The sequence below is a fragment of the Lolium rigidum genome, chromosome 3, assembly GCF_022539505.1.
Source record: "Lolium rigidum isolate FL_2022 chromosome 3, APGP_CSIRO_Lrig_0.1, whole genome shotgun sequence".
Classification (NCBI taxonomy): domain Eukaryota; kingdom Viridiplantae; phylum Streptophyta; class Magnoliopsida; order Poales; family Poaceae; genus Lolium; species Lolium rigidum.
The window spans coordinates 110,867,795-110,939,883 of NC_061510.1; the positions used below are offsets into that span (position 1 = coordinate 110,867,795).

Genomic DNA, 72,089 nt, shown 5'->3' on the forward strand with positions numbered 1-72,089 from the left:
CTGCGCACACGAGGCTCTAAAACATATTTAAAGTTTGAATAGTCGGATGGAAAACCTAAACACTTGAAATTTTTGAATAATACCTATAATTTGATAGTTGCTAACATCAACATATACAATATTGAGACAAAAAAACTATGATCTTGAACTATTGGCTTCTTTGTAGTATGGCTACAACATTTTGTTATGATTGCACCGACCAAATACTATTGGGCGTATTTTCATCCACATAGGCCCATGTTGCATAAATAATTTGATTAATTTGTTAGAGAATGTTGCATAAAAAGGGCCATTTGTTCAATCTTCCATACCTCTAGATAGCATTTTTCTTTAAGGTGACGGTGTTTTGTTTGCTGCATAAATGCTCCTTACCTTCTCACGATGGACCCTCAGTATTCATTGACACATCTGCAAGATTAATGTAATGTTTCATTCATGAGATGGAGAAACAACTTGATTTGAAATTCAATAAGGTTTTCTCTGTTTTCACACACATTTAAATCTCACATGCACGTTGGCTTCCGTACTGAGGTGTATGATCTCAATTTCAAGCTTGCAAAGGGATTATGATCTCGATGTCAAGCTTGCGAAAAGATTATTATCTCGATTTCAAGCTTGCAAAAGGATTAACATTCATCAGAGCAAGAAAAAAAGCCGCATACTGAAGAACAAGCGACCCACCGATGCGATATGTGAACTCAATGTGCCCATGAACAAAATCTAGGGATAGAGATCTATGATTATGACATCACTCACACATGGGCAAGTTGCACGGTCACATCCCTAGTGGTTGCAAACTTCCATCCATTCTATTACTGGAGTCCTCCTACATATAGAAGCAGTAATGCCATCCCTAGTGATAACAAAACAATACATACCAAAATGTAGGACATAATTGATAAATGGAGAGTTAGAACTTATATATCTTGATGGCATGTCATATCGGTACACGTCTTCTCATGATTACAATAATTCATACAAAGATCGGACATCAAAGTATCTACATATATATTAGTAGAAAAAACCCATAAGCTCGAATTAGATATAACCAAAATTAGGCTTCTATCATAAACCATGTATCTTCTATGCTTCCTTTGGGCCGCACTGTGTTGTTTGAACTTGCATTAAGTTTTGTCATATTTGTTGGTCAAACTGGCATTTGAATAGAAAAATATTTTCGTCAATCCATTTTCTGTAGGACATAAATCGTAAAGTGGTTGTGCCAGTGCTCCGATGGGTTGTCATGATGTGAGTCATCAGTACGAGTAATTATTGGCTAATAAGTGTTGTTTTGTAAGGTTCTGAAGGCTTATTATAATTGACCAATAAATGTAGTTTTGCGTAAACATAGGTTTCAATGTAACTATAAAACTCTGTATGAAACTTTTATAGAATGATGAGTCAAACCCTAGTGAAGTGTGAATTATATGTGGATTATATTTTCATCAGTCATTGCAGTGATGAGACTTATGTAAGAAGCACAGAATGTGGCAAGTGTCTTCTTTTATCAACATGAGATAGTTTTTGTGATTTTCTTTTGACATTTTTCAGCTCTAGCCTGGGATATAATTTGTGAATGTTCTGTTAGTAAAGTTTGTTCCCTCATGGTGTTTATTTTCATTGTGGAGTGTAGTTTGTATATGTTTCTCCAGGTGTATAGAAAATATGTTCTACTATGGTAAAGCTGATGGTTCTCAGCTAGTTGTAAAGGGGTGATTGGATTAAACTATTCTAGATTTGATCTCTTTAACTCGTTATGATCAGAAGATTAATTTTGGTTATATCTAATCCAAGCTTATGAGTTTTTTTTATCAATATCTGATATGATACTTTGATGCGTGACCTCTATATGAAATATTGTAATCGTGAGAAAACATATATCGATATGACATACTATCAAGATATAGATTTCAAATCTCCATTTGTCAACAATGTCTTACATTCTGGTATGTACTATTTTTTCATCAATAGGGATGACATTACTTTTTTATTATTGCAGGAGGGCGTTAGTAATAGAATGAGCAGAAAGAAAGCAAGCACAAGGTATGTGATACTGCAACTTGCCCTTGAAAGAGTGATGCCATGATCATACATATTTATCCTTAAATTGTGTTCATGGCGCTATTAAGTTCACAAATCGTCATGGTGGATCGCTTGTTCTTGGGTATGTAGTTTTTTTTTGCTTTGATGGTTATTCATCCTTTCGCAAGATTGAAATCAAGATCATACACCTCAGTACCGTAGCCATAGTGAATGTGAGGTTTAAATGCATGAAAGACGAGAAAAGCTATTTTGAATTTCAAATAAATAAACTATTTCTCTGTCTCATTAATAAAAGATTACCGGGGTATGATGCAAATGTTTTCATGAATATCAAGGGGCCAAATGTTGAGAAGGTAGTGAGCATTTATGAAACAAGAAAATGACTTTTTTTATGCAGCATGCTCAAACAAATTATGCTATTTTTTTTGCAGCATGGCTCTCTGTGGCTGAAAATACGTAGTTCGATCATAACCAAATTTAGCACATCCTACAAAAAATACAATAGTTAAAGTCATAGGTTTTCTGCCCGAATCTTGTGTAGATGTTACCAACTATCAAGGTTTAGGCATTCTCCAAAATTTTCAGAATTTTTAAGTGCTTAGGTTTCTAACCGATTATTCAAACTTTAAATATGTTTCAGAGCCTCATTCAGCGGAATTGGGAGACGTGGATAGTGAAATCACATGTCAAGATTTTTTTTTGAAGTTTCTAGGTTTGTACTATTTTGAACTACATTTGTACCTCTTATTTTTAGCAGAAATAGTAGGGAAAGTGAACTCTCTTCTTTCCATCGATAGTATATCTATAATGGGATGGTCAAGCACTAATGATTAAGGTTCTACCAGAAAATTATGCATAATTTCACATTCAAACAACATGTGTTCGATAGTTCCATTGAACCCCTTGTCATGGTCACAAAGAACACATGCAACATTTTCAACATAAAAGTTTTTCCTTACCATTAAACCTTTGTGTTATGTTTTTGGATAGAGCATAGAATTTCCATATAAACTTGAAACGACCAGTAGCATTGATAAGACCTTTGGGTCTCCCACTTGTTAGTTTGATCCGCATTAGTGTTAATTTTTCAAGGTACATTTTTGGTCATTCATGAAAAAATACATCCAAGGATGAAACACTAGCACATTGAGGTTAATCCTCTTATATCCTGACTATTTGCGGAGTAACATGTTTGAGCCTATTTGGAATGCGCGACATAGGAAAGAGGTAACAAACTTGTTATTGTGTCCTTTTACAGAATAAGTTTGTGATGTTTAACTATTTTATTTCTGTACTATTTTTTCATAATTAATATGACTTTATTTGTAGAGCAACATTAGTAAGTCATGAACTGACCATTTACCGGATGTAGTAAATCCCAATTTAATATAAAAGAGCTTATCCTTGGGTAAATATTCCGATATCTATCTTTTCTTATGAATGAGAGGATTGTATATGATTCACGTTTTTTGAATAGCGCGACAATGTTAAAAGAACTAAAACATCCCACACATATTCATATGATCATTTATTTTGTTTCAAAATTTGACTCAAGATTGTGCAGGTAAACAATCTCAGCTTTAGCGGCTTTAGCAAGGTATTTAGTCATTTCGTGCTCTAGACTTTGTTAGTCCACACCAAATTTCAGTGATTACGGTGACCAAGGTTATGAATTGTGCATGCATTCTGTTTTCCTGCTCCTCGTGCAACTCAAAGCCGACTTCATAATTTTGTTGCCTTGTTGGCTTAGCATTCATAATGCTATGAAGGCTATATAACATTTGTCCACGGTGTTTCTTGAAGTGAAACAATACACACATATTCATATGATTATTTATTTGTTAAGATTTTGACTCAAGATTGGGCAGCGAAACAATCTCAGCTATAGCAACCTCAGCAGGTATATACTCATTTCGTGCTCTAGAGTTTGTAAGGCCATAAAAATGCCAGTGATTATGTGAGCAAGTGAAAATACCGTGAGCCTTTATCAATGTAACATAAAAAAATATAGCTTGTATGTCTCTAGTGCTTTCTCTGAAATGTACTTCATTTCTGTTGGGTAAAAGCAAAAGAAATATTTTCATCAAGGATGCAAACTGATTACACCATATTTTTATAATTTTGCTAAGAAATAGAAGTCCCGCTACAGCATTTCAGACCTAGAAACAGCAATACAACCACTACCGTGACAACACCTGAAATACAGACTCTCCAAAAGCGCCGCCTCCAAGAAGGGAACAATGCACCAGCGCCGTCGTCGCCCGACCAAAGGTCTTAAGTTTTCACCCTGAAGATAGTCTCCACTCTCAAAACAATGCCTCCAACAACGTCATTGCCAGGCACAACCAGTTAAGGTCAGACCTTGGATTTTCACCCTGAGATGTAAGACTCTGAACTTCACCTATGCTGCTGCCCCCACATGCATACCACTGCTGCGGAGCCCAGAATGCCAAGGAAATCCCTCAGCATCACGGAGACTCGAACCTCTTTTAGTCAGTCCACCAATCCGGCCTTCATGATATTACTTCTTCTGACTTCACCATGGACCAAAAAGTCACCTGATGTCAACACAGAATAGAGCTTCGCGACGCTCGCTCCGGAACCAAACGGTCGGAATAAAAACATGGGTGCACGCGACCGAATACCACCCGATCCAGCAAACTCTAGGCAAAAGATGCACTGTTCCATTCGCCGGCGGAGCTTTCCGGAACTCATCTCTCCAAGCAGATCAAGGCAAACTTACCTCCGGTAAATCTTCATCTTCGCTTGCGAGAAACCCGAGGGCCGCCACCAAAAATAAAGCAAGACCAGCAGCTCCCACGCTGCTAGTCCCTCCTGCCGGTTCACCAGGGAAGTGGACGGTGGCGCGGATCATGTGTACCACCGCTGAACCGTCACCGGCGGCGGAGGCCGCCACCGCTCCACCGAATCCTCCATGGCTACCGACGGAGAGCATCAGGCCCCGACCAAGTAGCCGTGCCGCCCAACTTCCTCCACCGGCGCTTCATCACCTCCCATGAAACGCCACCGTGGAAACCCTCTCCTCCCCCTCGTCGTTCGACGGAAGGGGCGCCGTCACCACCGCCGTGGCCGGGGCTTTGGCCGAGGCCGGGGCCAAGGCCAGGGCCGGGGCCGAGGCCGGCAGCAGCTGCGGCTGAGGTGCGGCGGTCCGGGGGCGGCTGCTCGGAGCGGGGCGGGCAGATCCTCCGCCGCCGCCCAGGAGGGGGGCGGGAGAGGAGGAGGCGGCGGCTAGGTCAGGAGAGGAGAGCCGCTCTCCTAATGCTAATATGTCGGTCAGTTATGTTATTTTGTTGTATGTATGGAACGGAATAATTGCATTCCGCTTCCTGCAAACATGATCTCGCAATCATTTCCTTTTGATGAACCTCTTTATTCGTTACCCCGGATACTGAAGACTCACACAATACGTGGATACACCGCTTTTAGTTATAGGTGCATATCTTTCTTTACTCTATCTTCTCTTTACTATTATACGGCGATGCGACCGTGGTACGTCCAAAGCCGCACACGCCCGGCCTCGCGCTCCACATGCCCCGCTTTTCGTTTTTGCCACACAGGAATTACGGAGTCAACCTCAGGCCCAGCCTCCCGTTCGGGAGTCAATAGCATAAAACCACCACATTGGTGGTGAAATTTATCATCTACCACCACTTTACGTTTGTGGAATAAAAAACCACCAGATTTTGCTCAGTTCTTTGCGGAATACGCTAAACGTGAATTGACAGGAAATCTGACCACTAGTCAGGGCTGATGTGGCATAATTTGGTGATGTGGACTGGGTCCCACATGTCAGCTCAATTAAAAAAATCTTAAAATCCTAAAAAAGCAAATGTGAGAAGAAATTAAATGAAACAGGGAAGGCCCCTGCCGCCCAACTCCGGCGAGGCTCCGGCGGCACGCGTAGCAGGGGCCGGCGGCGCGCGGCTGCGGAGTAGGGCCAGCAACGCGCGAGCGGACCAGGGGGGCGGCGGCGCGCGGGCGGAGCAAGGGGCCGCGGCGCGCGAGCGGAGCAGGGGGGCCGGCGGCGCGGGTGCGGAGCAGGGGGCGGCGTTGCGCGTGCAGAGCAGGGGACGACGGCACGCGAGCGGAGCAGGGGGCCGGCGGCGCGAGCGGAGGAGGGCCGACGGCGTGAGAGCGGCGCAGGGGCTGGCTGTGGTGGTTGACCGCCCAACTCCGGCGAGGCTCCGGCGGCGCGCAGTTGCGGAGCAGGGCCGGCGGCGCGCGAGCAGGGCCGGCGGCGAGCGGAGCAGGGCCGGCGGCGCACAGCTGCAGAGTAGGGGCCGACGGTGCGCGAGCGGAGCAGGGGCCGGCGACGCGAGCGGAGCAGACGGCGGCACTGCTCGGGCATGGCGGCGCGGCCGCTGCGGGCGCTACAGGGGACTGAGGCACGGCGCTGCAGGGGCGGCTGCGGTGGTCAAGCAGGGCGGCGCGGGCGCTGCAGGTGGCGTGCCGCCGGGCCGCGAGCGGGTGGGCGGGCGAGCCCGACGGCGACGGCGGCGCGACTCGGTGGCCAGCGGCCGCGACGCGGCAAGCCCGACGGCGGCGCGACCGGGTGGCCGGCGTGGAGCAGCAGCTCGACGGCCCGCAGGTGGCGGAGAGGACCTCTCCCTTTTTTTAGATTTTCATATTTTTTAATGTTGCCTGACAGGCGGGACCTAGTTCCACGTCAGCAGGTTCAGTAATTGTGATTCCACCTCAGCCTGACAATGGGCCCAACTGGTCAAATTTCGTGTCAATTCATGTTCAATTGGCGTTTAGCACATTCCGCAAAAAACTCAGCAAAATCTGGTGGTTTTTTGTCCCGCAAACGTAAAGTGGTGGTAGATGGTAAATTTCACCATCAAAGTGGTAGTTTTATGCTATTCACTCCCCGTTCGGAGCACCGACGCACGAACTCCCCAAATCCTTCCGTGGAGGTCGCCGCCATCTTCCCCTGTTGCCGCTCGAATTCAATCGGGCGCTGACCACGACAGCAAGCTCCGCTCGTCCAGCTGCTAGCGTATCGGTGGTCTCCACTGTTGCCGCTCGAATTCAATCTATCGCTCGCAGCTAATGCCGACGCCGCTGCCCTGACAGATCGACCGACCGACCTGCTGCCGGGTGCTGACCACCACAGCGAGCTCCGCTCGTCCGGTTGCTAGCGTATCGGTGGCGGAGGCCATCCCCGAGCCTCTGCCGCTGCGGGGCGGCTCACCCTCACGTCCGTATGCGTTCCTTGTCCAGCGGTTTCCGCGCGTGTTCCTGCATGGTTTCAGGCAGCTACCCTTCACTGCTGGTTTCATCGTTCCAGTTAAGTATGTTCATGTGATTGGATAAGGTTGTAGTGGTTGACTAGATAGAAAATGTTATGAACATCTGACTTTTACTTCGTATGAACATCGATAGTCTAGCTAACCATTAATGTATTGATATTTTTTTCTTACAGATTGCTGTAGTTGTATTTGAAAACATAAATCTATCTACGATAATCTCCACTGATTTTGCATTTTCGCTCGAAATAAACAAACTGCTTTCACCAAAAACAAGACTACAATTTCTCCATAATAAGTGTTTCTATCGTCAAATCACTGATCCAACAGAATCATTGACATGCTTGTGTAGAGACCATGTTCTTCAAGACAGAAGTATCTAAAAACCCTACTTACATGAGAATACAAATCCAGTTCAGAGAAAATCCTACGAGTATAGTGTTACTTCCACACATAGATAATTAGTTGTGCTTTACGCATGGGCCTTGTAGTGCCACCAATCAACTCAAAGTAGTGAAAATTAAATATTTCGGTCATATTAGAGAGGTTCCCGTCCAAACTCTTTCATCCCAATGCATCTTTCATAGTGTAAAAAGTGAATATAAAGCCAGGTTCTCATTTATGTAAAACCTTTATCAGCTTGTTCTTCTCCAATTTAATCGCTACAAATTGAGATTGCACTTCCCTATGACACGAAACCTGGTGGTTGGCGCTATCACGTGAGAGTGCACTTGGCACCATCACCTAGCATGCACAAGGTAGCATGGCCATGGGCAGAGCACATGAGGTAGCCATGAGCCAATGACCATCGATGACGTGCACATGTCGCCATCGACCATGACATTCAAAACCTTCCCTCTCTAATGCGCATAAATTTGTTGTCCATGTTGTTGTTTCCGTAGCGAAGCACGGGTATTATGCTACTAATATATTATGCACGGAACAAGCAATCTTATTTTTTTATGATAATGTGAATTTCCTAAGTGATGCAAATGGTAGAATCCCTATTCTTTAAAGTGAATCTCACCTCACCAGTTGCTATATTATTTGTGAGTCATCTGTTACGGCTGTTTTCATTTCTGAATCTGGATTATGACATGACTGATGAGTGTGGAGCTACAAGATACTATTATTCAATTTTTGTGTAAATTTGGCAATAGCTTTTGTGTAGTTTGCAAACATTGAAACCTATACCGGGGGGCTCTTTCTAGTTTTTGGACCTGAATTTGTGACATGACACACAAACATGGAATCGATAAATTACTGTTTTTACTAGATGCCCAAAACTATTCTGAAGTTCCTTCCTAATTTCTGAACCTGATAATGTATCTTTTTTGTTTTTGTTTTTGTTTTTGCTTTTGCTTTTGTTTTTGAGGAATTTAGTAGTTGTACTACCGATGCATTTAAGAAGATTAGAGTTATTTACAGAAGACTACCGTAACAGAGCTATCAGGTCTGAAGCACGACTCACTAAGCCCACGAAGAACGAGGTCATGCTTGATGCGTTTGAAAACTGGGCATCGGAGGATTAAATCTGACCGAAGACCCTGCAGCTCCTTCCAAAGGTGCCAACCAGTGTAGATTGCACAGGTCAGATAGTTCATTTTCAACCTGAAGCCAACTTCATTCCAGCAAAGGATGCTGGAGCTGAACAGATGAGGCCAGACCTGAAGCTTGACATTCTCCCGACACTAGAAACACACGGCCAGATTATCCTGTCCTGCAGTCATAGCCATAAAAATAATTTAGACTTAATGTATCAGCTATTCTGATGTGTGCTTGACAAGGCCTAAGTCCACGTGGGTTGGCCGATCTCACGAATTTGACCAAGAACACAAGAGGGAGGGATGAACACGAAGAACACGACGAAGAACACGATGAACGCATGCAACACAACCCTATACAATTCCGGTTTACTCCCGATAGCCCGAACCACTGTCCCGATAGAATCTCTCGAGAGAAAGACACGAGGTAGAATCCCCGAGAGAAAGATCGGTATATAATTGGTAAATTCACACAAGTGAGAGACCGGTGGTAGAATCACAAGTTTGAGAGACTAATCATATAAGGAGTATCTTGATACAATAGATTTGATATTCTAAGGAGGGGGTTTCCCGAATCCCAAAGGGATGGTGGAGGCATAAGCCAAGTTCTCACTCATGTTATGTCTTGTCATGAAGGGGGGAGGGGGAAGCTTATATATTGGGAGCCACTAAAGGAGGGGTAGTTTAGGCGTACAAAGGGATAAAGGGTTCAGATTTGATGCTCTTTGCAGTGGGGCATTAGGGCCGGCGCAGGTAGGGTGACATGGTCGATGCAGGTAGGGCGGCAGTGCCATCGTCCTCAGGCGTAGTGGCGGTGCAGCAGTGCCGGTCTTCTTGGCGCGTCTCTTTCTTCCTCCGTGGCGACCTCGGTCTTGAGTGTGGTTCTTGTCGTTGACACACAGGATGAAGCCAAGACCGTAGGTCGAGCTGCATCATCTCCCCCCACTTGAAAAAAAGCCGTCCTCGACGATGAGTCTTCATGAATGTGTAGAGGAGGTAGATGACACCAATGCTTGAATCTCCCTTCACTTGTCAAGAGCCATATGAATAGCACAAGAAAAGCAAAGAAGCAATCAAAGCGTAGCCAAAGTTCAATGGATTTAGGAAGAGAGTGCAAGTAGACGGAGGTCACCTGAGCAAGATGCCGGTGTGCTCTCATTGAGAGATCTTGTGTAGTCGACGTGTTGGGTTCGATATTCTCATTGAAGCACTTGTGGATGTAGCTCTCTAGAGCTCGTTGCATCAACTCGTGCTCAATCGAGGTTGACACTCTCTTTCTTGTACCTACACACACCATAGATAAAACACAGAATGTGTGCGCATGGTATATGAACACATCATTCATCATGATGTTCCATTTCTTTTGCACATCACCGTTAGCGCTAAGAAAAGCATCATAATAGATATGGTGAATATGCGGGGTAAACATGGGGACATGCTCAACAAGGACATAGGCAAAATCTCCAAAATTTGATAAAGCTATGGGGGCAATCTCATTTACAAGCATATTAACATAATTGCAAACCAAGAATTGGAAATACCAATTGTTCAACATTTTGGTTGCACTAATGGGAGAATATTGCAAGCATCTAGAGAAAAACATGTTCAAGTTTGTATCATAGCATGGCATGGTCAAATTATCACAAGCAACTACTTCCACATGATCAACAATGGTGGTATCACAAGTATCACAAGGAAAAGTCAAAGAAGCATATGACATAGAAATAGGATCATCCAACTCATGCAAGCACTCACAAATCATTATGTCCACTAGTGGGATCATGGCATCATCAACACCTCTATTGTTACATTTGTGGTCCCGCTCATGTGGGGTAGGTGTTGTGGAAGTGGTAGTCTCCATGTGGCCTCCATGTTCATCTTCAATCAAGCATGGTGTGATATCGTCATCTTCATGCGCCATGTACATCTTCTCCATGATCTTCTTCTCGTCATCCATGGAACCTAATGAGATACAAGAGAACACACTAGAGGTAGAGGGTAAGTTGTTAGAATTTGAAATGGCCTCACATGACCTATCAACTACCACTCTCATCTCACTCGGTATATCGCTCATGTTCTCGAATTGGAGCACTCAAGCTCACATATAGTGGAATCACTCATCTCACATATAGTAGAGTCGCTCATCTCACATATAATGGAGTTCCTCAACTCCATGGCAATGTCGTCGTCGATGTCCGAGCAACCTAGAAAAGAGGAAGACAACACAAGAGGAGTAGAGGTTAAGTTGTTAGAAATCAAAGTGTCCTCACTCGATTTATGTGGCGTGTCACTCTTGCTCTCAAGGTGTTTGAAGTAGGATTTGCACTCGGCTTTGTCTTGGGGGCTCATCTTGGCTTCTCGAGCATCTAGCTCGGTGAAGTATGCTCTCATCTCGGCTTGTTCTTGTGGGGTCATCATGTATAGGTCTCACTAGGATAGGTGTATATGTATGGTGGAAGGAAAACTACACAAGTATCCAACCTTTCGAGATGGTACCGAAACAATGGTTCAAGTCAAGAGCAAAGTCAAAATTGTACCTGGGTACTCACACACACACACACACACACACACACACACACACACACACACACACACACACACACACACACACACACACACACACTCAAAACACACGCAAAAAGCTAAGAACTCTATATGTGGTAGGAGTGGAGTGGATAGTAAACGAAAAAGACCAACGGAAAAGTCTATTGTCAAATGTGGGTAAAATCCAAAGTCAAATGTCAAAAGTGGTGATCTATGTAAGGAAACATGGAAACACACGCAATGAGAACAATGGGGTTAACGTGACCAAGGAAGTGAGCAAAGAACAAAATGGGTCCTTGTCAACACCCGGATTTTTAAGTCCAGATGCCTATTATGCCATACATCGCAATCCCAGGAATATTGTTGTTGCGAGACATAATAGTTGAATATCATAGAGTCATCATTTATTACAACACATAATCGTGTTACAAAGATAGATCATATGATCCAATATTACAATAGTAGTTGATCTATTGATCAACGAACATCACAAAAAGCGGAAGCGAAGTAGTAGTGGCTATCTAATCCACAGGCCAACACTTGACGTCAGGAGCAGTCCTAGTTGTCGTAGACGTCCTGCTGTTCATCTTCCCCGTACCGCTGTTCACCTTCATAGTCTGGCCATTTGAATAGCCAGGGACAAAGCCATGAGTACTTTTAAAGTACTCGCAAACTAATAATAGGGTAAGCACTAGCAATTTTAGTAAGGGGATACTAAGCTCTAGGGTTATTTGCATAAAGCCAAGTTTATTTCATAAACATTTAGTAAAGATGCTTGAGTCACTAGACTAACTCAAGTGGGAACATTAGTGTCATTCCCACAACTCTGTTGTGATTCAATTCAAAGTCACCATTCACCTTTCAAAATCAAGTCACAAGTCATATGTCACATTTTTGAAAATGGTCTGATGACGGAACAGTATGGCCTTTCCAATCGTCCGTAACCGTGGACACGGCTATTCGAATAGTTCTACACTCTGCAGAGGTCGTACACTTGTGCCACAACATTTGCAATAATCCGTCAGGGTTAACTGGCCCTGATTTATCATACTCCGTATGCGGACTACCAACCATAACCTTTCACTTATATACTCTAGTATAGGCACCTCTCCCCATGAGCTTGGCCTCCCAGTGAAGACAGACAGTCAGCCTGGGAACTGCACAGGGCTTGGGCCGGGCAATTCACCTCATTCATTTCATATCACATCACTTCATTTGTTGTAGAGGCAGCCTTCAGCCTAACCCCGATGACGCTTGTTTAGAGGGAACCCATACTAAAGCACATAAATTTCTAGTTAAGCCCTTACCCATGTTGGGTATTGTGGGGGTACTTTCAAAATTGGAATGGTATCGCATCCGAACCCAACCATCAGTTTTCGTAAACTTCACCAAGTCGTTCACAAGTCATATTCACCTTCAAAATCTTTCAATAGAATGAATCATCATTCCAAGGTTTTCAAAGTCATTTCATTTCACATGTTCCCATCTAGAGTAGTCAATTTTATTTGTTTAGCACTAGCAACTAGTCGGGAGGGTGCTAACTAGCTTGTCTTGCTCTAGGCTAACTTTGATGCTCTTGTTCTACTCTATATCTAAACCAAGTGAATCATGAATCAAAAAGTAAACTTCGATAAACAAAATTTAGTAAAGCTTGTAAAGTGAAAACTTGGGATATGAGCATTAAGCATAAAGTAAAAGTAATGGTGCCTTGCTCTTGTAGAGCCTTGCACAAGGGAACCTTGCAAGAGTGTTAGCTTGCCTTGATTGGTGAGATGATCAAAGTTTTCTTCTCCTTCCTCTTGGTAGAATACCTCTTCCTCTTGATAGTCTCCGGTACTAGCGTCTATAATTGAATACGAGGTACACAATCACCAAACAACACTTACATGCTAGACTAAAACACACAAACGGGTTTACACAACTAATCCTCACATCCCTTCAAGCATGGTATGGTGAATTTACTTGGTTTGTTCTTATTTAAGAGAAAAATAATTTCCTCTCATTATAAGTATTTATTTGATTTGCTATTTAAGTCTTTGGAGAAGATAATTTCCTCTTATTAAATCCTATCAAGATTTAATCTCCACAAATAATAATAAGGTATGAAATATAAGTTGACCAAGGTCAACCTTTCATATCTATTATGAGGGAGTAATAATTTAAATGAGGTGCTACACCTCATACAATTTAAAACTAACATGGAAATAATTTAATGTCTCTAAGTATCCAAGCATGAGGCTTATTAGACCAGGGTCATTACCTCTAGTTGAACTACTTAGGATCACCATTTAAATGAGAGAGGAGCTCTCATACTATTTCAATAAATTTAGGTGTAAGTGTTAAATGGGCTAGAAATGGCTCCATAACCATTATTTGAATCTAGTCCATGATCATGCAAAACAACCATGCTATATTTTTGCATAAACAATTAGATTATGTCAAAAGTGATTTATTAGAGTTGGAATTAACTTAAAATCAGTTATAAATAATTTTTAATATTTATTTGAAGTTAGAAAAGGCCCTGCCTTGTTATTTTTATCATTTAAAATTAAACACGAATTTGAGTATGAGGCCAGTGGCATTATTTAGCTAATTTTATGAGCTTTCTGAATATATGAAATTTGTTAAATTTGGTTTGGTAGATTTCAAACTATTCAAAAATTACTAAAGCATCTGCAGGGTTTTTGGAATAATTACTAAATCTGATTTGAATTTGTGGGCTAGGCGGGAAAGACTAAACGGGCCAGAAGAGAGGAAACGAGCTGGGCTGGCCCAACTAGCGCTGCCCACGCCGCGGGCCATCTGACATGAGGTCCCATGCGTCAGTGGCTTAAACTCACAGAAGCGGTACCTGGCAACGTCGGCCGTTGGATTAGGAGATGATCGCACGGTCGTGGTTCGTCTTCTTCTCCGGCGAGAGGAGGGCGTGCTGGCGACGGAGGTAGGGGGTCGGAGGGCGTTCCAGGCTGCTGGCGATCAAGGGAGAGGGTCGGGGCGACGTTGTCGATGGTGTAGAGGCCCCTGGTGCAGCGGCGGAGCTTGGCGACACTCCAGTCGATGGCGATGGTCTGCGGGCTCCGGCGGAGATGATCTCGCAATTCCGGCGCTGGAGGCAGTAATTGGAGTGGAGAAGAGGTCGAGGAGAGCGAGGGAGAAGAGGGGAAGCGAATGGTGTGAGGAACTCGTGTTGGGGTGGCCTCTATTTATAGCTGCGCGCGGTTGCTGTGGGTGCCCGTGGAGGTCGTCCATGGCGCCGGCGTTTGGGGCGGTGAAGGGGCAAGCTATGGAGCGCATCTTGTAGGCGACGGCTAGACGGAGCTAGCGCGCGTGAAGAGACAGCAGAGGGAGGACGAGAGCGTGCATGCGACAATCGAGTGCTCGCAGTACGGGCGCGGCAGAGCGTTGATCATGGCGACGGTGTCCGGGCGAGCGTCGGCCAATGGGCTTGTCTAGGAGGTAGCTGGGGGCGTGGTGATCACGCGTGCCAAGTGAGAGAGGGAGAAGAGGACGAGAGGCTCCAGGCGAGGAGATGTACTGCGGCGTCCAGTGCCATGCCAGGGCGCGCTCACCGCGTGCCTGGCAGGTTTCTGGCGCGTCTGGGCACGCTTCGTGTGGCCAATGCCGTGCGTGGCTTCAGCCAGGGATGGTACCAGTAGGTTCAGTGAGGAGTGGGCTACCTAGTTGACATGGTACAAGGGGCCAGAGAGGAAGAATAACCATGAGTGGCATGGTGATGTTCTCATGGCCGGCATGGTGCAATGGTGATCATTTCTTGGCTTTAATCGACCAAACCAAGTACATGGCTTGATGCGGGAGGTACAGGAGCAGCAATGATCAAGGATCAAAGTGGTTTAGGCTAGAATCCATCGTGCAATAGGGTGTAACACAATTCTGGAATTATGCCTGCCAAGTGTTCGACACAATGCCCGCATGAACATTTTGGTCAAATTTTGGAAATCTTTTTGGTACATCTCAATTACATAATTAAAGTGAAAGATTGGTGGTGGTGGTGTTCATTTTGGAATTGATTTGCAACATTTCAAATTTGAGGTCATCTTCATGTTGATTTAAAGTCCTCTCTTGCCAAAACTCTACTGGTCAATGATACGTCTCAAACGTATCTATAATTTCTTATGTTCCATGCTACTTTTATTACAATACTTGAATGTTTTATACATACTTTACAGCATTATTATACATTTTCCGGCACTAACCTATTAACAAGATGCCGAAGTGCCGATTCTGTTTTCTGCTGTTTTTGGTTTCAGAAATCCTAGTAAGGAAATATTCTCGGAATTGGACGAAATCAACGCTCAGGGTCCTATTTTTGCATGAAGCTTCCAGAAGACCGAGGGAGAGACGAAGTGGGGCCACGAGGTGGCCACACACCAGGGTGGCGCATCCTAGGCCCTGGCCGCGCCGGCCTAGTGTGTGGGCCCCTCGTGTCGCCCTTTGACCTACCCTTCCGCCTACTTAAAGCCTCCGTCGCGAAACCCCCTGTACCGAGAGCCACGATATGGAAAACATTACTGAGAGGCCGCCGTCGCCAATCCCATCTCGGGGATTCAGGAGATCGCCTCCCGCACCCCGCCGGAGAGGGGAATCATCACCGGAGGGGCTCTACATCATCATGCCCGCCTCCGGATTGATGCGTGAGTAGTTCATCCTTGGACTATGGGTCCATAGCAAGTAGCTAGATGGTTGTCTTCTCCGCATGTGCTTTCATTGTTATAGATCTTGTGAGCTGCCTAACATGATCAAGATCATCTATTTGTAATGCCACATGTTGTGTTTGGTGAGATCCGATGAATAGAGAATATTATGTTAAGTTGATTATCAATCTATCATATATGTGTTGTTTATGTTCTTGCATGCTCTCCGTTGCTAGTAGAGACTCTGGCCAAGTTGATACTTGTAACTCCAAGAGGGAGTAATTATGCTCGATAGTGGGTTCATGCCTCCATTAAATCTGGGATCGTGACAGTAGATTCTAAGGTTGTGGATGTGCTGTTGCTACTAGGGATAAAACATTGATGCTTTATCTAAGGATATTTGTGTTGATTACATTACGCGCCATACTTAATGCAATTATCTGTTGTTTACAACTTAATACTGGAAGGGGTTCGGATGATAACCTCGAAGGTGGATTATTTAGGCATAGATGCATGCCGGATAACGGTCTATGTACTTTGTCGTAATGCCCCGATTAAATCATATAGTAATCATCGTTGATATGTATTGAATCTTTATTTGTCAATTGCTCACCTGTAATTTGTTCACCCAGCATGCTATTTATCTTATTGGAGAGACACCACTAGTGAACTGTGGACCCCGGTCCATTCTTTTACATCTGAATACATTCTACTGCTTTTACTGTTCTTTGCAAACACCATTTTCCACTCGATACGCTTAATCCTTTGTTTTCAGCAAGCCGGTGAGATTGACAACCTCACTGTTACATTGGGACAAAGTACTTTGGTTGTGTTGTGCAGGTTCCACGTTGACGCCGGTTTCACTGGTGTTGCGCCGCACTACATTCCTCCACCAACAACCTTCACGTGCTTCTTGGCTCCTACTGGTTCGATAAACCTTGGTTTCTTTCTGAGGGAAAAGCTTGCCACTGTGCGCATCATACCTTCCTTTTGGGGTTCCCAACGGACGTGTGCTTTACCGTCACAAGGAAGTTGTTGACTACGCGCCAGCAGCTGTTTTTCTGGCGCCGTTTCCGGGGAGATCAAGACACGCTGCAAGGGGAGTCTCCACTTCCAATCTCTTTACTTTGTTTTTGTCTTGCTTTATTTTATTTACTAATTTGTTTGCTGCACTTAAACGAAACACAAAAAAATTAGTTGCTAGCTTTACTTTATTTACTGTCTTGTTCTCTATATCATAAACACAAAAAAAATTAGTTACTTGTCTTTACTTTATTTGCCTAGTTTACTTTACTACTGTTATAATGGGTACTCCTGAAAATACTAAGTTGTGTGATTTCACTAGCACAAATAATAATGATTTTATATGTACTCCTATTGCTCCACCTGTTACTACGATGCAGAATTCTATGAAATTAAACCCGCTTTACCGAATCTTGTTATGAGAGAGCAATTTTCTCGGTGTTAGTACCGATGATGCTGCTGCCCATCTTAATTATTTTGTTGAACTTTGTGAAATGCAAAAGTATAAGGATATACATGGTGATATTATAAAACTGAAATTGTTTCCTTTCTCATTAAGAGGAAGAGCTAAAGATTGGTTGCTATCTTTGCCTAAGAATAGTATTGATTCATGGACTAAATGTAAAGATGCTTTTATTAGTAAATATTATCCTCCTCGCTAAGATTATATCTTTGAGAAGTAGCATAATGAATTTTAAACAATTTGATAATGAACATGTTGCTCAAGCATGGGAGAGAATGAAATCTTTGGTAAAGAATTGCCCAACCCATGGACTGACTACTTGGATGATCATCCAAACCTTTTATGCAGGATTGAATTTTTCCTCAAGGAACCTATTGGATTCAGCTGCTGGAGGTACTTTTATGTCCATCACTCTGGGCGCCGCGACTAAATTACTTGATGATATGATGATCAATTACTCTGAATGGCACACTGGAAAGAACTCCTCAAGGTAAGAAGGTAAATTTGTCGAAGAAACCTCTTCTTTGGGTGATAAGATTGATGCTATTATGTGTATGCTTGCAAATGGTAGATCTCATATTGATCCTAATAATGTTCCTTTAGCTTCATTGGTTGCTCAAGAAGAAAATGTTGATGTGAATTTCATTAAGAACAATAATTTCAACAACAATGCTTATAGGAATAGTTATGGTAACAACAACTTTAGGCCATATCCTTCTAATAATAGTAATGGTTATGGTAATTCTTATGGTAATTGTTACAACAATAATAAGAGTGTACCCTCTGGTCTTGAAGTGATGCTTAAAGAATTTATTAGTACACAAACTGCTTTCAATAAAACTGTTGAAGAAAAGCTTAGTAAAACTGATATTCTTGCTTCTAAGGTTGATAGTCTTGCTCATGATGTTGATCTTTTAAAATTGAAAGTTATGCCTGAGAAAGTTGAAGATGCTAGGTTTGCTAAAACAAATGCCATCCAAGTTAGAATTAATGATAATATTAGAATGTTGGCTGAATTGCATGCTAGGTGGGATAGAGAAGAAAAAGAAAAACTTGCTAAAGAAAATAATGTAGCTAAAGTATGGACTATTACCACCACTAGTAATGTTGATTCTTCACATGTTGCTGCACCTCCTACTATTAATGGTAAAATAATTGGTGTTAGCAATGTTTCTACTCCTAGTGCAAAGCGCACAAACCTGCTCGAAATCGCTCGAAACCGCTGTTTGTGATAAAACTGCTGAAATTTTTCAAAATATTGGTGACAATGATTCCATTGTTGTAGAACATAATGGTTTAGATTTTGATGATTGTCATATTACTGAAGTTATAAAGTTCTTACAAAAACTTGCTAGAAGTCCCAATGCTAGTGCTATAAATTTAGCCTTTACAAAAGATATTACAAATGCTCTCATTAAAGCTAGGGAAGAGAAATTAAAACTTGAAGCTTCTATTCCTAGGAAGTTAGAAGATGGTTGGGAGCCCATCATTAAAATTAAATTCAATGACTTTGAGTGTAATGCTTTATGTGATCTTGGTGCAAGTATTTCTGTTATGCCTAAAAAGATTTATGATATGCTTGACTTGCCACCATTGAAGAATTGTTACTTGGATGTTAATCTTGCCGATAATGTTAGAAAGAAACCTTTGGGGAGGATTGATAATGTGCGCATTACGGTTAACAATAACCTTGTCCCCGTTGATTTTGTTGTCTTGGATATTGAATGCAATGCATCTTGTCCTATTGTGTTGGGAAGACCTTTTCTTCGAACCGTTGGTGCTGTTATTGATATGAGGGAAGGTAATATTAAATATCAATTTCCTCTCAAGAAAGGTATGGAACACTTCCATAGAAAGAGAATGAAGTTGCCTTTTGATTCTATTATTAGAAAAAGTTATGATGTTGATGCTTCGTCTCTTGATGTTACTTGATTTGCACTTTCTGCGCCTAGCTGAAAGGCGTTAAAGAAAAGCACTTCTTGTGAGATAACCCATGTGTTTATTTTACTACAGCAATTTTTGTTTTGTTGAGTCTTGAAAGTTGTTTACTACTGTAGCAACCTCTCCTTATCATGTTTTTGTGCCAAGTAAAGTTTCTATGTTAAAGTTGATGTTATATTTGGGATCGCTGCGCAGAAACAGCATTGCCGTCTCGTCACGGATTCCGGCATAAGTCTCTGTAAAAAATTCGAAAAAATCTGCAAATTTACGAGCGTGATCCTCGGATATGTACGCAACTTTCATTAGTTTTGAGTTTTTCCATTTGAGCAAGTTAAGTGCCCAGTCCAGATGCATCTTTACGGACTGTTCTGTTTTTGACAGATTCTGTCTTTTATTTCGCATTGCCGCTTTTGCTATGTTGAATGAGTTTCTTTGTTCCATTAACTTTCGAAGCTTTGTGCAATGTCCAGAAGTGTTAAGAATGATTGTGTCACCTCTGAATATATGAATTTGTGGTTATGCGCTAACCCTCTAATGAGTTTGCTTGAAGTTTGTGTGAAGGAAGTTTTCAAGGGTCAAGAGAAGAGGATGATATACTATGATCAAGAAGAGTGAAAGGTCTAAGCTTGGGGATGCCCCTGTGGTTCATCCCTGCATATTGTAAGAAGACTCAAGCATCTAAGCTTGGGGATGCCCAAGGCATCCCCTTCTTCATCGACAACATTATCAGGTCACTTCTAGTGAAACTATATTTTTATTCCGTCACATCCTTATGTTCTTTACTTGGAGCGTCGGTTTGTTTTTTTTTTTTTTTGAATAAAGTTGGATCTCGCCATTCTTATATTGGAGATATTACGCTCCGCTTTTTCATATGGAACACTTGTGTTCTTAATTGTGCTTTAATGTTCATGGCGAAAGCTTATTGCTTCGTTAAATTGCTATATGGTTGGAATTGGATAATTATGCATATGGTTTGACAATTTGGCAATTGTTTGAGCTCTCATAGATCATGTTTAAGCTCTTGCATCATGTAGTTTAATCTATTAATGAAGAACTACTGTAGAGCTTGTTTAATTTGGTTTGCATGATTGATCTCTCTAAGTCTAGATATTTTCGGGTAAAGTGTTTGAACAACGAGGAAGATAGTGTAGAGCCTTATAATGCTTGCAATATGTTCTTGTGTGAGTTTTGCTGTACCTGTTCATACTTGTGTTTGCTTCAAACAACCTTGCTAGCCCAAACCTTGTACTGAGAGGAAATGCTTCTCGTGCATCCAAACACCTTGAGCCAAACACCATGCCATTTGTGTCCACCATATCTACCTACTATGTGGTATTTTTCTGCCATTCCAAAGTAAATTACTTGAGTGCTACCTTTAAATTTCATTCCTCTACCTTTACAATATATAGCTCATGGGACAAATAGCTTAAAAACTATTGTGGTGATGAATATGTAGTTATGTGTCTTAATTCTTATAAGTTGCTTGTTGAGCGATAACCATGTTTTCTGGGGACGCCATCAACTTTATCTTTGTTGGATATCATGTGAGGTGCTATGCATGTTCGTCTTGTCCGAAGTAAGTGCGATTTCTTGATCAAATGGTTTGAGTATGCATATGTTAGAGAAGAACATTGGGCCGCTAACTAAAGCCATGTATCATGGTGGAAGTTTCAGTTTGGACATACAACCTCAATCTCTTATGAGAATATTAACTATTGTTGAATGCTTAAGCATTAAAAAGAGGAGTCCATTATCCGTTGTCTATGTTGTCCCGGTATGGATGTCTAAGTTGAGAATAATCAAAAGCGATAAATCTAATGCGTGCTTTCTCCTTAGACACTTGTACAGACAGCATAGAGGTACCCCTTTGTGACACTTGGTTGAAGCATATGTTATGCGATGAGAATCCGTGTTTCCGAGCTAAGTAGGACAAGGTGCGAGCACTATTAGTACTCTATGCATGAGACATGCAACTTGTAGGAAGTATTATGCATAGCACATATGAATTATTACTACCGTTGACAAAATTGTTTCTATGTTTTCAAAACAAAAGTTCTAGCACAAAAATAGTAATCAATGCTTCCCTCTGCGAAGGGCCAATCTTTTACTTTATTGTTGAGTCAGTTTACCCATTCCCTTCTATCTTGGAAGCAAACACTTGTGTTAACTGTGTGCATTGATTCTTACATGTTACTTATTGCACCTGTTATATTACTCTATGTTGACAAATATCCATGAGATATACATGTTACAAGTTGAAAGCATCCGCTGAAACTTTATCATCCTTTGTGTTGCTTCAATGCATTCTACTTTGAATTTATTGCTTATGAGTTATCTCTTATGCAAGTCTTATTGATACTTGTTTGAAAGTACTATTCATGAAAAGTTTTGCTATATGATTCATTTGTTTAGTCATTATCTTTGTTAGCAATCTTTTGTTCAGATCACTCCATTCATCTCATATGCTTTACAATAATGTTGATCAAGATTATGTTGGTAGCATGTCACTTCAGTAAATTATTTGTGTTATCGTTTACCTACTCGAGGACGGGTAGGAACTAAGCTTGGGGATGCTTGATACGTCTCAAACGTATCTATAATTTCTTATGTTCCATGCTACTTTTATTACAATACTTGAATGTTTTATACATACTTTACAGCATTATTATACATTTTCCGGCACTAACCTATTAACAAAATGCCGAAGTGCCAGCTGCTGTTTTCTGCTGTTTTTGGTTTCAGAAATCCTAGTAAGGAAATATTCTCGGAATTGGACGAAATCAAGGCCCAGGGTCCTATTTTTGCACGAAGCTTCCAGAAGACCGAGGGAGAGACGAAGTGGGGCCACGAGGTGGCCACACACCAGGGCGGCGCGGCCCAGGCCCTGGCCACGCCGGCCTAGTGTGTGGGCCCCTCGTGTCGCCCTTTGACCTACCCTTCCGCCTACTTAAAGCCTCCGTCGCGAAACCCCCTATACCGAGAGCCACGATACGGAAAACATTACTGAGAGGCCGCCGCCGCCAATCCCATCTCGGGGGATTCAGGAGATCTAGAGGATGACATGCGGGTCCCATTTAGCAGCAGCGGTATCACCGTTTGAGAGGCGGCAGGGGATCGAAAGAAAAAAGGTAAGTGACCAAATATGAGGTGCCAAAAATAATTCAAGAAAAGAAAGTTTTATAGTACATAGAGGATGACATGCGGGTCCCAGTTAGCAGCAGCGGTATCACCGTTTGAGAGGCGGCAGGGGATCGAAAGAAAAAGGCAAGTGACCAAATTTGAGGTGCCAAAAAAACTCCAAGAAAAGAAACTTTATTGTACATAGAGGATGACATGCGGGTCCCATTTAGCAGACAGCGGTCTCAATGTTTCCAAGGCGGCAAGGGATCAAAAGAAAAAGGAAGTAGCCGTAAATCGGGGGTCAAAAAAATCCAAGAATAGAAAGAATTTTGGTTCATAGAGGATGACATGCGGGACCCATGATCCTGCATCGTAAACGGCTCGATCGGAGAACGTTGAACGAGATGGCGCGATCTAGAAAAAAACAATGCCAGAGAGGCTGCCATCTGGGCCCTACATCCCTCGGCGGAGCGGATTTGCGTTGACTCGGCCGGCGAACCCGAGATTTCGAGATGCACCACGTCCCGGGCCACCATACGCGACGTTTTGGCCGCTTTCGTCGGGCTAGGTGGCCTCAAAAACGAGAAAAAAAAAGTTTTGACATGCACCACGGAGGGACCAAAAATCGTCGGCCATGGTACACCACCAACCATGGCGCGACTTCAACTTCGTCGGCCATGGCAACTTTTCTTGTAGTGTCATTTCTTGGCTTTAATCGACCAAACCAGTACATGGCTTGATGCAGGGGAGGTACAGGAGCAGCAATGATCAAGGATCAAAGTGGTTTAGGCTAGAATCCATCGTGCAATAGGGTGTAACACAATTCTGGAATTATGCCTGCCAAGTGTTCGACACAATGCCCGCATGAACATTTTGGTCAAATTTTGGCAATCTTTTTGGTACATCTCAATTACATAATTAAAGTGAAAGATTGGTGGTGGTGGTGTTCATTTTGGAATTGATTTGCAACATTTCAAATTTTAGGTCATCTTCATGTTGATTTAAAGTCCTCTCTTGCCAAAACTCTACTAGTCAACCTAGTCAACTTTAGCCATGGTGGTCAACATAAAAGTTGTTCACTTACATATGGTCTTGGATGACATGGTAATGGTTGACCAAGTTTAGTTTGAAGAAAAGTAAAAACCAGGGGGTAAAGTAGTGAAGAAAATATTTTGGTGACATATGACCATTATCATATGTGTGAAGATTTTGAGATTTCCTTTGGTTTGATTCTGGTTTCCTTGATGCAATTGTGTTATTTTATCATATTTAGGTATTCTACAAGCAAGAGAGAAAGCAATTATGGCCTAGAGTGAAGATTTGTAATTTGGCATAATGTGGATGTGAGTGAAATTGGGATTTTTTCCCTATTTAATTTATCTCCGTTTAATTTGACTTTTGTTGACTCTAATGTGATTCTTATTAGTTTAGAAACATTTCCAAACCATTGAAACCATTTCAAATGGTCTTGTTCAAAGATTTGCAAAAATGGCCATAACACATAAAAGATGATGTGTCAAATTTTATTATTTTTGTAAATTGTTCACCTTGCTTTACTTGGGCATGGGTTAGGGTTAATTTAGGGTTATATTAGGTTTGGAGAAGGTTTCACCTCATTTGGTCAAGGCTTAAAGTCATAGGGCAAAGTTTGGTGAAATGGCTATGTGCCACATGTGCCTCTATGCATATGTTGCATTTGAAATTTAATTTGACTTGGCTTGACCCAAAAGAGGTTGTGGAGTGTTGAGATGGTATATAGGGGGGGATCCAATCATTCACAACAAGTCCTAGGGTCAAGCTTCTCAAATTCACAAATTTGCTATTTTACTCACATATGCCTCTATGGCATTTTTTGTTTCTTTTTATTTTCTTTGGAAACAACTTGAATTAGGTTTGATAAGTACTAGATAGGATGTATAATGGTTTTCCAAACCACTAACAAAGTAGAGGAGCTTAGGGTAGATATTTATAAAAAAAAATAGCCATAGGCACATATGCCTTTTTCTTATTTAACTTCCTTTTATTTTATTTTAACTTGGATGATGAAAAGAGGGGTGGGGTTTAGGGTTTAAGATTATTTCAAATACTAATAACAAGCAATCATGGCAATAGCACCAGAATTAAGCAAGATCACTATGTATCAAACTTAATTTAATAAAAGTTTTGTTGGTTCCAAAATTTGGAACTAGGGAAATTTATTTATGTTGTTTTGAATTTCTGGGATGTTACAGTCCTAACAAAGACTATTAGCTCGGTGTCACGCTAACACAATAGAGACGTTAGCTTGGTTGCATATGAGAGAAGCAACAAGATTTGCACAAGATGCCACTCTTCTCTTATCTCTCTTTGCTTAGAAGTTTTCGACTCCTTTGTATCGGTGGACACACGCTCTTTTTCTATTTCTATTTCTTTTCTTTTTTTTCTTTGCTTAAAAGCTTTATTTTTTTCTCTATGTATATGTTAACACCTTTTCTTTTGCGTATCTTTCTCACCGAGCTTGTTTCGGAGATTTGCTCAACCCAACGCACACACACCCTCTCACGGTCGTGGCACTTGTGCAATGCTTCGCAACACTCGGAAAGCCACTCTTCATGGGATAGGTAGACAAAGAAAGAAACGGGGCTACAAGGGGTAAGGGTGCAAGTTATACCTAGATGAAAAGGTTAGGCGGTTTCAAGCACACGAACTTGCGATGTCGATGACGATGGTGTCGAAGTTACGCTGGAATCCGAGGTGCCGATGCCGTCATCGCGATGTCGATGTAGGCGCGGAAGCGGTTGTCACGGACCAAAGGCACACCGAATCGGAAACCGGGCAAATGAAGTCAATGCCCAAAAATTTGGGTCAAAACGGGTGATCGGAGTTGTCAAAATTTTGGAGTCAAATGAGCTCGAAAAAGTTGTCAAAAATGGAGTCAAAATATTGTGATATGGCTGTCAAAAATTTGGAATCAAACGGAGTCTTTTTTTCTTTCAAAATTCGGGACAAAATTGGATGTCAAAAGTGAACCAAAAGTCTGGCGGCAGTGCCGGGGTGACTTCCACGGCGGTGCCGGGTGATCGTGCTGCGCGCGGGATGGTGAGCTTGGGAGCGGAGCAGAGGTGCGCGGCCTTGGCTTTGCGTGCGCGAGCAGGTTGGGCGGATCGGCTGGTGGCTATTGCAGGCGCTTGCCGTGTGTGGAGATGGGCAGCGAGCGGCGGACGTGGTCGAGCGCCAGGGGCAGGAGCGGCGCGCGGCCTGGCAGCGATGTGGGGCTCGAGCGGTGGCGGGGCCTAATGGTGGCGGGCGTGCTGATGACGACTTGGTGAGCGGATGTGGCGGGCGCGCGTGGAGCTTGGTCGGGCCGGTTGCTGGCGATTGGGGAAACGGGGCGTAGGTGAGCGGCGGCGAGGTGCGGAACTAGTGGCAGTGTCGTGGTACGAAGAACTTTCTCGAAATTAGACGAACTGCAGCGGAAAAATGGACAAAGAATGATCGATTGCGAGCAGAATAGGAAGAATTAGACCACGAAAATTGGGGAAGTTGTGATCAACACTAGAGACAACATATCTGTGGACCAAAACCATAAAAACGTAACAAATCTGGAGATCAAATTTCGAGCTATTTTTTGGGTATTTTTTTGCAATTTTTTTTAGCGAAATTGGATGGTCAAATTCATGGCAACCTTTGCTCTGATACCATATGATGAGGCCTAAGGCCACGTGGGTTGCCCGATCTCACGAATTTGACCAAGAACACAAGGGGAGGGATGAACACGAAGAACACGGTGAACGCACGCAACACAACCCGATACAATTCCGGTTTACTCCTGATAGCCCGAACCACTATCCCGATAGAATCTCTCGAGAGAAAGACACAAGTAGAATCCCCGAGAGAAAGATCGGTATACGATTGGTAGAATCACACGAGTGAGAGACCGGTGGTAGAATCACAAGTGTGAAAGACTAATTATATAAGGAGTGCCTTGATACAATAGATTTGATAGTCTAAGGAGGGGGTTTACTTAATCCCAAAGGGATGGTGGAGATATAAGCCAAGTTCTCACTCAAGTTATGTCTTGTCATGAAGGGGGGAGGGGGACGCGTATATATAGGAAGCCACTAAAGGAGGAATAATTTATGCATACAAAGAGATAAAGGGTTCAGATTTGATGCTCTTTGCAGTGGAGCATCAAGGCCGGCGCAGGTAGGGCGACAGGGTCGGCGCAGGTAGGGCAGGTAGGGCAGCAGTACCGTCGTCCTCATGTGTAGTGGCGGCGTCTCAGTGCCGGTCTTCCTGGCGCGTCTCTTTCTTCCTCCGTGGTGACCTTGGCCTTGAGTTTGGTTATTGTCGTTGACGCACATGATGAAACGAAACCGTAGGTCGGGCTGCATCAGTGCTGCTTGCTGAGGTTACCACTTTCAATTAAATGGTCCTCTCCTGCATACGGCTACTCGCTCCGTTCCATAGCTCTTGTTGTAAATTTGGATGAATCTATATATATTTTATAAATAGATATATCTGAATCTGAGACAAGAATTATTAAACGGAGGGAGAGTACAAGTTAATGACAAACTGCACCTGCAAGTGTATGTTCCATGCTTCCATTATTATGGCATTATCGATGGGTCGATGTACCCAGGCTGAATACAATTATTCCGTTTCCAGAAAATATAATCACACAGTTATTGCATTTTACGTCACATCTATTTCAATTCCTATGAGCAGTACTAACTACGGAGATATTTTCTCCTTTCGTTCTTAATTAATTTCACCTAAGTAATGCTGGCCCTTGAGACACCGAAGTGAACATACTCTAAGTCTCGAAAAAAAATGAGACAACTGAAGCGAACGGGCATATCCACGCGTGGCCGCCGCCAAGCCCACCACGCACGCGCCCTCTGGCCCAAATCCGGCCGGTGGCCCGTCTGCACGCACTTGCAGCCCGCACGCAGCGGAGAGCCTTCTGCACCACGCCGCCGGAAGAGAGCTGGGGAAGAAGCACCTTCGCCCGGTGTTTCCTATTCACCGCTCAATGCGGCCTCTATCTGGGGCGCCGCACAGGGCGGGATTCCTCGGGCCGGCCCATTAGGGGCGAGGACGATTTCACGTTTCCGCCCAGCCTCTTTAGGTCTAGGCTGGTTCCCTCAAATTTTGAGTTGGTTTAAATTTTATTTTTGTTCAAATTTTGAATTTGTTCAGGTTTAAAATTTGTTCAAATTCGAATTTGTTCAGATTTTAAATTTGTTCAAATTTCGAATTTGTTTGGTTTTTAAAATTGTACAGATTTTGATTTTTTCTAATTTTCAAATTTTTAATTTGATTTAAAATTTTGTTCGGATTTGGAAATTGTTCAAATTTCAAATCTGTTCATATCTTAAACATGTTCAAATTTCGAATTTGTTCGATAAACTGTTTAGATTTCGAATTTATTTGTTTTTAAAACTGTTTTGATTTCGAATTTGTTTTGTTCTAAAACTGTTCAGATTTCAAATTTGTTTTATTCTAAAACTGTTCAGATTTCAAATTTGTTCAGAAGAAACCAGAATAAAAAATAGGTAAGAACTGTTCGGACTCATGAGCGGTAGGATCAGGATTTGTTGTTGTGCTTTAATTTTCGTGTGTTGGGCCGGCCCACGTCGTTTCCGCTTCAGGCGGCGCCAATTGGACGCGCCGCTTAAAGCGGCACATAGGAGCTCCCCCTTCGCCCGCTAGCTCTGCGACGCCCCGCTAGATCTTTTTCTGCGATTTGTGGGGACACAGATCAGGTGACATGACATGCGGTTTAAATTTAAATTTAAACATTGCTAAAAAAAATTTGAAAAAAATCATGCATGTTCACAGCACATATTAAGATAACCCCTAAAAATTTCAGATCAAAATTCGAAACATGCATCGAGAAACAAAAAAGAGAAACTCAGATGTGAATAGTCTACAGAGAAATGTGCATAATTGGCTGTGCCGACGGCCTTGGTTGTGCCGTGGGTCACACGGCACAGCAGAAGGGGGACCCAGCAGTCAGTCCCTGTGCCGACGGCCGCCGTTGCGCCGTGGGCTACCGTCGGCACAGTGCAGACGGCGCCGTGACAGTTTAACGGCTGGACCCGCCTGTCAGAGCTTGTACCGACGGTCGTGGCTGTGCCGACGGTCGTGGCTGTGCCGACGGTGACCTTCGAGCGCCAACTTCCTGTGCCGACGGTGGCCGTCGGTGTAGACAGCAGTGTGCCGACGGTCGAAGAGGGCCTCTGTGCCGACGGCCCCGACATTTTGCCGTCGGCACATGGGCTGGCCGTCGGCACATGCCGGCTCTCCCGTAGTGTGAGGATGGGAGATACGTTTCATACTTGGACTGTAATGTTGTTGCATGACTACTTGCCTAGAGAATTGTTGTATAACTAGGTACACACGAGCTTGACGGTTGAATCTGACATATGATTTTATATGCCTTTATGTTTTGCTAGGCATAATTGGATTTTACTGAAGAAATCTCCCTTGATTGCCTTGTTACAACTGAAGAGGAAATAAGACTTCATCTCCATCTGATTTAAAGCGCCATCGTTGCAACCACGAAGGTGCTTTGTTGTTCTCCTATAGCTTCGACATATACTTTATATACATCCGTTAGTGCATCATGAAACTATTGCACTTGTTTTGGTTCATCTTTATACAACTTGGCTAGACGGTGTACTGTTATATATTTCTGAAAAGGATGACTGTTTTGATTGCCAACTTCCTTTGAAAACTGGAAGGACGTTGGTGTTGAGTTGCACTTTTTGTGATGTATATATATTTATTAGGCTGTGATTATTTGGCACACATGTGATTGGATTAATCAAGCTATGTCCTGACATTGTAGTTCTTGCTCACCATAAATGTCAGTGTTTTTTTTTCCAATATTGATTGGACTAAGGAAAATGCAATGAAGGGCGAAATTGAGGATTGAGGATTTAATGCATTCCACAATAGTACAGCCGATCACCCCTACCACATCCCAATCCTAGCTTAGAGCATGTCTAACAGGCCCCGTATTTCGCTGCCCCGTATAAGTCTCTTTTTTCGCCCCGTATCGAAAAACTGCAACATTTCGAGCCATTCCGTCTAGCAGACCCCGTATTTCGCCCCGTATTTTCAAAAATAAAAAGCCCGGGAAGATCATCTTCATTGATCATACTAGGATTCATACATACATATTGGTGATCATACTACGGATCAAACTAAGCTAACCTACCTCTAGTCGTCAAGAATGACGTAGGGGATGAAGGCGATCCTCGCCGCCTCCTCCCGCGCCTCCCGCGCCTCCCGCGCCTGCCGCGCCTCGAACGCCTCCACCTGAGCGATGGCCGCCGCCTCCTCCTCTGCCTCCGCCCGAGCTTTCGGCGGCATCCGCCTCGGATAAGGCGAGCGCACGGCGGAAGGCCGCCTCCTCTTCCGCCGCCTCCTCTTCCTCGTCGCCGCCTCCGCTTCCTCCGCCGCCGCTCGCTGCCGATGGTCGCCCTCCATGCCGCCTTGGACGCGCGGTCGCGCTGCCGGCCGGCGAGCCACTTCTCGAACGCATCGCCGCTCATTGGCTTGAGCGGCGGGTCCCGCTTGTACCACCGCCCACCGGCGGCGTACTCCCGAGCGGCTCCGGCACGTACTCCGCCCCGGCGTACTTGCAGGCCGCGCGACGGCTCCCCGCGGCGGAGTACTTGCATTTGAGCCGCCATGCTTCCTCTACGGTGTCCGGCGAGCGGGATCGCTCGATCCGCTCGCCGGCGATGCCCTACTGCGGCGGCGGGAGTCCATCCTAGCGGCGCGGGGCGAATGCGGCGCGGGGGAGCGGCTAATTGCTCGCCGGAGCAGGAGGAGGAGGCGGCGGCGCGCGGCGGAGCTAGGGTTGCGAGTGAGGGGTGAACCCCTCACTCGCACCTGCGCCCACTATATGTACGGGGCGACGGGGCCGATTTCCGGGCCCCGTATTCCGCCGAAACGGGGCGGCCCGAATACGGGGCCTGCTAGACGGCCCAAACCGCGCCTGCCCCGTATGTCGCCGGAATTTTACGGGGTGGGCGGGTTATACGGGGCCTGTTAGACCTGCTCTTAGACTGCTAGTTCGCTCGCTCACAAACACACAGCATAGTAGCATACACGCACACAAACAGAAGAAACATACAACACATAGTGTTGGTGTGTACCAATAATAGGAAAATGTAGTTTCATAGGGACTAAAGTGTAAGATGTACAAAAGATAAAAGAAGAAATAGACAGAGGAGGGAGGAGACCCATCCAGAAATTTCCCCACACGTTCTTGCTCATGCCTGAATCTCCTCTCGGTTAGTAACACCAAAATCCTCCTAAATCTTTCAATATGGTATCAGAGCAGGTCAATCCTGTGTGAGCAGCCGCGATTAGATCGAGCACGGTGCTGTGACGCCGTCAACTGCGAGTGGTGAGCCGCTGGAGCCGAATCGTGCGCAGGGGGAGCTCCATCTTCGTCGATCCTCAATCGAGTCGTCCACTGGGGGGCCGGGCTGCTACACGCCACCGCCGGATTCGTGTCTGCTACTGCCTATAGCATTGCCGATTTGTGCTGCTGCGTGTGTTCATCTTGCCGCTGGGAAATTGCTGCTGCATCTCCATCGAGCTGTCCGTGACCAAGCATTCGGCCGGTCGGCTAGCTGAATGTCCGGCTTTTTACAAGGCTGGACGATTGATAATGAGTGGTGTGGTCTCAACAGTGAAGAATTTGATTAACTTCTGCTGCCCGTGCTCCTGCTATTGGGTGTGCACTACTAGTATACTTCAGTCTTTTACTAGTAAGTTCAGTCACTGCTTGCTGTCAGTACAAGTACTTGCCTGGAACTTGTTTTTTTGGTGAAACTTGTGAGCCTGTTACTTGAATCGTGCTGAGGAAAAAAGTAGAAACAAAATGGGGGACTCTAGTGTTGACAAGCTGTGTGAAATGCTTAGTAAATTGTTGGAGAAACAACAACAGTTACAACCCAATCCTGAAGCCTTCAAGCATGCTCTTGAGCCTAACCCGATTAAACTGTCGGGGCCAGGAAACTACATTAGTTGGGCTCGTCATGCTCGATTAATTTTAAGCTCACATGGACATGATGACCTTCTTACTGCTGATGAAAATGTGAAAGAAAATGGGTCTGCTAATAAACAGGTTAATGACAGAGTACTTGTATGGTTATTGGGTAGTATGGAGCCATCTGTCCGTGAACAAGTTGAGACCATGACCTCGGTAGCAGAAGTGTGGTCATCGTTGGAGACGCAGTTTGCAGGAAAGTCAAATAAGATGCAAGCAAATCGTATTATGCACGAGTTAGTTAATTTGAAGCAACATTCAAGATCTGTAACAGAGTATGCTGGTGAGATGAAGAGATTGTATAGGGATTTGCACTACTATCACCCGTTTGAACCTCTTGATAAGAGGGACTTGGCTGTTCATCACAAATGGTTTGAGCCTATTGTGAGCAAAATTTTCTTGGATGGATTGGATGGAAAATTCAATCTTCGTCGTCAGTTAATATATTCCAGTCCAGCATGGCCTAGCCTAGAAGATATTGTCTCAAGTGTGTTGGAAGAGGAGACGCGGCTCACCGGTCAAGATGGGGACAACCAAAAGAGTGAAGATGCTCGTGCAGCCATGTCATTGCAATCATTTCATACCTCTACCAGAGGAGTGCATGCTGACAAGAACAAACGGTTTTGTGACTACTGTAAGAAAAATGGGCACAATAAAGAAAGTTGTTTCAAGCTGCATGGCTTTCCACCTGATTGGAAAAAGGGAAGATCCCAGCAAGGGGGAGCTCTTGGTGGTAGGTGGAAGCAAGCTAATCACACTTCTTCTACAGGGGAGGTACAGGCGGTAGATGTTCAAGCTCTTGAGGAATTTAAATCCAAGCTCAAACTCTCTGAATGCTCGTCTTCCTCGCCAGACTCCTCTAAAGCAAATTCCAGCTATCTTGTCACTTCTCAAGGTATGGAATCTCAGGCTCACACTTCCAAAATCCAATCTAGATATTGGATTATTGATACAGGAGCCACTAACCACATGACAGGAGACTCACGCCTATTTACATCCTACAAACCATGTTCCGGTAAAGATAAAGTGCGTGTAGCTGATGGATCCACATCATCAATCTTAGGATGTGGATCGATCCAATGCACTAACACACTATCCTTATCACCAGTTTTATATGTTCCTAATTTCCCAGTCAATCTTCTGTCTGTCAGCTCCATTACAAAATCCCTTCAATGTATCGGTTGGTTTGATCCTACTTGTTGCGCTTTTCAGGAGCTAGGGACAGGGAGACTACTTGGGACTGGGACCATGCATAACGGACTATACTATCTCGATGAAGGAAGTGATGAAGTCGCTTTTGCAATTTGCATGTCTCCTACTCAGGAACTTTTACTCCACCACCGCAGGCTTGGTCACCCATCTTTTGCTACTTTATCTCGCATTTATCCGTATCTGTTTAAATCTTGTTCTAGTGAATCCCTTGTATGTGATGCATGCGAGTTAGCTAAACATACAAGGGGCACCTATCCTAGTAGGGGATTAAGAAGTGAGAAACCATTTGAAGTTATTCACTCCGATGTTTGGGGGCCCTGTGAGGTTCAATCGGTTTCTGGGCATAGGTGGTTTGTAACCTTTATTGATTGTTTTAGCCGCTATACTTGGCTCTATCTTTTGAAACATAAAAGTGAGGTCTTCGCAGTTTTCAAAGACTTATATGCTCTCATTCAAAACCAGTTTGGATTGACTATTAAAATTTTACGTTCTGACAATGGCACTGAATATACGAACCTGGAGTTTGGGAAGTTCCTTGCCTCCTGTGGCATTGTACATCAAACTACCTGTGTTCACACTCCAGAACAGAACGGTGTCGCAGAACGTAAAAATCGACATTTGCTTGAGGTTGCTCGTTCGCTTATGTTTACGATGAATGTTCCTAAATTTCTGTGGGGGGAGGCGATTAAAACTGCGACATATTTGATAAATCGTATGCCTCTTCGTGTTCTTGATTATAAGACTCCTGCTGAGTGTCTTCTAAAATCTAACACTTTTGTGATATCTCCAAAGGTTTTTGGGTGTGTTTGCTTCGTTCATGATTATAGAAATTCAGTTGGGAAACTTGATCCTCGTGCCATTAAATGTGTCTTTATGGGCTATTCTCCTTCCCAGAAGGGATATAGGTGTTGGTGTCCCTCTGAGCGCCGTTTCTTTGTAAGTATGGATGTAACATTCCGCGAGTATGAACCCTACTATAGCCCAACCGGTGACACTGGCATTACTTTATCTCCACCTGAAGTGCAACAAGAGGGGGAGAGTAATAGTAGAGGTACTCCGGTTTGCCCTATCCTTGTTCCCACTTCAGGTGTACCGCAAGTTTATAATAATACTCCTAGTCAAGAGGAGGAAACAAATAGTAGGAATGGTGGTAATGATGAAAACTCTAATCATGGAGACATGCAAGATGCAACCGTGAACTCAACACCATCTTCATCGGATGTAGAGTCTCCCATGCATGAGGACCCAGGTACCAATCTATATCCCCTTAGTCCAGTTGCTCCTACTAGCACTACAGGTCTAGGTGATAATCCATTATCTACCCCTGATCCTCAAAGTGAATTGCCTATTGCACTTAGGAAAATAACTAGATCCACAAATATCCCATCACGCCTTAAAGACTATGTTGGATATAAAAACAATATTGCCAACTTCTTGTCTTACAAGCATTGTAGCCACTCCTTCCAAAATTTTGTCGCATCTCTTGATTCTATACCTATACCTACTAACTGGAAAGAAGCTAAAGAGGATCCAAAGTGGAAGGAAGCTATGCGTGAGGAGATGAGAGCTTTGGAGAAGAATAAAACTTGGGAGCTTGTTGATCTACCACCGGGTAAGCAACCTGTAGGCTGTAAGTGGGTTTTCACAATTAAACATACTCCAGAAGGAAAAGTGGATAGGTACAAAGCGCGCCTTGTGGCAAAGGGATACACCCAAACTTATGGGATTGATTATGAGGAGACTTTTGCTCCGGTGGCTAAGATGAACTCGGTAAGAACACTTATATCTTGTGCTGTCAACTTTGATTGGAACATTTATCAAATGGACGTGAAAAATGCATTTCTCCATGGTGACCTTCGAGAAGAAGTATATATGCATATACCACCAGGGTTTGAGACCAACCAAACAAATGGAAAAGTGCTTCGGTTGCATCGGTCTTTGTATGGATTAAAACAATCACCTAGAGCTTGGTTTGATAGATTTCGTCGAGCTATACTCAAGAAAGGTTATTGCCAGAGCAATGCTGACCACACCCTGTTTTACAAGCGCAACATGGGTAAAATTTCTATTCTCATAGTGTATGTGGATGATATTGTGATCACCGGAGATGATCATGGAGAAATTTCCTATTTAAAAAAACATCTCGCACAAGAGTTTGAAGTTAAAGATCTTGGACACTTGAGATACTTCCTTGGGATAGAGGTATCAAGAGGGCCTAATGGTATGTTCCTCTCTCAAAGGAAGTATGTTCTAGATTTACTTCGTGAAGCTGGTATGTTGGGATGTCGACCCGCTAGCACTCCGATTGAGCAAAATCATCGACTAATGGCTAGCACGGGAAGACCGGTAGACCGAGAATGCTATCAAAAGATGGTTGGTAAGCTTATATATCTTTCACACACTCGACCAGATATTGCATTTGCTGTAAGTGTGGTTAGTCAATTTATGCATGATCCGCGGTCATCTCATATGGATGCTATGACACGGATTTTGCGCTACTTAAAAGGGTGTCCCGGGAAAGGTTTGTTGTACACTCGCCAGGGAAGCCTTCAAGTTGAGTGTTATACAGATGCTGATTGGGCTGGCTCACTAGATGATCGGCGGTCAACATCTGGGTATTGCACATTTGTTGGTGGAAACTTAGTCTCATGGCGTAGCAAGAAACAAACTGTTGTGGCTAGATCCACCGCAGAAGCTGAATTTCGATCTATGGCACATGGTGTGTGTGAGGTATTGTGGTTGAGGATCCTCCTCATGGAGCTTGGGTTGTTTCAAGGTACACCATTGATGTTGTACTGTGATAACAAGGCGGCTATAGCCATTGCAAATAATCCTGTGCAACATGATCGAACCAAGCATGTGGAGATTGATCGTCATTTCATAAAGGAGAAGCTAGACAAAGGGATAATATGCATGCCATATGTCAGCTCATCTAGCCAAGTTGCTGATGTTCTTACAAAAGGATTGGCTGAAAAGACATTTTATGTTTTCTGTAGCAAGATGGGGCTTTATGATATATTTTCCCCATCTTGAGGGGGAGTGTTGGTGTGTACCAATAATAGGAAAATGTAGTTTCATAGGGACTAAAGTGTAAGATGTACAAAAGATAAAAGAAGAAATAGACAGAGGAGGGAGGAGACCCATCCAGAAATTTCCCCACACGTTCTTGCTCATGCCTGAATCTCCTCTCGGTTAGTAACACCAAAATCCTCCTAAATCTTTCAATACATAGTACACAACAATAGCGCCGGCCGCCGCGCCAATGGCCATCGGTCGGACCCTCGGAGGATACACACACATACTATTCATATCCTCTAGTGTACACAACGACGGCTGGCCCTGGCTAGCTAGCGCCATCGACGACGGCTACCACCGGTTGCGCCAGCCACGACGGCGTTATTCCAAAGCTCCGTTGGCTTTCCCGTTCGCCGTGACTTTGCCGTTGCCGTTCACGTGTCCATTCCCGTTCGCCACCTTCCCGTTGCCGTTGGCGTGGGCGGCAGCGTCGGCGTGAGCTGGGGTAGCAGAGTTGTGGGAGGCGATCAGCCGGCCGGAGGGGTCGTTGGAGGCCTTCCACTGCGCCACCCACTCGATGGCCGCCGGTGTGCTGCATGCGATGCTCGGGCCCCATGGCACCGTCTCCCTAGCCGATTCCTGCATTAGTTCAGGTTCGCAGCAAGCGTCAGTAAATCGTTCCAACTGGAATCCGTCAGTTCAGTTGTTTAGATATTGTCTGAATTAATCACCTGAGGGTAGAGCCTCTCGAATATCATCCTGTAGTAGTACGCCTCCTTGTTGATGGGCGTGTTGTATGGGAACACTTCTGCAGCGTTCTTCATCATCCCATCAGTCACCTGAAAGAAAGATAACGGAACAGTTAACAAAACAGAGCAAAGAGGAAGCTACAAGGTCGATGCACGCTGAGCTGACATGGCTGGTAAATTACCTGCTGTTCAGTGAAAGCCTTGAGGCCATCGATCCAGCTGTAGCCAACACCGTCACTGAACTGCTCCTTCTGCCTGTAGAGAATATGCTGTGGAGGGGAATATTGCAGAAAGTATTAGAATTTAGAACACTATGTGCATATGCTGGATATCTGAAGAAACTCAAGGTGCTGGCATTGGTACCTTGGGCAGGTAAGGTTCCTCCTCGTCGTCGAACGCCTTCCTCATCACCCACTTCTCGATGCGGCCCAAATCTGGGTCGTACTGCAGCAAAAACAAACAAATGTCAGAAAATTCAGAGCAAAACAAAGCAAGCATGTACATAATGCACAAATTGTTCTTCGCGACAGATGTATCATATTTACCAGTTTCCATTCGGGGTCCATGCTCATGGCGACGTCGATGAATTCCTTGTCGAGGAAAGGCACACGGACTTCTAGGCCCCAGGCCGATGTGGCCTTGTTGGCGCGCAAGCAGTCATACTGATGGAGTGCTTTCACCTTGCGGCAGGTCTCCTTGTGGAACTCGTCCTTGTTGGGGGCGAAGTGAAAGTAGAGGTAGCCACCCAGGAGCTCGTCGGAGCCTTCCCCGGACAGCACCATCTTCACCCCGAGCGCCTTGATCTTGCGCGCCATGAGAAACATGGGCGTGCTCGCACGTATCGTCGTCACGTCGTATGTCTCGTTGTGATAGATCACCTCCTCGATGGCGTCGATACCATCCTGCAAAGGTCAGATGACGAATCACGTCGTCAGTACTCACAACTCTGTATTTGCTCACAGTTCTCACCGGTTTATTTATGGTAAGAATCCTTAAGAATTCAGGTTTTGCATATCTCAAGTTTCTGGGGGTTTGTAGTTTTTAGTGTGAGTTTTGTCTGATCAAGTAAACTCCGAACCGTCCATTTCGTTTACTTTTCTTTACCTGGACAGTGAAATGGAACTCGTGATGGATGGTTCCAAGAAAGTCAGCAACCTCCCTGGCGGCCTTCAGATCAGGTGAGTTCTGCAATGTCCAGCAACATATCAAAATCATCAGCTTCTGATGGTTTTGGTACAAGAAGCAGTAGGACAAAAACGTCTGGGATTTTAAATTTTAAGAGCAAAGTCAAATAGTAACCTCTAGGCCAACGACGAAGGAATGGAGCTCAGTTCCAAACTTCTTGGCGGCTTCAGTTTCGATGAGATGGCGCTTGGTCACCGAAGCGACCAGCGACGAGTCGAGGCCGCCGGAGAGGAGGACGCCAAAGGGCACATCGGTCATCAGCCTCTTGATGACAGCCTGAACAAATGGAGCAGAGCACATGTTGGTTTTGTCAGTTCCACCATCCACACAGCAATTATCACGTGGTGCTTCAGCAGGTCAGTGTGGCATGTACGTATGTACCTTCTCGAACGCCTCTCTGAGCACGAGGGGCTGGTACGGCGTCGCCGGGACGAGCTCGGCGAACCACTCCGGGTTGTACCACCGCCGGAACCCGCCGCCGGCGCTGGAGTACAGGTGGCCCGGAGGGAAGAGCTCGAACTTGGGGCAGTCGTCGTGGAGCGCCTTCATCTCGGACGCAATCCAGACGGCGCCTGCGAGGCGAGAAAAGACAAGTAAGTCGCAGTCGAGACATGAAGAATTTGTCGTGCTAGCGGTTTGGTAGTTTGGATGTTTGAGAACATAGTACCGTCGCTGCCCCAGCCGATGTAGAGTGGGTTGACACCGATGGCGTCGCGGGCGGCCATGTAGGTGTTGTTGCGTGTGTCGTAGAGGACGAAGGCGAAGACGCCGTCCAGCATGTTGACGAAGTTCTCCCCGTACTCCTCATACTTCAGAGTTGCCAATAACATACAAAAGCAGGGATGGTCAGCATCAGTATATTTCAGTGTCTTTTTTTGCACATTTTCTTCAGAGTTGGATGTTAATTTTGAGCATGTATGCTTACCAGCGGGATGATGACCTCGCAGTCGCTGCCGGTGGTGAAGGTGTGCTTTGCGGCGAACTGCTTCCGGATCTTCTTGTGGTTGTAGATCTCTCCGTTGGCCTTTTAAGTTGATCAACAGCGACGCAGTAAGAAAAGGATAGAATCGCAAAAAAAAAAAAAAAAAAAAAGATAGGACGGCGACGGAGAACGTTCTAAAGCAAAGCAGGCAAGCATGCGTACCACGACGACAACGGTGCGGTCCTCGTTGTAGAGTGGCTGGTCGCCGGAGAGCGGGGAGACGACGGCGAGCCTTTGCTGCGCCAGGAAGTTGCCCTCGCACTGGTACAACCCGGACCAGTCCGGTCCACGGTGCTTCAGCCTGCATCATATGCATCGAGCCGAAGACGTCAACAAAAGCTGAGAGCGTTCACCACGAACACGTACAGAGTAATCAAATAACAGTTAAACGCCGGCGGTTAGGAACCACAAGATTCCCACTGTTCTTTCCTAGACCGGCCATTGATTAATTTTCCATTCTTTACGATTCTTATGCATATGCACCCCCCACCGCTGGAAGGAGACAGAATGACCACCAAGGACAAAACAGAAACAGCATCAAAACAAAACACTTGGACGATGCCTAAAGAACATGGAGTCATGGACATCAACGAGTACATGTTTATCACCCCAAAAATTCAGGATCATGTCAACGATATGTGCATGCATTAGAACCATAAGGGATTTGGGGAAGGAAATGACGTTGGATATGGTGCCGTAGGGAGGGTGTGCTTGCCTACGGGAGCAGGCGAGGACGCGAGCCCGCTTGGCCTGCGACCAGTCGGCGCAGCCGAGGACGGCCAAAATGCCACACATGGTGGATGGCGATGCGGCGGCGAGGAGCAAGTTTCGGCCGGTGTGGATGAGGCTGAGCGAGTGAGACGCGGGTGTTAGAGAAGAAGAGAGAGATGCGGAGATTAGCTGGTGATCGCACCGTATTTATAGCCGATCCATGCGGCTCCGGGGCATCGCGTCTGCCAGCAAACTCTTCTCTCTGGCGAGGGCAACAGGACACGTGGCGTCTGTCGGTTGGGAGGGTTCCGTACGCGGCCGGAGTTTATCCGCTCCGGATGCCGCACCGCCGAGTCAGCATGGGCCCGGCGTACGCGTCAGCTCGTGATCGGGGTTGCCATGGCCGTCAGATCAAGAATCTACGGCAAACCGAGAGTGCTGGAACTGGGGCTGGTTGGTGGGGATGGGCTCGCCGGATGATTCACCAATGGCAGGCCGGCTACGTGCACCGCTAGCTTGCATGCGATGCCTACTTCAGGCTTTTCCTCGTGAGGAATGAGGATATTTGGTTCTGGTCAAAAAAAAAGAGAGAGGATATTTGGTTGCAGATGCTCGGTGATGCGAACGATGCCATTATTGGCAGGAGCATCTTGGATATGATTCATATTTCGGGGGATGTTCATCACTTGCTCTAATGAACTCGGACGTTATCCTGGTGATGCCGGAAAGATTCGATGAATCCATGCTCTGTTCTGATCTTGATTATTCTACGGGCATAATTGATGTCGCCATGTTAGTATGATCCTAGAGTCTTGCATACCAACTAGCATAAATCTACCTAGTTTGATTGTTACTCTATGTGTTTTCTTAATTAGTGTAGGACTACTATTTGCCTTTATACCCGTGCCTTGCTACGAAGAAAACATTTCTCTTGTGCAAAAACCCTAATTATTTCCTGCATAATTTGAAACTAATCAACCTAAAAAATACATTATAGGTTTTACTAATTTTTAGATGGCTGAGAATTTTACTCGCGTTGCAACTTATGACTACCAGGAATCATGAAACAATTGAACGGTGCGAGGCCGGGCGTCATGCTTAATAAACTTTTAAGTAATAAAGCACCTCTTATCGTAAAAATGAAACGATTCAAGGTGCGAGGTATTTTCAATCACGAAGCAATCCAATGCTCCGGACTTTTTTTTTTCCTCAGTTGCAACATCATGGGCAACTAGAAAAAAATCAGTTGCAATCCATGTTGCAAATCATGCCACTCCCACCATTCAATGAAACATATCTTAAATTTGTTTAAACTTGGGTGTATCTAGACACTAAATAGTAACTAGATACACCTAAATTTGGACAAAGTCGATACATGTTTCATGGAACGGAGGGAGTAGTTGAAACCACGATGCAGTCCTAGCAAAACCGATCGATGATCTATAGGAACTAGGGAGCGACTAGTTCTTGGTCAACCAAGATTTAACTCAGTTAATTGCAATCCACAGCTACCACGAATCACAATGCAAATTGAACGGTTAGAAATGGTTTTGCACAATTAGGAAAAACAAAGCTGCAACCCACTTGCAACTCACGTGACGCAACACAAATCACAATGCGAATCTAATTCTCCTGGACGTGACCGAGCTCTAAGATAATTCTCTGTCGATCAAGAACTAGCAATCCGTTATCTATATTATATGGAATGATAAACCATTCACCGACAGAGATGCAAAACGGGCCATCCCATTACAAACTTCAATTCTCATGTAATTTCTTTACAAGATCAGCTTTTGATTCATTTGTGCTTCCATGACCTTGCCGATCCGTTGTGCAAGATCGTCAACCACGTCCACCTTCCGGTAGAGCTCCAGGATCCGAGGCATCTGCGCTCATACATGCATACAAATGAACACATATTCTTCCAGGTTGCTAAGACCATCATAATCCTCGATCATCACATCCTAGCATCAGAAATTCCACGAACCTTGGTGCACAACCTTCTTCCAATCACCGAGGCAGTGCATATCCCTCCTAGAGACAATCAGGTTCATGTGACATGTTACAGAGGTTTTTCATCTTCTCGAACAACGCCTCATAGTTAAATGCTCTTGTGGCGTGAACTTTTCCAATTGCCATCCATCATGTCGTCTTCTGGAATTCATAGATCTCCTCCACACGATTTCATCAAGTTCATCATCTTTCAACACCAGATGTGTGAACATGTCGCATCGATCTCCCCATCTGCTGCAAGCGACTCTAGTGGCCTTTGCGTGCATTTTTTCCGCCATGATGATCATTGTCTAAATAGTAGTTGGAGGCCTCTGAACTAGGAGCTTTGGTGGAGATTGTTAGGTCTCGTCGAGGGGGTTAAGAGCGTGTCAAACATGCTGGAAGAAACCAAGCCGAAAACGAGTTTGACCTCACGACGATGGTAGGATTGCCATTGGAGCACTAAACCCTAACATGAGAATGATGAAAAAACACATCGCATATATACTTATGAATTTTTTCTTTTTGGATAGAAGGCTCAGTCGAATGTTCGAATTCTTTTGTGACTTAAGAATATTCGAATATATGTGTGCATCCTCACCTAGCTCCGTCTAGGAAAATGAAAACTCGGTGTCAGTATGACGCATAACAACAGTCCCTCAAAATAATCCCTCCAAAAATAAAATGACGCATAACAACAGGCATGGAGAATTATACGGCTCCCTTTTTTGTTGATTCGTTGGTTTCATTTCATGCCCCGAATAGAACAAAAAAAAATGCCGTTTCAACGGGGGAGTACAATCATTGCACTGTGCCACTGTGGGGCGTGAAAACGGAAGCTGTCACACGGCGACGAAACTGTCCAAGTCGTCCTCCTCGATCGATCCTTAGCTTTCACCCAGGAAAAAAACAGAAGCTGCAGCCAACCGAAGCAAAGCGTGCGAGAGCTACTGCTACGGCTACGACGACCTTTGAGGGCCTGCAAAGTCTTGCTGCGCGGCCACCCGCAAGTCGGTCAAGCTCGTAATCTACCTTCCCCTAACAACGGTTGGCCTTTCGCTGCTAAACTAATTGCCATTCAGCTCTGCATCTTGTTAGAGGTTACCACTTCCTTAAATGGTGCTCCGTCCTATCCTACGTGCTACAAGTGACCGCCAAACTGCACCTTCAAACTCACTGGCAAATCCGCAAGTGCACGTCTCATGCTGGTATTATATATGGATGGGTCGATGCGGTCAATGTATCAGTTTGATCCAAATTACAGGATGTTTTATCATTTTTTAAAAATTGTATGTATCTAGGTCGTATTCTTTTACAAAAATTCCGCCAACATATTAATAATCATCAGCACAAATATCACTAAAAGTAATAAAAGCTACAAATAGATCTTTGAACCACCTAGCGACGACTACAAACGATAGCGCGAGACGAAGGCGCGCTGCCGTTCTCGCCCCTCCATCACCAGAGTCGAGCAAAGCTTGCCATAGTAAAGCTTGTTGTAGTAGGCAGACGAAAGTTGTCGTGCTAAGGCCGCAAAGGACCAGCGCAACATAACAACAACTATCGCCAATGATGACAACCGTAGGTTGGAAGAGACTAACCTGAAACCACACCAGCAACAGAACAACAACTATCCCAAAAGATCAGCCGGACACATGACTCCATGCGTCCTCCGTCAGTGCTAGACGCGCCACCGGAGTGAGATAGAGCGGGGAAGACTTTATTCTGACTTCAATATGTAGCCGTCGCCTCACCATCCCGAAAAAACACGGAAAAACAACCTGGCAGTCTATACTAAAATATTTAAAATATCTTATAATTCAGAACCAAATACATCGCAGCAGAGAACATGCCGAATAATCTCACAATTATTCTGTTTCGAAAAATAAACCGCACATACATTTTACATCACAACATCTCTTTCAATTCCTATGAGCATGACTAGCCGATGAGATATTTTCTCCTTTCATTCTTAATTTGACCTACGAGCTAGCTAGCATGACTAATTAAGACATCTTCTCCTTTCATTCTTAATTATTTTGCAAGAGCGTTCGTTCTTAATTTGTTCAAAGCAATGCTGCCCCTTGAGTTAATTGAAACGAACCTACCGCCAGAACAAACAAGGTCAGAGGAAAAGCACAAAAAATAACATTCAAGCATGTAGTTGATCACCGTCCTCACGTCGCCGGAAGAGGCATCATGTGTGCTGGACTGCTGGTGATGCATTGCATGCACAATGCTAGACTACCTGCAAGTTGCCCGGCTTGTGCCAATTGCACCTAACATAGCACTACCATATACCATAATATTATCGACAGATCATCGTAACATTGGCATATCTGTGCGTCGGATCTAAGTATCAAACAAGAACCACTCCTCCCTGTCAAAACTATTTCTATTTATCATCAGGCAGACGATGCGGCGCCTAGAGCTTGAATTTCTTCCCACTCGCTTATTATTCAGGCATTTGGTGTTACTTTCAACAAGCTAAGATATTGGACTTGGAGTGTTTCCCCTTAATTTATAGTAATTTTAAACCCGACAACAGAAAGGTGAAGCCAATCAGAGCTAGGGGTGTCCTGACACGGTTAGCGATTACGACGAAAGATTGATGCAGCTTGGCTGATTCACTCAGTTTCATCGATTTGTTTTAGCTAAAGGAAGCAACTTTGCTCTTTTCTAGCAATTGAGAAATCAAGTGTAGTTTTTCTTTTCTTTCGCGGAAAGGTTAGCAACTGACTGGATTAGTTCACTATAGAGGTATAACTCCGAACAACTCTCTCCTATAACAATAATTAAGTTCAGATAGATTTATTCTTATCACATATGCTCATCATCTCATAGATGCCTACGAGGAATCGAAGTGGACCGCCATGACAAAAAGGTGCTCTTGCCCTTTACCTTAGTTGAAAGGTTATATCGTCTGTCACCAGAATCACGGCATGGTGACCTATTTCAAGAACCAAATGAAGATACCGAGTAAGGGAATATCCTAATGTAAGATCGAGTGATATTGACATCTTACCTCAACTACTAGTACCTTAACATGCCATCGGGTAAGTGATCATTATGCTTGATTTGGCTCTCTCATTCTGTCAAATCCTTCTAACAATAACTGCATTCCTCATTATCCTGGGTCAACTGTCAACACACATATTCATCTGGAAACTGAGATTGCTGCACGAGATATGGGTCTTTTTGTAGGAAATGTTAAAACGAAGTATTCTTACTACAAGCAATGCCTTGTGTAAAGGATGTCATGAAAATGAAAAATAAAAGGTGCACAGCCTGTCTAGAGATGAAACAATTACCATATATCCTTAAAGCTAGGTTCATTTAAAAAGAAAAACAGAACTTTTATTTACAGCTCACACGCTATAAGTAATGAAAAATTATACTTCCTCCGATCCATTATTGTCGCTAATATAGATGTATCTAGACACATTTAAGTTCAAGATATATCCATATTTTTTGACAAGTAATATAAATCGAAGGAAGTAACACAAAAAAGTGTTATCATTACGTACACTTGCATGGTGACCCTCGCAAATGCGAGACCATCATTTTTTAGCGTGTCTGCGGTGCTAACTAGTTATGTTGTCTTTTTTTAAATACCAAAAAGTGTACAGAAACGACTAGACTTCTGCATATTCAAAAAAAAAATCAATAATGGGTATTTTTATACTTAAAAGGTTTTAAGCATTACACACCCAACCTCTAGATAACGACGATGCAGACAGCCGCAAAATCCAACAGTGTCAAAAACTAAAGGCGAATTACAAAAGCATCACAAACATCTAAGGCGCCAGTGGAGATGAAGCAACAATCCGTAGATTATGTAGTCATCCGTGTTGGGAAAAATTCTCTCGTTGTGTCCTCCAATCGTGTAGATACCTCCATAAATAGGTTGCGATACTCCACACACCGTTGAAACGACCATGAAAAGAGTGTAGTTGTGCACCGATAGATAACCTACATAAAAGAAGAATCTTCGTTATTAAAAATCTTGTCATTTCTACATAGTCATAGCGACCAAAGTACTGCAATCGCTCCCGCCTTTATAAGTAACATAAAACTGTGATCCGCACCATTGAGCCAATTACTGCAAATGATCGCAACGCTACGTGGTGGGTATACAGTAGAACCTATTTAGATGATTGACCATATATATATCTGGAAAACTTGCATTAAAAAAATAATTGCTTAATAATCTCGTCCTGGTGATAGAAGACACACGTTTTACATCCATGTCAATTACGCTTAGCAAGGTTCTCTTTGGTTAGAATAACTCCTCGACGAAGATACCACACAAAAACCTTCGCTTTGAGCGGAATATTCATCTTCCAAATCTTTCTATTATTATCAACTAACACATGTAACTTAATTAAAGCTTTGTACATTTAATCCAAAAAAAAGAGATCACTCTGGTGAAGATTCCATCGAAACTCATCTTTTCCTTGCGTTAGGTGCACCAAAGTCAGACATTGTAGCAAATCGTTCCAAGACGTTAACCTTGGGCCAACTAGATCTTGTCTGAACATCACATTTGGTGTGGAGGTTTCGAACACCTTAGCGAGCACCTCGCTTTTGTGGTGCGCAATGTAGTACATATATAGCATGATACTGTTCAGGGAGAGTGGTGTTACCCAACCATTTATCCTCCCAAACCTTATCTTCGAGCCATCATGAATAGAGAATGCACCATATGGGAAGAAGAATTTCTTGGTTGCCATAAAACCAGCCGAAAAGTGCGAGTCTCCCGGTTTCCAAAGAACCTAGGAGAAAACACATAAGAGAAAACATACTTTCCCCTTGGGATCGGCTTACCGCATCCCCTCTTCGGTAAGAAGCTTCAAAAGGAATTTACCTAGGAGAGCTATGTTCTTGACCTCTAGGTCATGAATCCTGAGGCCTCCTTGATCTTTAGGACGACAAACCACACTTCACTTAGCCATTCTATACCTTCTTCTTCTCACTATCACCTTGCCAAAAGAATCTTGATAAGAAATAGTCCAACCTTTTTAAGACTTCGTTAGAAAGTTGCCAGAAGGATATCATATACAACACCATATTAGTTAGTAATGAATTAATGAGCACTAATATTTCACCCAACGATAATAGTTTACCCTTCCAACTAGTTAATCATAGTTGTAAATTACTCCTCAGCCAATTTCCATTCAACATTTATGAGTCTCCGATAGTGAATCGGAATACCCAAATATCTAATCGGAAACATCCTTGGCTATAACCAAAAACCTTGGCATATTGATGGACCTCGTCCTAGGCCTCACCGAAACAAAATAACTCTCCCTTACGCAAATTAATTTTGAGACCCAAAAGCTGCTTGGATGCTAAGAGAATTAGCTTCAGGTTTCAAGCTATTTCAATGTCATGTTCCCTAAACATGATTGTATCGTCGACATATTGTAAGATGGATAAACCGCTATCAACAAGATGAGGAATCACACTAACAATTTGGCCATCAGACTTCGCATGTTCAATCATGATAGCAAGCATATCAGCCACAATAATAAAAAAAAAACATTGATGATAAAGAGTCACCTTTTTCAGCCCTTTCTTTTTCTGGCAGTATGTACCAACACCATCATTGAACTTAATAGGAACACTAACCGACACAAAGTTATGAATCAAAGCACGCCACTTATGTGAAAAGTCTTTCATTCTGAGAGTCTGCTGAAGGCAAGGGCACTTGGTCTTCTCATATGCATTCTCAAAATCAATCTTTAAATTTACCCCATTCAACTTTTTATACCAAGTTCGTGCACTATTTCATGAAGGTTAACTAGTCCACCAAGGATGTTATGACCTTGCATAAATACTGTTTGAGAAGGATAAACCACATGATTTGTCACTGTGTTTAGCTCGATTGTTGTGACTTTGGTGAAAAATTTAAGACAAGTGTTAAGAAGATAGATATATCAGTATTGTTGGATCCTTTCAGCTCCATTAACCTTAGGTAAAAAATTATCTTGCCAAAATTTAGGTGAAATAATTCTAGTTGCCCACTATGAATAAATCCGAATAAATCTAGAAGATCTAACTTAATGATATCCCGCAAATTCTGGTAGAACTTTGTTGGAAAACCATATGGACCAGGGGCCTTATTATGTTCCATGAGGAAAACCACCTTTCTTACTTCCTCCTCAGTAAATAGGTTATCCTCCACAAAAATATTGGGAATATCGTCCACTCTAGTCTCATCCAAAGAGAAGTTACCTTCCTCGGGTGCACTAAAAAGACCCATATAATAATTTATAATATACGCCTTGAGTTGACCATGACCTTCAGTCGTTCCCTCGTCATGAACAACGTACTGAATAAGTTCCTTCCTGTGTCTGCCACTGCCAATACTATAGAAGTATATTGTATTCGAATATCCTTCGAGAACGAATTAGGTTTAAGAATTTTGATACTATTTGATCTCCTTCTCACGTAGAAGTCATGCTATTTGCACATTAGTTTAACTTTTTATCTCAATTTCTTGCGCAAACAATAGACGAACTTCAGCTAACACCTCAAGGTCATCAATGACATCTCAGAGCCATTGCTTTTCCTTTAAAAAAACACTTGTGTGTCAAGCTCAACCAACAAGGTGTTTGCATGTTGCGCACATCTTATTATTCCACCTTTGAATACGGGTATTACCAACAACTGGATCATATCATGGAAGCCCTCACGGTGCAGCCATCGAAGTTCATATTTGAAACGGAGAGCATCCCGAGGTTTAGGCAATGCAGTGGTCAATAAGATAGGAGTGTGGTCTGAAAAAGCCGGCCTCGATACACCGAAGAGCGCGTACTGAAACCACATAAAATTTAGATTCCCACTCGGTGTCCACGAGTACGCAGTCTAGCTTCTCGTAAGTAGGCCCATGAAGACTATTTTCCCAAGTAATTTTCTTCCCACTATTGAAATCTCTCTTAGATCCAAGCTGTCAATGACAATGTTGAATAAAAAAGGCTAATGGTGTTGTGAAACCTGCCTCCATTCTTCTCGGATGGAAATGTTAGCAAGTTGAAATCCCCCAATGATGATGGGGGTATGGTGTCTTTCGCTAGGTTAACCATCCCACAAAGAAAGTTGGCCTTAAACTCTTCGTGGGAAGCACCATATATGACAACAAGTGTCCATGCAAAGTTACCAGCTTTATTATGGATATGGAGTTTAATGTGGTATTCACCATCCAAATCAGTGAACACATCCATAGAATCTGTGGTGACACTGAGTAAAATGCCCAGAGATCTTCCACGAGGCGGACGAGAAAACCATGCAGAGTCTATACCACCCGAGAGCTGGTTCAGTATACTACGCGAGAAATCTCAGTTACCCGTTTCAGAAATAGCCAAAAATCCAAACAATGATCCCTGCAATCGGAAATGCAAATGTTTAGCCAAGTCACCAAGACCTATGTTATTTGCAAATATTCCATTTATTGGGAAATAATAGGAGATTTGGAAAGTTTTGACCATTTCTGCGGCTTCTTATTAGAGGGACGTGATTTGGATTTCCGGTCTGATTTTTTCAGCTCACATAAAGAGCTAACTCCGTCGTCATGTTGGAGATATGCCCAAGAGGCAATAATAAATGGTTATTATATATCTTTGTGTTTATGATAATGTTTACATACCATGCTATAATTGTATTAACCGAAACATTGATACATGTGTGATATGTAAACAACAAAGAGTCCCTAGTAAGCCTCTTAACTAGCTTGTTGATTAATAGATGATTAGTTTCATAATCATGAACATTGGATGTTATTAATAACAAGGTTATATCATTAATATGAATGATGTAATGGACACACCCAAATAAGCGTAGCATAACATCACGTCATTAAGTTATTTGCTATAAGCTTTCGATACATAGTTACCTAGTCCTTATGACCATGAGATCATGTAAATCACTTATACCGGAAAGGTACTTTGATTACATCAAACGCCACTGCGTAAATGGGTGGTTATAAAGGTGGGATTAAGTATCCGAAAGTATGAGTTGAGGCATATGGATCAATAGTGGGATTTGTCCATCCCAATGACGGATAGATATACTCCGGGCCCTCTCGGTGGAATGTCGTCTAATGTCTTGCAAGCATATGAATAAGTTCATAAGAGACCACATACCACGGTACGAGTAAAGAGTACTTGTCAGGAGATGAGGTTGAACAAGGTATAGAGCGATACCGATGATCAAACCTCGGACAAGTAAAATATCGCGTGACAAAGGGAATTGGTATCGTATGTGAATGGTTCATTCGATCACTAAGTCATCGTTGAATATGTGGGAGCCATTATGGATCTCCGGATCCCGCTATTGGTTATTGGTCGGAGAGAGATCTCAACCATGTCCGCATAGTTCGCGAACCGTAGGGTGACACACTTAAAGTTGGATGTTGAAATGGTAGAACTTGAATATGGAATGGAGTTCGAATATTTGTTCGGAGTCTCGGATGGGATCCCGGACATCACGAGGAGTTCCGGAATGGTCCGGAGAATAAGATTCATATATAGGATGTCATTTTATGTGTTTGAAAATGATCCGGTGCATTTATGGAAGGTTCTAGAAGGTTCTAGAAAAGTCCGGAAGAAAGTCACTTTGGAAGGCGGAGTTCCGAAGGGACTCCACCACCATGGCCGGCCAACCCTAGGGGGTGGAGTCCCAGGTGGACTCCACCTAAGGTGGCCGGCCACCCCTCCCAAGGGAAAGTGGGAATCCCACCTCTAGTGGGAGTCCTAGCTTGGGTAGGTTTCATGTCATATGGAAGGTTTTGGTTTGGGGTCTTATTCGAAGACTTGTAGACCAACTCTTGGGTGTTCCACCTATATAATGAGGGCCAAGGGGAGGGGGCCGGCCACCACAACAAGCCACAAGCTGGCCGCACCCCTTGAGGCCGGCCACCCCCTCTCCCCAAACCCTAGCCGCCCCACTCCTCCTTCTTCCCCGCACGCTTAGCGAAGCTCCGCCAAGATTCTCCACCGCCACCGACACCACGCCGTCGTGCTGTCGGATTCAAGAGGAGCTACTACTTCCGCTGCCCGCTGGAACGGGGAGGTGGACGTCGTCTTCATCAACAGCCGAACGTGTGACCGAGTACGGAGGTGCTGCCCGTTCGTGGCGCCGTGATCAAGATCTTCTACGCGCTTTTGCAAGCGGCAAGTGATCGTCTACCGCAGCAACAAGAGCCTCATCTTGTAGGCTTTGGAATCTCTTCAAGGGTGAGACTCGATAATCCCCTCGTTGCTACCGTCTTCTAGATTGCATCTTGGCTTGGATTGCGTGTTCGCGGTAGGAAATTTTTTGTTTTCTATGCTACGTTATCCTACCAGTGGTATCAGAGCCGTGTCTATGCATAGATGGTTGCACGAGTAGAACACAATGGTTTTGTGGGCGTTGATGCTTATGTTGTCTTTAGCTTGAGTACTTTGCATCTTTGTGGCATAGTGGGATGAAGCGGCCCGGGCTAACTTTACATGACCGCGTTCATGAGATTTGCTCCACGCTTGACATGCAACTTGTATTGCATAAGTGGCTTTGCGGGTGTCTGTCTCTCCTACTATAGTGAAGATTCAATTTACTCTTCTATTGATAACACTAGTATCACCGTTGTGGTTCATGTTCGTAGGTAGATTAGATCTCACTCGAAAACCCTAAACCACGTAAAATATGCAAACCAAATTAGAGGCGTCTAACTTGTTTTTGCAGGGTTTGGTGATGTGATATGGCCATGATGTGATGATGAATCTGTATGAGATGATCATTATTGTATTGTGGCAACCGGCAGGAGCCTTATGGTTGTCTTTATATTTCATGTTGTAGTATTGTTTCAAAGTAGTTGTAATAGTTGCTACACACGGTGAACAACCATGAAGACGACGCCATGGACCTTGACGCTACGCCGACGATGATGAAGATCATGCTCGTTGATGATGGAGATCATGTCCGTGCTTTGGAGATGAAGATCAAAGGCGCAAAGACTAAAGGGCCATATCATATCACATATGAATTGCATGTGATGTTAATCCTTTATGCATCTTATTTTGCTTAGAACGCGACGGTAGCATTATAAGATGATCCCTCACATTAATATCAAGATAATAAAGTGTTCTGCCCTCGTATGCACCGTTGCACAGTTCGTCGTTTCGAAGCATCTCGTGATGATCGGATGTGATAGACTCAACGTTCACATACAACGGGTGTAAGCCATGTTGCACACGCGGAATACTTGGGTTTTCTTGACGAGCCTAGCATGTATAGACATGGCCTCGGGACAACGGAAACCGAAAGGTTGAACACGAGTCATATGGATGATATGATCAACATGTTGATGTTCACCATTGAAGCTACATCATCTCACGTGATGATCGGTTTTGGTGTAGTGGATGTGGATCGTGTGCCACTTAACAACTATGAGGGATGTTGTATTAAGTGGGAGTTCATTAGTAATTAGATTAAAACTTGAACTAATTATCATGAACATAGTCTGAATAGTATTTTGAATTAAAATTTGTAGAACTGGCATCTGTTTTCTACCATGCGTTAGTCTTGTTATTGAGATTGAAATACTGTTAAGTCTGACAAATAACTTTACGTACTGGTACCGTATTGTTAAAGAATCAAGAAATGATTAAGTCCTATTGCAAAATTTTAGTAAACCTCACATTGTTGATTCAAAGAACAATGGTTTCAATTAGTACTTAAAATCATCTTGTCTCCATGAAACTTGAAGTTCAAATCCGTTTGAAATTAAAGTAAGGAGCTGGAAATTTTGTTTTCAGAAATAAGCGAGGTATGAGATATATGTGATATCTAAGACCTTATTGCAAGGTGATAGAATATAATTTGGTGAGAGTACATAAACTCATAAGTTTTATGGGAATGTACGAAGGTTGAAGACGCCAGGCGTCCCAATCCTCCAACTATTAGGGCACTAACAATATTCGCATATCCATGAAGTGATCGTCCTTAGTATGCACCGTTGCTAAGACTCGTCGTTTCGAAGCATCTCGTGATGATCGGGTGTCATAGATTCCACGAGTGCATACAACGGGTGCAAGCCAGATTTGCACATGCGAATACTAAGGTTAAACTTTACGAGCCTAGTATGTACAGACATGGTCTCGGAAAGTCATCATGATATGATAAAATTATGAGTGAAATTGTTCATCATATTACAAAGTTACTAATAGTGAAATCAGGAACATTTGTCATATGATGATCAACTTCAAAGTAAGAACCTCAAGGTTATTGGTATTTGACAAACAAATCTAGAAGTCTATGATGTTGAAGTGTTTTTCTGAATAATGAGGAAAGCTAAAAGAGAAACTATAAAAGATATTTTGGCAGATAGAAAGAAAAGAAAAGACTAGAAAGTCTAGCTCAGGTGTATATACATGATATACATGTTATGGATGTATTCCTTGTTTTGTCACACAATAAAATTCTTGGGTATTTGTACCAGATTGGTTGGTATGAGATGTCATACAATACAACGCAATACAAGAATACAATGGCCTAAGTGACTGATAAGGAATATGGTAATAATGCACGTACGGAACATAATAAAGTGTTATTATGTTTGTCGTTGGCATTATACCTAGCCCTTAGAATTTATAATAAAGAACTTAATAATTGTTATTTTGCTCTAGTCAAATGAAAACAATGAGTTGTTCAAATTATGACATTACTCCATGTACGATGGATAAGTTATTATAAATCTTAATGGTGAAACACACATACATAACACTGACGCTAAAATGCCATAAGGCAAATGATTTGAATTCCACTTATTTGTGGAACCGCCATTTAGGTCATGTTAGAAAGGAACGCATGAAGAAACTCCATACGAGATGGATTTTTGGAGTCACATGATTTTTGAATCATTTGGCGCTTGCAAATCTCTTCTAAAGAGAATGACTTAAATACCGTTCATAGGCCAAGAGTTGAACGGGCAACTAACTTAGTGGAAACATACATGATGATGTATGTGTTTCATCAGGCATAGTTGTGTGCGGGAGATTCTTCTACTTCATGAAAACTTCCAACAATGAATTGAGTATATATTTGTGGATATATTCGATAAGGAAGAAGTTTGAAACATTTGAATGGATTCAAATAAAGTTCAGCATGAAGTGGAAATCATCGTAATAGAAAAGTCAAATATCTATGATTGGATCATAGTGGAAATATTTGAATTACGAGTTTTAGCGAACATCTAAGAGAGTTATGAAATTGTTCTACAACTCACATTTCTTGGAGTATCATAATGATGATGGAGTATCCGAGAGATGTATCCAAACCTTGTTGGACTAATGATGAGATAATATAAAATGACGCCATTATATTTTTGTAGATTATGCTTTAGAGACTACCGCTTTTACACTAAATAGAGCATCATCATGATCCATTGAAGGGACACCATACGAGTTATGGCATGGGTATGAACCCTAATAGTCTTTACTTAAATTTTGATATGCATAGCATAAGTAAATGAGTTTACAACCAAAATCGGATGAATGTCTTTGTTAGTTATCCCAGAGAATTGATTGGGAATTCTTTCCACTATGAAGTAAAAGACAAAAGTGTTTGTTAATGTTACTTGCTTATTTCCAAGAAATTGTTTTCTAGCGAAATATTTGAGTGGGAGGACAATAGAACTTGATAAGGTTTATGAACCTGAGCATAATGATCAGAGTAGCGCAGCATCGGAAATGGTTCCGGAAGCGGCTACGGCAATCATGGCTCCCATGACTACAAAGTGTTTTAGCCATGGAGATCGAAGAAACTATTGAACCTTGTAGGTTTGGTTTACTTTGTGATTTGTGAACAAAGGATTGAATTTGATCAATGATAAACCAACTACATACAAAGAAGTTATGATGGGCCCTGACTCCGTTAAAATGGCTATGCGCCATGAAATCCAAGATAGATGAATACTTTTTGAAAGTGAATGGATCTATAAAATTGATGGACTTGGATGCAATATCCTTTAATAAGTACGACTTGTCGAAAAGATTGTTTACGACAAAGTTCAAAGAGTTGACTACAATAAGATTAGATCTTCCGTAGCAATGCTTATAGTCTATGTGGATTATTCTAGTAATCGCTACATATTTCTTTATGAGATATGTTAGTAGGATGGCAAAATATATTACTTAACAGAAGTATGTATTAAAGGTGTATACAAGATACAACCAAGAGTTTTGCTAGTCCGTAGAATACTAGATAGAAATACGAACTTCAATTGGATGAAGTGAGTATTGCGGAGTTGGAATCTTCACCGGATGAAATAGTCAAAGAGTTTTTGATTTTATCAGAAACAATGAAGATGCTTGCATTTGCAAGAAATTAAGTGGGAGCGCTGAGACATATTTATAATACTTTATGTAGATGACATATAGTTGGATATAAATGATGTAATTATATACTTGATTATAAAAGGTTTCATTGAGAATTAACTTCAATTAAAGAATATGGACTGAAACATATTTAGTATCAAGATCTATGAAGATAGATTGAAACACATAATAAGTTTAAGTCAAAGTACATAGAAAGGATATTGAAGTAGTTCAATATAGAAAAATTAAGAAAATATTCTTGTCATGTGAAGTTTTAACAAGACTTGAGTGTATCTGACACTCAATGAGTAAAAACACATGAGTGATTTTAGATCACAATTAATATGTACACAATCAGATGTCCTGAGCTCTAAAAGTTAGGAGCATATACCAGAATGATTCATGTGATGATCATTGACAAACAGTAAGAATATCCATGTGTGCTTTAGAACCAAGGATATATATATAGTTTTATATGGGTAATGACAAACAAAATCGCTGTAAAGTGTTGCACCGATATTAGTTTGGTCATATATAAAAATAAATTTCAATCTCAATTAGGCTAAGTGTTATTAAAAAAGTAGCACAATGCTAGATTTCGAAGAGTTCTAAATATTGTGACGGATTCTACAAAAGAAGGCAGAGTATGTCATTGTTTTGACAATGATTGAGGATGTTGAGTCAAGAAGTTCTTTGAGAACTTGGTGTAGTTCCGATAGTGTCAGAACTTTGAAGCTATATTGTGTGTGACAATATTAGTGACATATTTCAGACCGCGGAATTAAGGTTCCACCAGAAGACCAAACATATTTAATGCCGACTCATTTGGAAAATGAATGATGCGTGAAGACGCAAATGAATTGCAAAATACATACGTTTCTGAGTGTGTCAGAACCGTTGACTAAAACCTCTCCCGTGAGCAAAACAAGATAAAGCACCAGAAGGCCAAGGTGTTATATCTTTACATATGTAAACTAGATTATTGACTCTAGTGCAAGTGGGAGGCTTGTTGGAGATATGCCCAAGAGGCAATAATAAATGGTTATTATATATCTTTGTGTTTATGATAATGTTTACATACCATGCTATAATTGTATTAACCGAAACATTGATACATGTGTGATATGTAAACAACAAAGAGTCCCTAGTAAGCCTCTTAACTAGCTTGTTGATTAATAGATGATTAGTTTCATAATCATGAACATTGGATGTTATTAATAACAAGGTTATATCATTAATATGAATGATGTAATGGACACACCCAAATAAGCGTAGCATAAGATCACGTCATTAAGTTATTTGCTATAAGCTTTCGATACATAGTTACCTAGTCCTTATGACCATGAGATCATGTAAATCACTTATACCGGAAAGGTACTTTGATTACATCAAACGCCACTTGCGTAAATGGGTGGTTATAAAGGTGGGATTAAGTATCCGGAAAGTATGAGTTGAGGCATATGGATCAATAGTGGGATTTGTCCATCCCAATGACGGATAGATATACTCTGGGCCCTCTCGGTGGAATGTCGTCTAATGTCTTGCAAGCATATGAATAAGTTCATAAGAGACCACATACCACGGTACGAGTAAAGAGTACTTGTCAGGAGATGAGGTTGAACAAGGTATAGAGTGATACCGATGATCAAACCTCGGACAAGTAAAATATCGCGTGACAAAGGGAATTGGTATCGTATGTGAATGGTTCATTCGATCACTAAGTCATCGTTGAATATGTGGGAGCCATTATGGATCTCCGGATCCCGCTATTGGTTATTGGTCGGAGAGAGATCTCAACCATGTCCGCATAGTTCGCGAACCGTAGGGTGACACACTTAAAGTTGGATGTTGAAATGGTAGAACTTGAATATGGAATGGAGTTCGAATATTTGTTCGGAGTCTCGGATGGGATCCCATACATCACGAGGAGTTCCGGAATGGTCCGGAGAATAAGATTCATATATAGGATGTCATTTTATGTGTTTGAAAATGATCCAGTGCATTTATGGAAGGTTCTAGAAGGTTCTAGAAAAGTCCGGAAGAAAGTCACTTTGGAAGGCGGAGTTCCGAAGGGACTCCACCACCATGGCCGGCCAACCCTAGGGGTGGAGTCCCGGGTGGACTCCACCTAAGGTGGCCGGCCACCCCTCCCAAGGGAAAGTGGGAATCCCACCTCTAGTGGGAGTCCTAGCTTGGGTAGGTTTCATGTCATATGGAAGGTTTTGGTTTGGGGTCTTATTCGAAGACTTGTAGACCAACTCTTGGGTGTTCCACCTATATAATGAGGGCCAAGGGAGGGGGCCGGCCACCACAACAAGCCACAAGCTGGCCGCACCCCTTGAGGCCGGCCACCCCTCTCCCCAAACCCTAGCCGCCCCACTCCTCCTTCTTCCCCGCACGCTAGCGAAGCTCCGCCGAGATTCTCCACCGCCACCGACACCACGCCGTCGTGCTGTCGGATTCAAGAGGAGCTACTACTTCCGCTGCCCGTCGGAACGGGGAGGTGGACGTCGTCTTCATCAACAGCCGAACGTGTGACCGAGTACGGAGGTGCTGCCCGTTCGTGGCGCCGTGATCAAGATCTTCTACGCGCTTTTGCAAGCGGCAAGTGATCGTCTACCGCAGCAACAAGAGCCTCATCTTGTAGGCTTTGGAATCTCTTCAAGGGTGAGACTCGATAATCCCCTCGTTGCTACCGTCTTCTAGATTGCATCTTGGCTTGGATTGCGTGTTCGCAGTAGGAAAATTTTTGTTTTCTATGCTACGTTATCCTACACGTCATCCAAATCAATCTTTGACACCATACCAATTAGATGAGAGAGAAGCTGACCATTTGTTGTGGCCTTCGCTTCCTCCTCATCTAGATAGGTGGTATCCAATATAGTCGAAGCTTTAAGAATAACCGTAGACGGTCAAATTCCACATACCTCAAAAGTCTAGTATATTCGAAAATTTCTGGCAGCATCGAAAACGTAAATGTCAATATTGGCTGACTAAGCGCAGTAACATGTCGACCACGCGAAAACCTTGGTAGAGGTGTTTGATATAACAAGCGAGTTTTTACTCAAAAAATGGTTGTTCATATTGCAAAATGTGTGTGTGGGCGAAATAAATACCTCTGATCAAAATGTCTATCACAATTCCCAAGTAAGAGCAATGCCTCATTTCTAGAAAGGAGTAATGCGAGTCGACGAGCTTGTGAGTAGAAGGTTTCTTTCAGGTTTGAAATGCCACAGACACTTACGTCCGTGAAGATGTGTGGCTACCTGACACGGTTATTTCCCAACATTACCATACTTATATGGCATTGTGCAACAAAAAGACTGTTTTATCTCAAATATTAGGTCCTCAACATTTGTTTCAAACAGGGCTTAACCGGCGACAACTGGACAACATGATTCCACTTAGTTCAGCGGTTGGTGGCGGTAGATCTTTTGAAAGAGTTTAATAGCTTCAATCGGAGTTCACAACGTGAGGGTTTTAGAGTAAAATCTATGTATGGGGACCTCATGAATGATAACACAAGATTTCTCCAAAAGTATCTTTGGAAGCTGAAACTAATGCTAAAAGTAAATACTTTCATGTGCTTCTTGGACAATTTTTTTTTAACAAAGGATAATCTAGCAAAACAAACTTGAATGTAAAACGTTTGTAACCCGAACAAAATAATTGAGAAAATCTTTGTGTCCTATCCTTTTGCTCTGTCCTGTATGGCGTATAGTTTATGTAACGTTTAATTTACGCCTGCCAACCCACATAACAAATATGTTCATGAATTGGTTGATGGGGTGAAAAAGAAAACTAAGGCTCAAATCTGTGTGTGAGTTTGCGCTTTATGTTGGGCTATTTAGAACTATTGAAATAATACTATTGTTGACGAGACTGATGATGGATATGATCTTTTTAGGTTCCTTATGAAGATCTAGTGGATATTATCATTTTTTGTACGGTTATATAGATGTAATTGATCGGATCTTCTCATATGGTCCACCAAACTGAGAACTAGATTTTTTTAATGAATTATAGCACCCATCTCTCTTTTTTATGTCATATTATGGTTTTAGTATATAATTTTTTTTTGAAATATGGTCCAATGTACCATTAACTTGCCGTGCATATATGCCTTCTAGTTGAACATACTTTTAGGATGCGTTTGGTTCCATGGCTATTTCCTGCTCGGGACAAGGATAGCCATGTTTTGGATGAAAGTATAGCAAGGTTGAGGATTTTTTTTTTAAATATAGTCTTTAGGTCAAAGTGGAAAAGATTTGTAAAAACCCCCCGCTCATTTTCTCATGGGACCCCTTGTCTCAGCCTCTCTCGTTATAAGCATCTCCCTCTCTTACCATATCCATCCTTTGCAGCTGCGGCAACGCACGGCTGAATGATGAGTGAGGGTTGGTGCGCTCTCTCTTCTCCCTCCCCGGTCTCTCCTCCCACATCTTTCTGCATTGAGCATGAAATGACGAGTGGTCTCGGCGTCTGAACGGTGAGCAGAGGACACGGACTGCTAACATGCCTTTGCTGCTGCATTATTGTTTCTTTGAGTCAGGTCCAATTTTTTTTTTGTTATTCATGTCATACTCACTACATATATGTTGATAAAATTGTAGTCACTCAGCCCATCAATAAGTGAATCGGATTTATCTATATTCAAATACGTACATCTGAATCTACACAAATTCGACTATCCAAGTCAGTTATATATTGATGGACAAACAGAATATGTACAACGACAATCTCACAACCTCAAGCAAAGAGGTCACCGCAACACCTATCCATCCATCGTCCCTCCAATCAAAGACGAATTTCCTATCCCTAACCACATCCCGTCTTTCCACGCAACAAAAAATTGGATAAACCCTGCTTAAAAAACAAGTGATCACTATTCATATGTGCTAGGTAGAATTATTACACTGGAATAATAAGACTGTCCTCTGACCAATGTACAATTATTGAGTTTGTTTCGGAAGAACAATGTATAATACACATGCATGCATTCTAAATAAAACGATAGCACATTATTCATGGGTACATTATTCGAGAATAGATAACCACACACCCCCAGCTACCATATGTACGTTGAAAGAGATAAGTTCAATTTGTGGACATGCTAATCACGCCATATGTGGGCAAACCAATAGTAGGAGGTCACTTGTTGGGGGGAGACCACACCGTTTTTCTTTCTTTTTTTGTTTCTCTGTCGTCATTGTCACCTTGGCACCTACTACCTCTGTACGTGTTTAATCGACGCGGAACTGAGCTACTACCTATGTAATTTAGCGTCAATTTATTCAGACCGGAGGGAGTAGCATACATCATACATGTGCACGCGCCATGGCATAACAAATTATTGGAGATATATGACTTGGACAGTCCGCTGCGATTCGCCGAGACAGATATGCAGCGTTGGTTCGCCACAATATTCAGAGTCCGTGTCAGCGTACGTGGAAAGGGTCAGAGTGAGGTTACGTGAAGAACTCTGCCACAGCGAGAAGAGGCTTCAGATCTCTGTCGTTATTGCACGAGAGCTTCATGGTGTCAATTAAGCATCCATTTATCTCTGTTACTTTGTTCAGCTACCTAGCACGTTGCCCACTATGCCTACGATCATCTTTATTTTTCACGGTTTTGCTAGTTCACGAATTAACTTCGATCTCCATCCACTATATATGAGACCGTTGAATTTGCATCGTTATTCGTGCACCCCAGAATTGCACATGTGATTGCAACTACATGCAACTGAAACTTCGAGTTACACATGAGTTGCAACAACATGATATCACCTGATCGTGAATTACTTAAGTTAATTCTTGGTGGCTTGAGAATTAGTCGTGTCCTTTTTTTTTGTTTAAATAGCCTGTAGAAAAAAATGCTGCCTTTTCGATAAAAATAGGAAAACAAAATTAACCATGTTTTATTAATGTGCAACATTCCAAGGAAATCTGAAAGAGAGCAACTCTACCCTTATGTGGGCGTTGTCCAGGAGATCCGTTCTTATGTCGAATATCCTTGTTTGCAATGTGGGTTACCTCAATGTAGGTTAGGCGGGTGCGAAAATCATGGTCTACATATATGTGGGCGTCCCGGGCTTATCCTGGGTGTCCATTTTTACTGTAAGATCTGTGCTGTCAGTTTGGAATATTCTCAAAAGCACCCCTCCTTACATCATATTCCAATAGGCCAGTCCTCCCGTGCTTCTCCTTTGTGCCTACGTGATCTGCAGCATTGCTCAAGGAAAGAGGAATTCGACGAGTGATTTCACAAAGATCCGATTCGTGTACACCTTGAAGTATTTGAGACCGTACATGAACTGGAGCATTGCATTCATTAAAAGAAAATCGGATTTCTTCAACCGGTTGAGCATCTTCAGATTCGATTCTGATGCACGTCATGGACAGAATATAGATTCCATTTACCATAAAGAAACCAATCTGAATCCCTTTCCAGGTTTCCCCATCCACAAAGTGAAACGGAAAATGAAACAACAACCTCCAGGCATCCATATCCATGGAAATGAGGAAGAAATCCAAGAGATGGGGAGGGAGAGGTGGCGGGGCTGGAGAATGTCGCTGCTCGTGCTCATTGGATCCGAGAGAGCTGAGTGCTTACTTTTCGTCCATGGTGACGGCGGAGCACGGGTCTGAGGGCATGGTGGAGGGCGGCGGCGTCTTCACCGGAGAGAACGAGCAGAGGAAAAGAGAGAATCGGGGACAGTTTGAAGGTGTACATGTCCAATTCGGCTGCCTAGATAGAGTGGATATGTACAATGTATAGGTTCTAAATGAAAAGTCTTCTGGCACGAATCGTAACAGTCTCACTGCCGTTGGATAAGCCCGGAACCCCCACACCATTGTAGAATCGCTGCGTCGAGGCGGGTGATGTTGAAAATTCTTAAGTTACGCTCTTTCTAAGCGTTCCATGTGATGTAAACGAGACTTCCACTTCCCGTATGCTTTGTGGATTTGTCTGATCCGGTGAACATGGAATCCGACCAACCAACCATCAATGGAAGGGGGAGCTCAGACCCAAGGGCGCGCCGCAGTGCACAAGTCAAGTGACCATAAGAGTGAACCAGCTTCCAAACCTTCATGGTGAAAGGACAGTCGTCCTTGCTTAGGTGGGTGGCTGATTGAGGCGAGCTGATACAAAGCTGGCATGTCAGATCGCAAGGCCTACCTCTTACGGTCAGCATGTCGGTCATGAGGATCCTCTCGTGAAGGACAAGCTCAATGTTTTTTGTATTGGAATTCTATACAAAAACATTTAATTGTATGATGGTCAATGTAAGGAGTATGTGTGCTTTCTTCAATGAAAGCTTGGATTAAACCTTCTCCAAAAAAAACACAATAAACTCTTCTTTTAGTAAGCATCATTGTTCTTTCGTACTTTGCTTGAATCACATCATTCATATTTTTCCTCGTAAGAATTCTAGATCACAGATTGTCTTTGAACATACTAATGCTGCAATCTGTGTAGATCATAATGGGATGGACAACCGATATGTCCGTATGTACATTGGGGACCAAGAGGCTACATAGTTAGATCTAATGAACTTCCCATGTATCATGTATGGTTATAGTGTAATGTGTACATAAAGACGGACACTGTATTATTTGAGACTCCATTACGTTTCTTGGTCCAATAGTATCTTCCCGACAGAGTGGGCATGGAATGCTAATTATTGTTCGAAGATGTATGGACCATCACTCCATTTTCCATAACATGTACTCTTGGAGCTAGCATAGGGTTCCAAGTAGTGCGGGGAGCTTCACTATGCTGTCTCATTGTCTACTCCTCCGTCGATATTTACTAGCCAACTAAGCTAAGAGAGCTAACAGTGTATCAACTATGCACTATAGACGGAGGTGTATGTGTGGACGTGGCATCTCTTGACCCATGCATGCTCAACTCCACAAGCCAACTAAACTCGATCGAAGTCAAATTGGATGGTTAGTCCAAAGGTGCAATATATAGGGCAGCTACTTTTCGCGTGGAAAAGAAAGGTGTACATATTAAGTTTCTCAGATGTTGACACTTAAGTAGTTTTTTCAGGTTGGCGTCACTTGTAGTTTTCCTTAACAAAGCATTTTTATTAGAAGATGCGATGCACTTTGAAATGAAGGAATCAAGTAGTTGTAAGCAATCAAGTAGTTGTGCTTTGCACGAACGTATACGTAGTGATCTGAAAGAAATTTAGGTACCTCCAAACACATCTTCAACGAGTTTTGCCTGTCTAAAAAGTTTATGGAATACCATGATTCTTAGGTATGTCCCAAACGTGTTTTATCATAGATTTTACACAGCTTTAGTACTCTTATATATGTTCCTTAGCTATATGTCCCAAATGTTTATCTCCTCTTGCTAGTGTTACAAATCTTTTTGGGAAATTAAGTATTGCAAAAAAGGATTTATTTTAGATTAGAGTCTCCAATCAGGGGAGCAGCGGGATGCCATAGAGTCTAGGTGCAACCAATTGAAGATGGTTGCATGTGATTTCTACAACCGGTGTGGTTGGCGGCATGATCATAGGATTGATTTTTGATGTTAGTTGGCATCTCCTTTTGAGTTTTTTTTTTCGCTGGTTGATTTTTGTATCGACCCTAGCTGATCCTTAAACAATAATAAATATGATACTATTCTCAATAAAGTAATAAAGAAGCCATATGCATCACTTTGATGCAGGGGTATGACCCCGTTTCGGTAAAAAAAATATGTCCCAAACGTGTTTTTATCATAGATTTTATGCAGCTTTAGTCTATGATCCTTGCACAATAATGCATTCTTGTTACATACTAAAAGAACACAAGAGAGCGCCAACCTTTTAAATCGAAGCATGTCGAGCCAATGGAAAACCAACAGGTAGCGACCTCACGTCCCTTTCATCGGGAACAGATGCATAGTACATATACATGTAAAAATTCTCCATGCATTGGAAGAAGCCACACATTTTTGGCCATCTAGCTAGTCACGGATCCCGCTTGCCACTTTCTTGTTCGATCTTTATGGTGCAGCACAGCTATAGCATGTAAGTATACGCGGTATCGGAAGGTGCATGTTAATTCGGTTCTCTTTTGTGCCGTCCTACCGTGGTACCGTCCATGTCTCCTCCAGTGCCATCTTCGATGCAACCACACGACTTGCTTGGCCAATTTCTCCAACTATAATCTCCTAAACGCTGTACACGTGTATGTAGGCATGCATGCATCCATCGACCCGTCCTCTTCACGCCCCCGTTGGCAACTTGGCATGTAACCTTCACGACGTGGGCATGTCACGAGATGTCGCCGTCGATGCTGACCGAGAGCACACATGATCGTCCCCGTAATCGATTTTATCCTAGAACCATCTGCCATGAAATCCGGACGAACAATGGGAACGAATGCCATCACCGTGAAATTAACACTTCCAAATCGAGAAGGAGGAACAGTTGGATTGTGCCTTAATTGTGATGAAGCGCCAAACGACTGAGCCATGCCGTTGTGGAAAGAAGAAGAAGAAGAAGAAGAAGAAGAAGAAGAAGAAGAAGAAGAAGAAGAAGAAGAAGAAGAAGAAGAAGAAGAAGAAGAAGAAGAAGAAGATCTCGTGGAGGTAGACGCGGACGAGGAGGGTGCCGGTGACGATCTTGTGAATAATGCAATGAAATTTCGAAACAAGGAACTCTTTTTGTTTTTCAAATGAAAGGACAAATCTCTATAGTTGTAGGTTTACTTGCGAGGAAGAGATTCACTCGCTAAAGCATAGGTCTTAATTTAACGAAGGCTTGAAAAATATCATAATAGATAGATAGCTTTCTTTAATTTGCTGGTTTTCTTCTTTATCTTCTGTAAAACCCTCTTCTACATTTGAAATAAAAATAAAATATTTAAATTTATCCTTCAAAAAGATCTATAAGACTTTACACTAACTGGAGGCCCAAAGAATTCTCTGCAAGAAAGTGAAGTGAATTGTTGATATCAAGCCGTTCATACAATAACAAAATTGAAAATTTGATACTTTTTAGATAGATTCGGTTGCCACGTTGGCTGTGGCCTACTCTATTAGGAGAAGCGATGGAGGATTTGTCCATAACCTCATAAGGCAATGTCACCTTGAAGCTCCCCTTCTCCCATCCATTCACCCTAACTAGGCCCCCGGATACTGATACCTCGCTCCAAGCCTTACAAGGTTACTTTGAGGAGTGTGCCTCTACCCTTGATTTTGATTCAACTGACTTTGGATGAGTTGCATACTGTGATATTCATATGGGACCATATCTTGAAAAATGACTAACCTTCCAGAGAGAGAAATTGAGGGCAATAAAGTAAAATTGGTTGATTCATCCATGGTGGCCCGCGTGCGCGCGGGGGTGGGGGGAGTGGGGTGATGCATTGTGCATGTCAGACTTGCACGTGTTGTCCCCCTTTTCATTGTGCTTCTATTGTTGACTTAATTTTGACTATTTATCAGAAAAAATTGAATTATGACTTGGTGGGACCCGTAGGTGAGTTTATCTGTTCCCCAATAGTATGGTTTCAACATTCTAAAAGTTACGATCCCAGAATTTCTGGCATTCACATAGCTATTTCGATTCAATTCAAAAACACAATTCTGACAACCTACTTTTATTTTGAGAAAATGTGTGCCTAGAAACCTGCCCCCCCCCCCCCCCACCCATAGACAATGCTTCGATTCTCCTTGCTGCCTCAAAACAAAGGAATAGAATGGAGAATGCCAATGCAAGACGCATGAATTATGGACCGTGAAATCTTACTGCGAAAGCTTTACCTCCTACCGACTAGTCTTCCAATTTTTTGTCCTTTTAAATTCACAAGATCTTTTGCAGACTTGAGACAATACATCATTATTCCTTGAGCAAGCCACTCAAAAATAGGAATAAAAGGTTTCAATTTAGCTCGAGAAAGAGTTGCATTATGCAAGTATTTACTCCTACTTTGATCTTCCCATGGTCCTTCCTTTTCTCCAACTTTTGTTGCAACTTATCGAGCAAATGTGTCATCCTCACCCCAGGCCTAATAGGATGAATATGATATACTCATATAACAAATAACACATCTTGTTTTTTCGGAAACTCATCTCCAAAGAATCTCCATGTTAAGCGTGCTTGATATGGAGTAGTTTGAGAATGGGTGAGCGACCCAAAAGTTCTTACTGAGTGCGTACCAGTGAAAACAAAATGTATAAGGAAGACTAGTGCTCTTCTGTGGGACCAGTCTAGAGATTCCAGAGAGTCGGCGTTTAATTTGGTATATCTGAGCCGTCTTCACGATTACATGGGCATGTGCGGTTCAAGGGCAAGGACATGTAGTGCACATCATGGCACATGGCATGGCACATGTGCTAGAAATGAAAGTATGGACGTGTGTCAAGAAAGTATGTTCTAGGCGACATCCTAGCCCAGTGCTTAATAGAATGGATAGACACTCGTATCAACAAGGTGCATATTCTTTTCATAAGCCCATCTCAAAAGAACTTCCAGGTAAGCATGTTTGGGCTAGAATAATTTAAGGATGGGCGACTAGCCAGGAAATTCTTCCTGATTGTGCGCGAGTGAGAAAAAATGTGTATGAATGACGGATGACGTTGGTACTCTAAGTGCAGAAGGTTGTGTCAGCAGAGTATTTTTCCCACGAAGGTGACTAGAGGGTTTATATCGAACTCTCAGGGAACTGAGCCAAGAGTATTCTCTTCTCTCTTCTTCTAGCAATCCTGCAAAGTAAAATAAAGCCTTATGTCCCCAACTTCACCGTGTGGTTATCAAGCACAGGGTTTCGTGTAAGTAAATAAAACACAAGTAATAATAAAGCGAGTAAAACTAGGTAAAATAAAGTAACTATGTAAAAAAATAGTAAAGGAGTTGATTGTTTTGGGTGTTTTGGATGCAAATAAGAAAAATAAATATTTTTGTAATTTCAGATTAAAATAGTGAAGCAAATAGGAAACAAGATAAAAGCAAGATAAAAGTGTTTCTTATGATAAAAAAGTGGACCGAGGTTCATGAGTTCACTTGATTATTCTCTCTTTTAAGTTGTAGTGGACAATAACAATTCATCAATGAGATATGAAGATGCAAAACAATAACATGTGAAAGATACACATTCATATGGGCGTCACGTCCTAACATAGAAATGATGCAAGACATCTCTCTTATACTCCACAAGAAAGGGAAAACTCCATGCAATGTTGTATTAAGAATTAACAGAGCATAGCCATAAGTACTTTGACATGATGTTTGAATATAAAATATGCTACCTTGAACAAACAGCATCATCACTTTTGTCACGTGACGAACATAGCACAAGCATTCACTTTATCCCTAGTGGGGTAGCAAAAGAAGAGGCAAAACCATAATAGATCATGAATTTGTTGACACTATCTAATCACTTAAACCATGCTACTTCATCTAATACACACATCACCTCACACACGCTCTTGTATAGATGTTGGATCAAAACAAATACTTAAGAGCGGGATACATAATATGCATCTATCAAAATACATCTTGCACATAATATGATCAGATCTCATATCACAATATCATAGAATAAGGGTCCACAACATAGGTATTATAAATATGGACATAATCATGTAGGGAAGCTCATATGGCACTATAAACTATGAAGAATATGATAGAAATAGATCAACCTAGTGCCACAAACCCGTAGTCCAGAGGTGGACTACTCCCCCTTAATCATGGTGATGATGATGAAGACGTTGCAGAAGGTGGAGATCCCGCTAGCGGTGATTCCGACGGAGTTTGCCCCTCCAATCTTCGCTGCTGCAGTCCTCTGTTTTCGTGTTTCTGTCTTCTGCGGCGCTCTCCTCCCGAGAAATCTTCGGGGCCAGATATATAGTGATTTTTAGGTCAAAATACATAGGTGGGCAAAACAATCAAGTCAATTGGGCGATCGATGGCTGAAAGAGGGGGGTGGCGCGCCCTACATGTTTGGGCGCACCACGTGACCTCTTTTGAGCCTCAGGCCCATCCACGTGTGCTTCCAAGCTCCAGGGTGCTTATCCCAGCTCAATTTGACTCCATATAGATCTCTGAAAGTGAAAACTACGCGAAACAGGGATTTCCTATTCTGCAAAATTATAAACCAAATAAAGGGGATCATTGGTAAATTCTCACAAATCAATGTAAAACATGATATTATCATCATATATGTTGCAAATATATGGGAATTCAATATGATAAAGTACAAAGTTCATGTATGTATTTTACATGCATCAACGACGAGTATTGGTCTTTAGGGGCTAGCCTAGGATCCTAGAGAGCCATGCGGGGTAACATATTTGGCCATGGGGTGTGTTACAAAAAAAATCATGGATTATTAATTTACTACACCCAAGATCGTTGTTCTTTAGGTTGAGAAACTTATTTCCAATTTACTAAATGATATTTCTTTCTACCTTGATCCTCGTTACGCAAAAGCCTTTTTTTCTAAAAACAACGCATACATTTACAAGGACCCTTAGGTAAAGGAAACAAGGACATCATATGGAAAGGAGCAGTGATCAAACAATAACTAAGTAAAATAAAAATATCTCCACATGTCATCATATTCCCTTGCCAAGTACCACCTTTCATTTCTACTTTACATTATGGTCCATTCCAATCATAATTTCTCAGTTTTTTTTATCATGAAGAGAGGCTTCAAGATACTTCAAAGGCAACCACCTTGCACACAAGATAAAACCGTTTTGTCATTATTTCTTAAGTTAGCTTTACCAAAATAAAAAATGCTTTTGGAGAAATTAATCTTGAACCTCGATAAATGTTCAAAAGATACAAACAACATTCTGTAATGTTTTTGCACAATCCATGTCAATTTGAAACATAAAAACAATGTTAAACATATTGAAGCATAGACAAAAAATTATATAGGTGATCCACTAAAAAAGGTTTGATCAAGTCTTGATTTTGAGCTCTATCCACTAAATCATCTAATGCATCGACGTCAATAAAAAAAGGATTGGTGTCATTGACAAGGGATCACCTCGGCAATGCCTACGTATTGTAGACTTGGGTTTCGGGAGAGAGCGACGATGGAGATTCCGGGGACGAGATTAGGCACACGACGTACCCAGCTTCGGGTCCCCTCGGTGGAGGATCCCTACGTGCTGCTAGCAATCCACTATATGATCATAGATGTGTTTACAGGGTGCCGCCGTAGGCGGAGCTATGTTGTCTATATTCTGTCTATCTGTTGGCCTCTATCTCTATCGGGTGCCCTGGCTGGCTTCATATATGCAACCAGCCTAGGGTTTTACAAGAGTCCTAGTCGACTACTTCTTCGGGTTTCCTTGTTGGGCCTTCTCCATATTGGGCCGAGCCGATCCAGGTATACCAATAATGGGTACCCGAAGGGTATACCCATGTCAGTAGCCCCCGAGTGTCTAGGGAAGTCGAAGACTTGCGTAGAGACTCCAAGCATAATCATCTCCAAAGGCGAGGTCCATGTCGTAGATCATGTGTAGCGTAGATGATGTCGACGATTCTTGAAATTATTTATCTATCGGGTGCGCGGCAGCGCTCCCGATGGGAGTAGCCCCCGAGTCTATGGGTAAGTGCTTGCACTTAGGCATAGACTCAAGTTGTGCTACTCGATGAAGAACTTAACTATATTTCTGGAGGACTTGATGAAATCCATGTGCTCCCGATGGGAGTAGGCTCCACTCGAGCCGTAGAATCGAGTTGAGTCTACAAACCTTGATTGTCATAAATGCTGTCGAAGTTATTGTTCTATCGGGTGCGCGGCCAGTGCTCCCGATGGGAGTAGCCCCCGAGGCTACAGCCAAGTGTTTGCACTTGGGTGTAGGCTCAACTTGCTTTTAATCGACACCGCAATTTTTCCTCTTTCTTGTATCTTGTCGGGAGGGTGAACAATACTCTCGATAAGAGTAGCCCCCGAGCCTATGGGCAGGTGCTTGCACCTAGGCATAGGCTCAAGTTGTACTACTCGATAAAGAACTTAACTATATTTCTGGGCGCAGCCCCTCTTTTTATCGACTCCAAGCCGTTGCTATCCATATCTATATTGTACAGGGATAATGGTAGTTGGGGCTAGTTCATCTGACGGATCAGGTACTAGTTAACTGCTCTAGTGGCAATCCGCAAAAACCTACTTCAAGATCACGTCCCTGGACATGATCTCGGGATACTGGTGTAAACTTCGACGAGGTGCCGCTTAAGGTCTTACCATCTGTCGAGCCCCGGTCATGTTTATCGGGTCCACGAGCGCGTCCGTCTGGGATATTTCTTCACATCTGTTGATGTGGAAAAAAGTAGCGGAGCGCGAGTCTTTGGCGATGCCACGCCACACGGGACGGATCCCGGGGTCTTACCTTCGCAGAGTTTTGCGGCATTCGAGAGATTATTCGCGACTTTTAGCGCTCCGAGAATATATTGTCGAGTGCCTTGTTCGGCTGATGCAATGACCCATTTTGCGGGTTCTTCTATTTTTCTCTCGGGCTTGATGAGTCAGCCGAATATATTGCGTTCTTCTATATTGTCGTCAGGCATATCACCGATGTTCTTGATCGGAACAAATGACGAGTCAATGGACCCAAAGATTTTCCCACTGTTTTTTTTTTTGGTTTCCTCCTTGATGAAAATTTCGTCGGGTTCCTCCTCCTTCAGGAAAATTTCTTCGGGTCCTCTTTGAGGACAATTCTTCGGGTCCTCTTTGAAGACAATTTTTCGGGTCCTCTTTGAAGACAATTTTTCGAGACCTCCTTGAAGATAATTTTTCGGGACCTCCTTGAAGATAATTTTTCGGGACTTCCTTGAAGATAATTTTTCGGGTCCTCCTTGAGGCAAAATTCTTCGGGACCTTCTTGAGGCAAATTCATCGGGTCCTTCTTCAGGAAAATTCGTCGGGCCCTTCTTCAGGAAAATTCTTCGGGTCCTCCCTGAATAAGATTTCGTCGGGTTCTTTCTTGAAGACAATTTCGTCGGGGTTCTCTCTTGAAGACAATTTTTGTAGGCACAGTTCTTCTTTTGCCAACCTGAGATGTATAGTGAAGAAATATGGCGCAGCCCCCGAGTGTGGGGTACGGCGAAAGTAAATGATAATTAACTTTATGCAAAATAAAATAACACTTAGCTTTTTGGACACGACGAAGTCGATGCATGATGAAGTCTTCGAGTGTAGATAAGAAATCTAGCCAAAGTAGAAACCACCAAATAGCAAAAGTGGATGCCACGAAATTGTTGATGAAGAAATAGCCGAGCCCCCGAGCATTGCTGAGGTGATGTCATGATTGTTGTGTCGCAATCGTGACCCGAGGCGAAATCGTTGTCGAGCCCCTGAGTATTATCCGTGTCGCCGAAATAAGGCCATTTAAGGATGAAATACTGAAGATGAAGTCCGAGATGAAGTACTTGAGATGAATCCATATTAAAGATTACACCATCATATATTGGAAATGAATCCGCCGATATCATAGAGGATGAATCCATTGACCCGAAGAAAATAAATCCAGTAATAACCATAAAAGATGAATCCATTGATACCATAGAGGATGAATGCATTGAACCGTTTAAATCCAGTAATAAAAGATGAATCCGTTGATACCATAGAGGATGAATGCATTGAGCCGAAGAATCCAGTAATAAAAGATGAATCCGTTGATACCATAGAGGATGAATGCATTGAGCCGGAGAAAATAGTTCCAGAAATAACCATAGAAGATGAATCCATTGACCCGGAAACGCGTCGGGTAATATTGTATAAGGGGAATCCAATGATAACTTTATAAGAGGAATCCGAAGAAGACAAGTCTAGTAAGTCGAAGAAGATAAATCCATTGAGCCGAAGAAGATAAATCCACTAAGCCGAAGAAAATAAATCCACTAAGCCGAAGAAAATAAATCCACTAAGCCGAGGAAGATGTATCCAGAGCCGAAGAAGATATATCCACTGAGCCGAAGAAGATAAATTCACCGAGCCGAACAAAATAAATCCACCTTGCCGAAGGAGATATATCCAGAGCCGAAGAAAATAAATCTATTGGTGTATTTGGGGCAACGATGTAATGGTGCAGCCCCAGAGTATTTGAGTGTGGCAAAAGGAAACAAATAGTTGACTCTTTGAAGAGAAAAACTTAGCTTTTTATCGGGTGCGGTGAAGTCAACGTGGAAGATGTGGCGGACGCAGTCGACAAAGCAGACGTAGTCGATATGGCGGAGTCGGTGAAACAGACTAGACCGTCGAGTTCACGACGGGCG

General features: G+C 42.8%; 1 protein-coding gene across 1 annotated transcript; it reads right to left on the reverse strand.

Annotated features, from left to right (window-relative positions):
• Nucleotides 1-36,512: 36,512 nt before the first annotated feature.
• On the reverse strand, nucleotides 36,513-39,593 carry LOC124697991 (asparagine synthetase [glutamine-hydrolyzing] 1-like). Its single transcript, XM_047230519.1, has 11 exons — nucleotides 39,514-39,593; nucleotides 38,961-39,099; nucleotides 38,742-38,840; nucleotides 38,484-38,625; nucleotides 38,198-38,388; nucleotides 37,931-38,092; nucleotides 37,736-37,816; nucleotides 37,177-37,533; nucleotides 36,995-37,075; nucleotides 36,814-36,900; nucleotides 36,513-36,721 (listed from the first exon to the last, which is right to left on the reverse strand). Exons 1-11 carry the CDS (start codon nucleotides 39,591-39,593, stop codon nucleotides 36,590-36,592), a joined length of 1,551 nt encoding a protein of 516 aa, XP_047086475.1. The 3' UTR covers nucleotides 36,513-36,589.
• Nucleotides 39,594-72,089: the final 32,496 nt, after the last annotated feature.

What these genes read in the sequence shown, in the direction of transcription:
- LOC124697991 (XM_047230519.1), bottom strand. Translation starts at nt 39,593, where the DNA reads ATGTGTGGCATTTTGGCCGTCCTCGGCTGCGCCGACTGGTCGCAGGCC. An exon ending in TGGACCCCGAATGGAAACTG is followed by an intron (nt 37,076 to 37,176) that starts GTAAATATGATA and finishes TTTTTGCTGCAG; the next exon opens with TACGACCCAGATTTGGGCCG. An exon ending in AGGAACCTTACCTGCCCAAG is followed by an intron (nt 36,901 to 36,994) that starts GTACCAATGCCA and finishes TCCCCTCCACAG; the next exon opens with CATATTCTCTACAGGCAGAA.